Below are 72089 nucleotides of genomic sequence, written 5' to 3' on the forward strand. Positions count from 1 at the left end.
GCCATGTTGATCATTTTTCATAAACCTGTTAGCCATTTACCTGTCTTTTCCTTTTAGAAATGTCTACTGGACTCCTTTGACTAATTCTTTTTTAAATTAGGTCACTTGTTTCCTTGCTATTGAGTTGTTTGAGTTCTACATGTATTTTGGATATTAACTCTTTGTCAGATGTATGATTTTCAAACATTTTCTCCCTAACTCTGGGTTTTCTTCACACTATTGCTTAATTTTTGGTGCAGAAGCTTTTTAGTTTGAAGAAATCCTATTTGTTCTGTTTTATTTTTGTGGCCTATTCATTAAAGCTAATATATGATAAGTTTACATCTCACACCAGAATCAGCAAAGTTAATATATTTTTATTTAAGATCAAGAACAAAAAAAATGTATGTTTATGATCACAATTTTTTTTCTACATCATATTAGAAGTTCTAGCTGGAGAAGTTAGGCAAGAAAAGTAATTTTAAAAATACATTCAACTATCAAAGGGAGAAGTAAGATTTTATCTGTTTGCTAAGGACACAATATTATATATAGAAAAACCTAAATAATCCACCAAAAAAATCTGTAGAACTGATATGTGAATTTAGCAATTTGCGGAATATAAAATCAACATAAAATTACTATTGTTTCTATACACTGACAGCAAGAAATTTAGAATACAATTACCCAACAAGAAACTAAGAATACAATACTATTTTCAATAGCATCCGTAAATTAAATACTTTCAGGAACAAATTTAATCAAAGAGATATAAGATATGTACACTAAAAATGATAAACTATCAACCAAATTAATTGAATAAGGCATTTATAAATGAAAATACCTCCACTATATATCATTTGGAAGAATTAATATTATTCAAATGTCCATATTACCCAAAGAAATCTATAGATTTAATGTAACCACAAAAGACTATCAATTCTCAAAGCTATTAAGAACAAAAAGAAAACAAAAATAAAGCATGAAGCATCACACAACCTGATTTCAAAATAGCCAAAAAGCAGCCACAGTAATCAAAATAGAGAATAAAAAAGACAGTATAACAATAGATGCATATCAGTTGAAACAAGATAGATAATGCAGATGTAAGCGCATGTATTTATGTCCCATTGATTTTCAGTGAAGTTTCCAAAAATACCTTCTCTTGTACAGATGGTGTTGAGAAAATAGGATGACCGCATGCAGAAGAATAAAGTCATATCTTTATATCTCAGCATAAACAAAAATAATTTCAAAATAGGTAAGTATTTAGATTTGTGACCTGGAACTATAAAACTACTAGGAGAACACAGTGAAAATCACCACAAAATTGGTCTGAGTAATGATTTTTCTGATAAACATATTTCTTGCAACTTTGAAGACTATTTAGCTAGTATATTGTCAGGTGAGCTGCACAAAAATTATTGTTGATAGTTTTGGTAGTAAAAGGAAAGTTTCTTGTGTCCTGGAGACAAGACAAAAGTTTGAATTTTCGGGAGACATGGACACTTGTTTCTCTTTCTAGTTGTGTATCCTTGAGGTTAGATAAAAACTAAACCTATTTATATGTTTGCTTGTAAATATTTGGAAAATATTAACATTTTTGAGGTTTGTAAGAATTTTTTTTGTGCGTGTGTGTGTGTGTGTGTGTGTGTGAATGAAACTCAGAAAACATAAGTTCAAATTTAGAGTTGGTAAGAATTTATTTACTAATACATATAAATTGTCTCTCAAATGTACATGGAAAACAACAACTGTGGGTTGAGTAATAGTGCAGGGGCCTCAAAGAAAGAAGAAAGGAAAGAAAAATAATTGGGAAGTTGACAAATTCATATTTATTTCTCTGGAAGTACAAATAAAAAGAAGAATTGGATAGGGGAGCTTACAAAACTTTTAAAATTCAATGGTCATTGAGAAGTAGGGATGCTTTTTTATGATGGTCAAAACATTTGAATACATTAAAATGTGATAACAGAGTCTACATAACCTCTGTTGTTTTATAAGAGCAGAGGCTTTTAACCTATGGTCCTATATAATTGATTAAGATAAGTGCTAAAAATTATAATATTTTTATGCAAAGTGTACATTTTGTACTTGAGCGAAAGAAAGCCATTCTATTCATTTCCAGACTCAAAAGCAGTGTTTTCAGTTTTTATTGTACTTGTGCATTGAAGTGATATTTTTATTTATTTATTTAGTGAAAAAGAAATATTTTCCAGAAAACTTCCTATTTTATATGTAGAGAAATAGGATTTACACGTGAAACCTGATAAATTGTATTTTATTGTAGTGGCACAAAGTAAATACTCTTTTACAATTCATTTCCTATTTAATGATAGTGGAATTTTAAACTTTTATAGTCATTTGAATAACTTAGTACAAATTTTTTTTTATCTTTATTGCTGTTTCTGTCCATTAAGTAATTTCAGTCAATTTCTAATATTTTTCCTGTTACCTTCTTTACTCAGTGAAAGATAAATAGGTTCTGTTAAGAAAAAAATATTTGAGAGAGCAGAACAACAAATGCCTCAACCTTTTACTTGTTATATCCTAAAAGAAATAAAGTGTTTCTTTCAAGTTAAATAATTTGCAAAATGTTTAATAAATATGCTTTTTGACAATGAAGTTAAAAGAGTGCAGAAAAACTTTGAGGAAGTGTGAGTATAGATAGGAAGTTGGGGACCAGATAGAGTTTACAACTGTTAGACTTTATGGGACAAGAGGAAGGTTAGTTATGCACTTTCCTATGAAGAAGAGGACCTTGCAAGAACCAGCTAGCGTGAACCCCAAAAGAGGAAGGCACCTCCTCTCCTTCCTTTCTTTGATCTTCTTCTGTTGCAGAAAGAATACTGCACACTGGAGTAAATCTGGTGGAGCTAATGGAATTTATGTAATAGAATCTCAAAAAATAAGCCAAAGTCAAGGAAAATGATTTTAACAGTTGCACCCATTTATAATCCAAATATCATGGATTAATTAAAGCAGCAACAGACACCATTTCCTGTGGCACACAGGGTTAACAAGTAATCAAATTGTGTTTCTATTGCCTTCTCCCTTCCCTCTCCTGGTTCCATTATTACATTTATCTCTGTGTTCCTTTGTTTTTATCATGACTTCTGTTTAAACCCACCCTTAAATTTTCCTTAGAGTATTGCTTCTAGTTAAAAGACAAGTATTTACTTTTCTTCATTCAAAAATATTGCTTCTTTTAAAATATTTTTTCTTCTTCCTCATCTTCCTCTCATTATTTCTGCTCATCCTTCTCCTTCTTTTCCTAGTCCCCTCCTCCATGGCTGGCATGGGACCCAGGACCTAACATGTCCTACAAAAGAGCTTGCCTATTGAGTTATAACCCGAGCCTAGGAGCCTTTATTGCTGAACCAGAACCGGTTCAGATGGATTAACAGGCTCATTTTAGACGAACTGTCAACATTGTTGAGCCTTCATCAAGGTAATGATACTAAAAAGTAGCTGAATGACAGATGTATCTGAGAAACTTCACTGATCCAAGCATAGCAATTATGCTGCAAAACAAAAATCATAGTTTTATCTATGACAGAAAAATTAGGGCATATACCTTGGAGATTTATATACTTGTGACCTCCTAATAGACACCATTACTCGTATTTTGGGAGTTGTTTGTGTTTATTCTGTTAAGGTTCTATCTTAAGCTGTAGGAATACATTCCAGGAATTTTGATTGTTGATTATTTAAATGTATTTAAGCACCAAAAATATGAAGAACTCTAATGAAAGTATACATATCAATAACTTAAACACTAAAATTGACTAATGACTTGATGGCCTGATTTCTTCTCTTGATAAATTTTGTAGACAATGCTAACAAAAAAAATGACTTAATTTATAGCTATACCATGAATAAAATAAAAAATGTAACTATAAACTTGGGTGAAAGAAACTTAAATATTAAGATTCAAAAAAAGAAGTTGAGAGTTTGATACTCTGGGTCCCTAAGGTTATAAATCTAAAAATTGAAATCAACTGAAACAATCCATTAGAAATCAACTATCCACTAACCTACATTGTATTTTTTCAATCCAAGCCTAACATCAGATTTAAAATGGGCAATCTAAACTTCTTCTCAGTGGATAAGAATAAGCCCCGAAGAAGTACTTTTTAAATGTTGCATTTCTCCTCAAAAACTGGACTTCAAAGATATTCTGAATATACCATAAACTTTCAAACTTCAGTACCCTCAAAAGGCACACAGGGCTCCCTTTGGTATCAATCAGAATTTTATGTGCATATGCTAAGGGCAAAGGATAACCATTTATATGATTGACAATGTTTGATGACTAAAAATTTGTCCAAAATTTCACTGTGACTTTATACTCTGCAAGGACATTGAGTCTCAATGACTGACTGGCTATCTTCATATGGTAACAATACTAGTTTATTTTCAAATTTAAAAATTTAAAAGAAAAATGTTATTTGATATTTGAAAGATATAGCTAAAATTAAAGCTTCATAAATATTGAACAGATATAAATATTGAAGAGATATGAAGTTTGTCTTAACTGAGATCCCTTTTATATCAAAATTGGCTTATAAATGCCATAAATCTATATGCACTAAAAGCAAACATTGTCAATGAACAATATGAAGTTGCAACTTAGTAAATGAAAACTTTTCTTTCGTTAAAATTACAATCTTAAACAGAATGTTTATTTATTTACCATGATGTATTTAAAACTAATATGTTAAGCCCTATTAGCTGATTATAACTGGGATTAAACTTCAGATATTTTCAGTGTCAGCTCCCTGTGTTGTAAGGTTTATGCTTATTTATTAGAAATGACAAGTTTTCCAGGTTGAGTTATTTTTTCCTGGAAGAGACTTATTTTGTCCCCTTCTATTCCCTGAATCATTGTGAATGCCTTTTCTGCTTTAAGGATGAATCATAAAGGTAATTGTATTGCAGGTATCTTTTCAGTTTACCCTCTTTGACAATGTGGTAAATGACTTCCTGTAGTGAGGACCACCTATTCCATACACTGTAGGCCACTTAGTGAAATCCCTGGACTCTACCTCCTTGCTGCTAGTGGAGATCCCACTGAAGTTTAAACACTGAAACTTTCTCTGGAAACAGAAGTTCATTTGCAACATTTTATTCATTTGTCCATCTCAGTAGATGAACATCTATTTTTTATTAATTATTCTTTTTTGGCTTTACAGTGCTGGGAATCGAAGCCTGGGCCATGTACATACCAGGCAAGGGCCCTAACACTGAGTTGCAACCAGAGCCCAAAAGAATTTTTAACATTAAAGAATCTGTTAAAATGAACTTGAGGCTGAGAAGGGCACATCCTTGCATTGCTATGAGCTGACTACGTAATAAGGATAACAGGTGAGAACAAGCTTAAACCAAACAATAAGGAAACACATAAAGAATAAAGTATGTTGTACAATAAAGAGAATCTGAAGGCTAAAATTGTGGGGAAAAGTTGGGTAAAATGAAATAAAAGTCTACCAAATCTAAACATTAACTACCTCACCATTTTGACCCTTTTATACTCAGGGCTATAATTTCTTATTACCTAATGTATGTATCTAATACATGTATGTATCTAATACATATATAAGTATACATATTAAAATCAGCAAAGATAAATGTGTATGGGACAAAGTCCAGGAGAAACAAGGGAAGTTTCCGATTGTGCTTTCCTAGTGGAGTCTTAAGAAATATCACCTTATTCTGCCAGCAGTGGTAAGAGCCAGCCTGTAAAAAGATTTACCAACCAGGAAAATTCCCTGGACACTGGGTGTCCAGCATTTTTATTAGGGGTTGGCCATGTAGACCAACAGCATTCTTGTGGGTAACATTGATTCCTCAGTCTTCTGCTTCCCATACTTCTCTCTCTGCATTAAGATAGACCTTCCAGTTTTTCTTCAGGTCAGTTATTACTGTGTGGACAAAGGTCTCCACCATTAACCACAGTGCAACCATATATGATCCAGCCTAGGCCCGGATCCCAGGAAAACAAAGACATTTTTTAGGCAATGATATGCTAAGGTCTTAGAGATTATCTCCTAGAAGTTGTCAAGGAGCAAAGATTTCTTAGGATATGTAGAGGTTGGACAGCCCAGGTGTGTGGAATGATAAATTTCCTCATTGCATTGAATAAGCCAGTGATGCACAATCATAGGAATGTGAAAATGTTCTTTGCCTTCAAAATTGTTTCTTCTTCAGTTTCATATATATATATATATATATATATATATATATATATATATATATATATATATATATATATATATATATTACTAGGAATGTTATTAATGTTGTATATATTCACCCATATATGTAATATGAGTTAGAAAAGAAAGTGTCCTATATGGTACTGAAAGAGAAATGGAGTGCTCATACATTGTTCTTATGTACTAATTTCAGTGCTAAGGGTTTTACACAGTTTAGTAATCTATTGCTGATTTCAGGAATTTGCAGTGATGTAATAGAATTGACTGCTACCTGCATGCAAAGGCTAATTGTTATATTTGAGACATCATGTTGATAGCTTGATATTGTTCATGGGTGGTGATATGTATACTAAAATTGGTAGAATGTTCAAATCATCATTCTTTCACCCCCCAAAGCCACTAATTAAATATTTTAACCCACACATCGATATAAGTAATTATATCCCAACAAGTTGCACAGCCAAGATACAGTGTTTAAAAAGATTTATTCTGACCCATGTAACTAAATTTCTTTCAAAAATATGTGCTTTAAATGTTCCAGTTCCTAGCCAGAACTCAAAGGAGAATCACCAATTACTGTGTTCCTCTTTTGTCCACTGACAATAGCCTCTACCTCCTGGTCAGTACTTTTGCCTTTTACTTTATGACATTTGGCTCTATTTTAGAAATTATATATGTTTCATATTTTTCAACAAGTCCTTTCATCATTTTTCATTTTCTTCTCAATTTGTCCATAGTGTGTTTAGGTACCAACCCCGAATTCCTTCCACCAAAGTATCTGCAAAACCATTTCCCATTCATGGGAGCCCTTATGTGCTGTTATATGGGATACACAAAGTTTCTTTTTTTTTTTTTCATTGCCCAAGTGAAGGACAGTATTTTAATTGTACATTTTGAATGGTCACTTTTTATCTATCAGTTTTAAATTCAGAGTCATATGAATCACATTAAAGTCAACTGCGATAATTTTACATTTTCTTCTGTAAGATGATGCATGGTAAAGTTATAAGCAATGAAGTACAGTTGGATCTTGGACTCTTCTAATATTATTTTATTCAAGTATAGAGCAAAGTAAATATTGCTAAGTCAAATTACTCTCATGCAGATCAATGTGAAAAAATTCTAGTATTTTAAGTCAAGATCATTTGTCATTCTTTGACTATTTTCCACCCAAGCATAAATATCACCTTTTTGTATTTAAAACAATATTAAATATATGATGTCTATTTCCTGGGAAGGTTCTCACATAACATATAAAAATTTTATACAATTTAAAGAACTGCTGGGATATTTACCTCGGATAACAATCTTGTGCCATGGTTAAAATCTATTCTGTCAGCAGTGCTCAGATTAAGTTAGTGTAAAATAGTATGTTCATTTCCATTGCATTTCTGTTCTCATCAGTTCATCACTGGTATTTATTTACTTTAATACTATGATACATCAAGTTGTTCCATGGATGTCAAATCTGTTGCTTTTAATTTCTGCTTCATTTCTAATAATTTTTCTCCACAATACCATGTGTTTATCATTTATCATATGGTTGGTATATTATTTTCATTAAACTGAAAAAAATGCAGTCATTTATTTGTTCCTTCACTCTTTATCATCTCCATGCATATAAACATTTCTATAAACATAATAGATACATACTAGTGTTAGTGTTATTTTTGGTGTATCATTTTTACTTAAATGTGATCTCTAAAATACACAAAATTGTATGCAAATATTTTAATATAATTACACAAACGTATAGGTGTATATCCTCTAAATATGCAATACTGTGTGTACATATTTTAATATATAAATATATAATTACATAAGTATGTTGGTATATGCCATCATATTCAAATTGAAATATATTTCTATATATAATGGTTCATAGTTTACTTTAATACTATGATACATCAAGTTGTTTCCTGAATGTCAAATCTGTTGCTTTTAGCTGCTGCTTCATTTCTCATAATTTTTCTCCATGATACCTTACTCTTAGTTAGTGATGGCTGCTCAAATTTCTTCTAAATGCTAATATCAAAAACTATGATACCATGAGCATTTTAGTTCATATTCATTTATGGACTTACACAGAAATTCCCCAATATTATAAAACTAGAAGTGACATAGATGAGTCAATTTTATGTTTCTATATTCAGTCTGACAAATATTGAATCGTTCTTCAGTGTGGCTCTGCAGAATGACTATAGAAGCACTGCCTGAGCATTCTGATTTCTCCAAATTTCCACCAGGATATGACTGTATTAAAATACTATAGTTTACAATCTAGTACACATATAAAATGGTATCTCATTTTTTTTTTTAGCTACAATTTTTCTATTACCAGTGATTTCTGTACAATCACGACAATGCTAGTTCTTTGGGCTTCCCTTATGTAACAGGCAGAATAAATCTCCTTCCTCCCAAAATGTGACTATGTCCTAATCTTTGGAGTCTGTGACTGATACCTTACCTTGTTAAAGGGGTTTTGCAGACATGATTAAGTTCAGGATCTTGAGAGGGAAGATTGCCCTGGATTATCTGTTGGGCCCAATGTGATCACAAAGCATTATAAGAAGGAGGCAGGAGAAAAACAAGCAGAAATAACAGTTGCAATGACAGAAGTAAAAGATCAGAATGACATGAAAAAGAACCACCAGGTGTCATCTAACAGTTCAAAAAAGTGTTGAAACAGATTTTCCCATCAGAGTCTCTGGATAGAAGTAGTTCTGCAAATGTCATGACTTTAGCCTAGTAAGACTACTTCTAAATTTCCAAACTTCAAAACTTTAAGATAATACATTTCTATTGTTTTAAATTACTGAGTTTTTATCATTTTTCACAGCAGAAACAGAACAAATAAAATTTACTTTTAAATTCTCTTTAAATGGTTACAAAATGTATATTTTATTTTCTGTTTCATTTTTGTAAGTTAAGTAAGTTTCCTTATATCCCAAGATCACCCATTTATAAATTCTAAATATAGAATTTTTTTTCTTTTCTACCATTTGCTGTCAAAAACTTTTATTCATAGCATTCTTCATTGATCAGCACCTTTGATATAAACATTGTTTTTGCTCTGTGGCTTATATTTTAAACATGTTTTTTTGAAAAGTTATTTTTATTATTTCACAGGGATTCTCCATTCTCCTCTGCTGAATATGTTCTAACTTTGACATTTCAGTGGGTAACCATACAGAGACCATATTTATTTTTGATGTTACATGGGATACCTTTTGTATTTTCTCTCCTGAATTGGGTCCCAACATAATTTTGAAAACAACCTAACCCATCCACAGTTGTTAGTGATATCATCTTTATGCACTGCTAAATTTCAAATATACACATGGGGATACCTTTACTTAAACTATCGATAAATGTTCTGTTTGCACACCTTAATAAAACTATTTCACTGTTTTTGAAAAGATACTGTACTATAATTATTTAATCTTAGCATCATAAAATTAATGCTTTCTCTAAAGAATCAAACTAAGATTGATTAATTAAAAAAATCAATATCAAATAATTAAGTATTTTTTAAATATTAAATAACAAATTATTTCATAAGGAATACATTCTTTACCTATTCTGAAACTACCAAATAAATCTAATACTAAAAAGAACAAAATCTATGCAGATTATTTGATTTTCAGTAAACATGAGCTAGAGCTTTGTGTCTAGAAAGAGTAGTGAATCACCTACAATAATCCAGGGATAAAACAATTGAAAAGGTACCTGGGCAGGTGCCTGTGTTCATGAATATGTAAAAATGCATGCTTAAGCATTTAGGCATTTGCTTACAATTTCTGTTAGCTGAAAATATTCTTATTTTTCTATTTCTTTAAAATAAAAGAGCATTCAAATATCACATAATGATGATTATATCACTTGAGGAATTATAGTAGCTCAAAGTAGGAACATTGTACAATTTAAATCTCATTTTACATGGTTGAAGTTGCTAAATATATCAAAAACAATAATTGAATTTCAAGATTAGAGTTAGCTTTTGTATTTTCCAAGTAACACTGAATTGACACTGAATTTCACATACTTGTTATCGTAAAGTTCAGATGCTCATTAGGTCAGACCACAAGCAAGCAAGGAAGTGAGAAAGCAAGAAAAAAAGAGAAGAAAGGAATAAAGACAAAAAGACAGAAAAAATATTTCAGTCATATCACACAAAAATTTGCTATTTAAATAGGCGTTATATATTTTATTATTATTATTCAAATTATTTGTAGAAAATAACAAAATAAATGTTTTTTAATGTATTAATTCATAGTTATATCCATCTGTATATATTTATTCTTTTGTTTCTTTGAATAGTCTCATCATCTGAATCTAATTCCCTGTGTTTTTATCATTTATATCCCTTCCAAATATTATACATTATAGTTTGTTATCTATTCTCCCTAATTCAGTCTTGCATTTTTCTTTCTCTAAGTCCTCTTAGAATCTCCTTCACCAATTTATAAAACACAAACTCAACAATATTGTCTTTGATAAAACACACACCTGATAATGTCTGCAAGGAATGTCTAATCTCTATTTTCAGAATCTGTAAATTCTCTGCATGTCCTTATCTTCATCTGTCATTTCACTTTATTTCATACACTCACCTTTCTGTGTCTCTGATACTTGCTCTTCTGTGGTTTCTGGAACGAGGTGTTTATCCAATGTTTGATCACCCCAGTCTACACATGGGAAAAGCTCCTCATTTAGAGGTTATCCAGTGTGTCTCATGTGTTCCCGCAGCCATTCCATTCTGAGGTGCCAGAGAGCTTGTGAGAAGGAAGGAGGACAAATCATGGCTTCAGGTGTGACACTCACAACAGCATGAGCCATGTGGAAGCTTTTGACATAGACTGGTCACCATGGTGGACTCCCAGAGGAAAATACAGAGATTAAAAAAAAAATGTATGCAGTACTAGTGGTGAACTCCCAAATGGCGATAATGACAATAATTACAACATATTTTTGATATGAGAATTAAATAAGTTGTTATGATTAAGGTATGATAATAGATATAATAAGATAATATGTAAAATAGGCAGCTTTATTGTTAATTCTATCAGTATTATTATTTAATTTACCACTAACTGAGGGCTTGTTACTTTTTAATTCACAATTCACTTTGTATTCTGAATATTAAAAAAAATGGTTATTTAAAAGTTGGAAATATTTTTTACAAATTGGTATTTATCACTGATGTAAATTGTTACAAGCTATATTTTACATTATGACAAAACTGTAAAATCATTTCTGATTATACTTTTTAAAATCTGTACTAATTTTTCCCCTTGGCCACATTTTAAAAATATTTTTCTAATTTTCTTGTTTTTAATTGCCTTATCTCAATTTATTTTTATGATAACTAATTTTGCTTTATTTTTTCATCTGTAAATCTAATTTTAGCAATAGCCATTCTTGAATATATCTTTATCAATTTAATGAATATGACATCATCCTTTAGCGAATTGCCATTAGCATACATTTGTTTTTGAAATATCGATTTAAATCCATTGATTTTTAAAAATCTTTCTTGAGTCAATCCAACTTGAAAATATTTTTACTTTCTCCTAAGAGTTGCCATGTTAGCTCATTTTTAAATGTATTTTTAAAAATATTTCTTTAGTTGTAGATAAACACAATGCCTTTATTTTATTTATTTATTTTGATGTGGTGCTGAGGATCGAACCCAGTGTCTCACACACACGTGTGCTCTTCCACTGAACCACAATCCCAGCCCCTTAAATGTATTTTTAAATATTTAATATATTTAAAGATTTATTTCTGGATACCTGATATTTCACAATTACTGATCATTCCTTTTAAACATAGCATAACTTCAATTTATTTCAGTGATAAAATATGACAGAATATTCTGATATTCTCTGTAAGCAGATCACTTAAACTTTGGTCCCAAGTAGTGCCTATCTAACTGGAATGCATTTGTTTCTGTAGTGTTCATAGCTTATGCTGAGTGTCCTGGTTTCAGGGACAAGTGGGAGTCTGAATCATAAAACTTTGAGACTCTTAACTATGGTCTGAATACTGAGCTAAATACCTTTATTCTTGCAGTTAAAGAAATAAGAACCTCAATACCTTTATTCTTGCAGTTAAAGGAATAAGATCCACTTACAGGATTAACTTGCCTTTGCTGTTGTTGGGATATGTGTGTGTATGTGTGTGCCTGTGTGTGTATGTGTGTGCCTGTGTGTGTGTGTATGTGTGTGTGTATGCTCGCGCAGCGCGCGCATATGCTTGTTTTTACTTTTAAAGTGTTAATTAAAATGTCAACTTCTAATTGATTGAATTACCTAGCTGCATTTAATGTCTTTCCTTCTTCATGTTAGATTGATTCCCTCTGTGAGAAATACTTTTCTCAAATGTAAAATTCCACTTCTAAGTTTGCCTCAACATTCCTCTTATTGTATTCTGGAGAAGGAACAGATCCTATAGTTGAGAACAGTGTGGGATAAAAGTCAGAGGGAGGTTGGAGCAGGAAAGGAGGAGAGTGGAGAGTAAGCCTCTCTATGGTTTTCATCACTTTCCCCACAATTTCCAAGCTGAGCTGAGTTTCTTTCTTTTTTCTTTTCTTTTTTTTTTCAATGACAGTATCCTTTATAAGGATTGTTTGGAGGGTTAAAGCATAGATGATGCAAATAAGGACTGGAATGTAGCCAGCATTTGGTAAATGGTAGCTGTTATTATATCAGTGCATTGGCCAAAAAGCTGCACATCATCCCTAGTACAGCTAATATTTTTGAACCATTGAAGAGGTACCCAGGATTTGTGCATTTATTTTCATTGCCCTACTTAGTTCTCCTGTGAACTATAAAATCTGTTAATTTTTTATTATATGTTCTAAAGTAGTAGAAAGGCACAACGTTAATTTACACAGTTGTACGCTCTTAATTAGAACAAGGATGGCAACAATTTTAGCACAGCACTCGTCTGAACGGCATATAGGGTTTACACTGCTATTGTGACTGCAGAGGAGTGTTTCAAAGCTGCCTCCCAATCCGTGGCATAATAACCATCAGAGGAATTTTAAGCAAAACCAACTTCAGATTCCTATGCCCACACCCCCGCCCCACTTTCTGATTCAGAGGGTTTGAAACAGGGCCTATAAATCTCTACTTCTCACAAGTTCCCTGAGTGATCTACATGTACACCCAGGCCCTGAGCTACCAATGCAGAGCAAAGTCATGTCCTGATTGGATCTACATGGCTAAGAACAGTCAAACAACAAAGGTAAAGCACACAAATGCTTTTGAGGCCCTGAAATTACAGATTTAGAGAGGCGTGCGGTCAAAAGTTTCTCCAGTGTAGTCATGGCCTGAGAATACCATGAGCTTTTCTCAGGTCAGGTCAGGGATGGCCTTGTTGTCCAGAAGTTCCATCTTCTATTCACTTGGTATAGCCACATTCACCACAGACACCGAGTGTCCACTGTCCCAAGACTCTAGTGAGGAGCCTAAGAATTTCTAACCATTCACCTGGGTGAGATTCTTACCTACCACATGACAAAACTCCAGGCCTAAATACTGAGTGGTCAAATTTTAATTCCCCAACCTGGCTTCTACTTCTCACTTAACTTGTAAATGTAAAAAATTGCTCAACTTATCAGCTCCTTTAGAGGACAGCAAGTTGAAATATTTGCACCGTCCAGCTTTTTCCAGCTCTGCAGACTTCAGCATGAAATCTCAGTCAACACAAACAAATCCCTCCATCCCAGCTTCGTTTCTGGTGGTATTCAGGCAAAAGATTCCAACATCGTGACTTTGTAAGACACCTTAGTCTTCCAATTTTTCAAAGTCCACCACTTCTTGATTCATATTTTTTAATGTCTTTTTCATTTATTAATTAGAATCCTTCTGAAAACAGACACTTCCTGTCAACTCTGATTGCCCAGAGACAGAGTTCTTACAGGAAAGGCATTAAATGTTTGATTCATTCCCTTGATTTTCCTGTTTTCAAAATTCTTTTTTTAAATTTATATATGACAGAAGAATGATTACAATTCTTATTATATAGAGAGAGCACAATTTTTCATACCTCTGGTTGTATACATAGTGTATTCACACCGATTCATGTCTTCAACTTTGGATAATAATGATCATCACATTCCACCATCATTAATAACACCATGCTGCTTTCCTTCCCCTCCAACCCCTCTGCCTTACCTAGAATTCCTCTATTCCTCCCATGCTCCCTCTCCCTATCCCACTATGAATCAGCCTTCTTATATCAAAGAAAACATTTGGCATTTTGTTTCTTGGGATTGGCTAACTTCACTTAGCATTGTCTTCTCTAACTTCATCCATTTACCTGAAAATGCCATGATTTTATTCTATTTTATTTCTGAGTAAAATTCCATTGTGTATATATGTCACATTATTTTAATTCTTTCATCCACTGAAGGGCATCAAGTTTGGTCCCACAGTTTAGCTATTGTGAATTGTGCTGCTATAAACATTGATGTGGCTGTGTATCTGTAGTATGCTGTTTTTAAGTCCTTTGGGTATAGGCTTAGGAGTGGGATAGCTGGGTCAAATGGTGGTTCCATTCCCAATTTTCCAAGAAATCTCCATACTACTTTCCACATTGGCTGCACCAATTTGCAGTCCCACCAACAGCATATGCATGTAACTTTTATAAGCTCTCTTCTCGAAGGTGAGCTTCCTCAGGCCAGAGTGACCCTGGAAAACAGGTTCTGTTCCAGGATGTCTTTTAAGAGCACTCTGCTGGTTTCCCTGCTGGCACCCAGAATAAAGACGAATTTATTCTGCATCTTGAAGTCTTCCTGAAGCTTCTGCAGCACCTCATCTCGGGCCTTGCTGGGGCCAGCCCCCTGCTCAATGGCCTTATGCTATGCCAGGAGCAAGACACCATCAGTGCAGCACTGTAGAAGCAGGCACCACTGCCAGCCCTGGAAATCCAGAGGTCCCAGTCTACACCTACCTGGTATTTAAGTCTAATTAATTATGGTGGACACTATCCACCTTTGGCAGTTAGTTATACTGGAGAGAAGGTGGTAGTTGTAGCAATGCGTCTTATCAGGCTCTTATTTTTAGAGCTTAGTAAAACTAGGACAAACTAAGTACAGAGAAGATATGATTCAGCCAAGGGACACTTAGATGGTTTCTTTTGTTCTGTTTTCTCCAATCTAAAGACTTTTAAAATTCTGGCTTAATTTCAGAGTTTATTCTTCTACAGGGAACTGTTTTGATAAGATTCAGTGGTACTAAAGTCTGAATATTTCTTGAGAGGAAATCATGTCCAAATTGATCTTGTTTTTCAATGGGCCTCTTTCAAATTCAATATGAAAGCAAAACAATGCTATCTCCTTTAGGGAAACAGAATGGCCAAAATTGATAACATATTCTTTAAAAAAGAGAAGGAAAAGCTATATTTTCTATAACCATTCAAAGTTTAATTCTTTCAAGTCTTAGTCAATAAGCTCCAATCAATCCATTAAATAAAACTATTAACCTTTTAAATAATTAATTCAACTATTAACCTTTGGAATAATTAATTTTATTGGTTAACATGCGTATCTATGCCATACCATATAGAGTTAGATACTGTAAAAATTTATATGAACTATTAGATATTGTAAAATATCTGTGTAGAGGAAAAATAAAAGGATAAGTATAGTGTCTCTGTCATGGTTCAAGGAGAAATTTCTGAGAACTGAACTAAGGCAACTGTGGGAACCAAGTAAGCAGTCTCTGTAAGGATCATGTCTTCTGTCAGGTTGATTCTAAAGCTTCAATACTACAAGACAAGTGTTAGGATAAAAAAAATAGGATATGGATAGTAAGAGGAAGCAGAAGCTGGAACCCACAGTGAGAGGTTTCAGATCTTGTGAATTCTCTTTGCTTCTGACCTGAATGTGGTAGGGACCCAGAAGAAGCCATGGACCTTTATTATCTAGCGCTTGCTCTTGCTCACTCTTTCTCTCTCTCTCTCTCTCTCTCTCTCTCTCTCACACACACACACACACACATACACAGGGGCACACACCAGGGTTTGAAGAAGTCTAAGAAGGATCCAGTAAAGACTCAAATTAGTGTTAAACTGTAAAAATGAGTGGTCTCCTCATTTTAGCATTTTAGCATTTCCTTGCCAAGTAAATTGAATAGCAAAGAAACAAATGTCTCATTAGAAAAAAAATTACATAAACATGTTAGCATAACATAATAATGATAGAGTTGATTTTTCTCTCTCATTGTCCTCCCACTTCCTGTTTAATTAATATCTCATGTATTTTATTTTTAAAACAATATTTTGTGACTTCTACTGATCTGCACATCAGTGTAATGAATCAGTGTTGTAACCCTTGTGGCACTTATGTTTAGAGTTCAGTTTTTCATCATTTATTAAATGCAAAAGCAGGCATAAAAGCAGAGATTGGAAAAGCTGTTTTTTCCTTAGGGATTGGTTTTCACATTCATTGTTTACTTTTTAGTTCAATGGACTATTTTACTTTTTAATGGTTCAATTCATTGTTGCTTCAAAAGAAGCAATCTATAAAAGCAGTGAAAATGCTTTGTTATTTTCCCCATCAACAATTGGTTCAAAAGGCTAAGGTTTAGTTTCTATTATGTGTGCTATGATTTGTCTTTTATACTTCTTGGTTTCATAAACTACTGGCATTAAAATCAATTTTGTAAGATTATTTTAAAATACTTGCTTAGATGAATATATTCAGCAGAAATGATCAAAGCTGGAAAAGTGTATTATGAATCAAAGGCCAAAGGGAGCATTTCTGCAATTGGATAGCTATCTAATTTTTTTCAAACAGCTATAAAGATAGTATATACAGAATGTGAAGGAAAAAGAGTGCTATACTGGCAGTGATAGGAATCATTTCATGAAATTAAAAAAAAAAAAGGTGCATTTCCAACTTCTATGGAAGTGATATAGGAAAGGCTCCTTGTTTCATTTGCATATAAGGATATTAAACACAGTAATATTTTTTCTATACTGTGAAATCTAAGTTCATCATCACAATAAAATGAACAAATTATTAGTATCATCATCATTTTTGAGTTAAAGAAAATACACATACACTTTAGGCTCCTCATAATTGAATTTAACCATCAAATTTAAAAGTCTGCATTCTTTTCTATACTGCAGATATTGTAAATCTCAAAGAATTGTAAAGGTAAATGGGCATAATATTTTAAGATATTGACATGGAGTCACTTTTTAAAGTGGTATCAACAATAGTGCCGAAACATATTTATTTAGATTTATATTTTACTAAGGGCTTGAAAGATCTTGAAACTGAAAACTGTACAATATTGCTAATAAAATTTTGAGTGACCTAATGAATGGTGGGATAAACTATGTTCATAGATCAGAAAACTTATTATTACTTATTACTAAAATGGCTGTCTCTAAAAAAGCAAGAGTAGATTGTAGGTCTAAAGCAATGTCAATAAAAATTGCACCATTTGAATATAAAATGACAAGCTACCTAGAGCAATTTTAAAGTAAAGAAAAATATTTTAAATTTTAAACTATAACTGTGGTTTCAGTAATCAAGGCATGATGAATATGTAGAAAACAATAAATGATTCAAAGATAAAGTCACATATAATGGTCAATTGATTTTCAACCAAAGTATCAACTCAAAGATAAAAGAAAACCTTTCTAAATAATGTTTGAACAGCTCAGTATCCATGTAGGATATATCCATGTGAGATATAAAAGACATTGACCTTCATTTCACATCATAATCAATATTAACACAAAATGTAACATAATCCTCATAGAATAGCCAAAATGGTAAAACCTCCAGATAAAAATTTAATAGAAATGCAAGCTACCTAATGGAAGATATATTTTCAGCACATATAATTGAGAAAAGACTTATAGACAAAATATATAAGGGCCTTAAACATCTCAACTGTAGGATGGAAATAACTGAATAAAATGGGCAATTACCACCAAAGGCATTACATAAAATGAATGTATTGCAAACCATGAAGCACACAAAAAGCTGGCCAGCAAAAATCAAAATAAGGAACATGCAAATTAAAACTAAAATGAGATTATCCTGGGTAACTTCTAGCATGATCAAATATTTGGTGAGGACTTGGATTAAATGTAATGCTTATATGTCACCAGAGATGCAAAATTGTATAACCACCTTGTTAAATGTCTTGATATTTTTATAAATAAGTTAAATATATTTCTACTTTATGCTTTGGCCATTCCACTCCTAGATACTCATCTAGAGTAAATAAAACAGGTCTACACAAAGATGTTTACAAGAGTATATGCAGCCCCAAAATTCAAGATTGTCAATAACTGGAAAATTTTTAAATGTCTGTTAATGAATAAATGGTTGAATATAACGTATTATGTCCTTCAATAGATTCCAGCAAATAATTCCCAGCAAATAAAACAATACATGTTACATGGGAAGTGTTTGATAAATTTCAGCATCATACTGAATTAAAGAAGCCAAAAAAAGTAATGCATTTAAAAGTTAACTAATTTATAATGATAAGAAGCCGGTCATCCATTGTCATGGTCTAAGGTAGAGGGAGGGTTGTTGTAATAAAGCTATGAGGAAATATTGGAGGGAGGGTATTAGAAATGTAAGGGATTTGCAACAGAATAATGGCTGCAGAGGACTATAAATTTATCAATGTCTATTAAGTTGCACAGTTTAAATAAAGATTTTTGTACACAAATTAATCTTCAATAAAATTTTGATGAGGAATAGTAAACAATAGTATTATTAAAATTATTCTCAGTATAGCAAGTAAGCTAAAATTAACTAGTGATGGGAGATCTGGTAAATTTTTACCATCCTGGCATTATTTTTATTAGTTTTACATGACTCATCAATATATTTGATTGATACACTATGTGGCCCGTAGTATAGCACTTAATGAGAACCAGCCAAATAGCAAGTTTTACTTAAATTCCAAAGGTTGTTGAAATTCTGAAATCATAGCAAGTATGATCATACTTTGTTGCTTTTTACACATCATTACAGAATAAAAGAAATTGACTATATTATGAAAAATGCCCCTGGGGAATTCGCTCAAAGGATCAACAGTGTACTCTTAAATGGGAATTGAATCTATTTAAATTGTTTCTCAGTGTTCAAATGGTCTCAGAAGTTTTCTGAGGAAAACCACTGAAGACTTTTATATGGACATTGGTGTCATTGTTATTATTAAAGCAGAATGAGGGTGATGATTCCTATTATTTACTACTCTATTTAGTGAACATGTTATATAAAAATTAAGCTTTTTTGTTTTCTTTTATATTTTTGCAGTCTGTTCTGTTCAAGATTTAATATGTGGCTTTCCATAAATTAGTTGTCATGGTTGTAAAACCAAAACAAACAAACAAAAGATATGTTTCCTAATCCTAAAATGTTACTATGAAATTTTTAAATGCTCAGAATTTTTAAAAGTTAATATTTCTAAAACTCTTGACAATATAAGCTCTGCCAAATGACATTAATAAGCAGAAAAAATAATAAATGAGTCTGCTGGATTCTGAAGGAAAGTAGCTACAAGTAGCTGAGCTGGATTGAAGGCCATAGGAATTAAGAGATACCAGGTTGGTGGAAGTCATCTGCCAAGAAAAGCAAGAGGCAGAGAGCAGAGCCTGGCTGAATGAGGGCTCATGTGGGATATAGTCAGTAAGGCTAAAGGGCCAAGACTTCCTAAGTCCTAAGCCATTGTATGCCCTGGATGCTAGATGTGGAGTTACAGGACATATTAGCCCAACTGGATTTCAGTCTTGCTTTGCTTCAACCACTTCTCTCTATGCCCTATTCCTTCCTTTTAGAATGGGAATGTTCTCTCTGTGCCACTGAATATCACAAGCATGTAGCTTGCTTTTTATTTTTACAGGGATTCATTGCTGAGAGTTTGCATCCTGTCTCTGAGGGGACATCATATGTGTACTTTTGAGCGATGATGAAACTGGTAAGATTGCAGGGACTCTTGGAGACTGACTGAGCTCATTTTGCATTGTAAGATGGCCACAAGATTTCAGTGCCAAGGGTGTAATGTTATGTTTGGATCTAGGAATGTCACCTCAAAAGCTCAAGTGTTAGGAAATGTGGTACTTTTCAGAGGTGAAAAGGTTGAATTATGAGAGCTCCACGTGGATTAAACCATTTGTCGAATTAATAATTTGAATGGAGTACTGGTGATCACTGAGGGAAGGTGTGGCATGGCTGGAGAAAGTATGTCATTGGGGTATTGACTGAGACTGTACCTGTCTCCCCATACACACATCCCTTCTTCCCTTTTTTCTCTCTCTTTCTTTCTCTGCTACTGAGATGCTTTTCTCTACAATGTTCTCACAGTTGGATATCATACATTGCCTCAAGTTCAAAATAAATATGTTCCCTTTAAGTTGTTCTTGTAAGGTATTTCAGTAATAGCAACAAAAAGCTGACAAACACAATAAAATTTAGTGAGTATGATTGTAATGACTTTTGTAACAATTTCTGAGATTTATAAAATATTGCTCTTTAATTTTTTTTTTCATCCTTATTCAAAGCAAGAATTGTTCATAGCACCTATTTGTGCTGTTTCCAAATGATAGATCAGTTTTTTTCCATCGTTTTACAGTTTTCACAGGATCTTGGGAAACGTGAATCTTGAAGAAATAATTCATTTATTGTAATGACTAAGATGATTACATTGATTTATAATAATGAGTTAGACTTGGGTACTCAGGTTTTTATCATTAATAAAGGAATTATTGAACTTAACATGTAATATTTAGACAGAATTCCAAGGCAGGTTTTGGATATCTGAACAGGAATACTTCATCCTATTCCATACAAGTTACTTCAATGTTAACAATGATATTTTACACACTTTGATCCTTAACAATACTTTTATTGCAGGTGTAGTCATTGAAATTTATTTGCACCCATCATTGAATATTTCCACAGGAGGCTGCCATTAATCTTCAAACTGGAGAGTTGATTTGATAAATTCAAATTTAGATTCCCAGTCATTTGACTTAACACATAGAAAGTATGTCACATACATTTAAATGAATATTTAGCAACCAAGGGCAGTATGAAATTTAAAAAAACAGCACTAATTTTATTCACTTAAAAGGAAAATTACACTTGCTTGGTTGATACAACTCTGGTGTCTTTTTTCCAGTGAATTTTTTGGGTGCTATAAAATATGAACATGATACAAATTAAAATTAACAAAGTGGTGAGGATATGACACAAATGCCATATTATGTAAGATTTAGTTTTATGCCTAAAGTACACAAAAAGATCTATGTGCTCGACCCACAATATACTGATAGTAACAGCAACAGGAGGAATAACTCCTTTGAATTTCCAAAGGAATTCAAATTTAGATGAAAATCTTTATAGACACCCTAAGGTTAAATGACTTGAATGAAATTATCCAGGTAGTTAATTGAGTTAATAGGAAGACTAAGAGAAGAGATTACCTGTGGTTATTTTAACACAATGAGTTTTTAGTAAGATTGGAGGTGAATTTATGCTTGAGGGAGTCTTGAATCTAAAACATTTCATTACTTCATAATAAATCTTCAGTTCATGTTCAATTCCACCCATTATTAAGTTCTAGCAAGAAGCTATGTAAATGAAGACACTTTCTTAATTCATTAGTTTAAACTGAAACCTTACAGCATATTCTGATAATCCTTAACAAAGCTAACATGTGGCTTGATGCATTTTGTTTGTTTCTCTCTCTCTCTCTCTCTCTCTCTCTCTCTTTCTCTCTCTCTCTCTTTGAGAAAGGCTATTATCTTGATACATGTATAGTAGAAAATACACAAAATACAACCATAATAATATAATTTTTAATTTGTAGCATTCATTCTTAATTAGGCATGTATTATTTCCCAGTATGTAAAAATTGCTTCTTGGGAATAGTGAGAAATGTTTTACTTTTTTGGTGTAAAAATATTGAGTACATAAACAGATAGTAAAGTCTTCTGAAAGAAGTTATTAGAAAAACAGCTCAGAAAAATTTAGTATCAGAAAAGAGGAATTATTAAGATTCTTTAAAGATGATCTCAAATATCTCTTGTTTCAATACAGAAATAATCATCATCTTCTTCTCCTCCTCCTCCTCCTCCACTTGTATTGTCATTCTTCATTTAGGCTTCAGTTTTCCCTCTACTGAGGTCACTGGAAATCCTTATAGTCTTGTCAATAGTCTTTCCTTCCACTATAAATTCTTCAAAAGATTCATGTGCAGATCTTGCCCTTTGCTAGGGACACTATTCTGGTGCTATAAGCAAGTCATGACTCAGAAATTCAAATCATTGTCTCTCTTATCATCTTGGGAGCCTTTTGTTTGGCTTTATGTTCTATTTCTGCAAAAGTATGACATTTCAACTGGGAGAATAAACAAATAAAAATGTCTACTGTTGCCTCTTGGCACCAAGTGCCAGAAATTCTTAAAATGAGAAAATTGGAATGTTCCTGTTTCCGAAGAAAGACTGGGAAGAAAGAGATGCATCTAAGGATTCTGGGCTCTTCTCTGAAACAGAATGGATAAACACTCCAGGAAAACTGCATACACTTCATTAATCAAGGAAGAGTGGAAGAATCTACTTTCATCATTATCACCAATATGAACTCAATTCCTCAGTACAATTCAATAGATGAAGGAGATTGTTGTTTATTTTCTGCTGAAATATAACAACTCTCAGAGAGATCTTTACTAACTATAAGAATAGTGTGCAAAAAAATAAATTTTTACCTTGCTTTATTTTGTTTTTCAAAGTTATTACTCTATGATTTATGCATGTTCATTTATGGGCCATTATCCTTCCTATACTGGGTGATGAACTGAAGAAAATCATGACATTTTCAGATGTGTTCGTTTTACTATACTCAAGGCCTGTCACCAAGAAGGCGGCTATAATTATTTGTTGAATAAAACCAATGTTATATGAAAGACATCTTGTTCATTCAAAACAATTTTCTCAGAAAAGCTGAGATGATATTAAATTTTAAAAATTATTTTCTTAAAAAATTGCCAGGTATGGTGGTGCTAAGGAGGTAGAGGCAGGAGGATCACAAGTTCAAAACCAATCTCAGCAACTTAGTGAAGCCTTAGGCAACTCAGTGAGACCCTCTCTCTAAATAAAATACAAAATAGGGTTGGAGATGTGGCTCAGTTGGTAACCCTGAATTCAATCCCTTGTACCCCCCCAAAAAAAATAATGTGCTGATTTAACAGAGGATAATATATACCATGATCCTGTAATAATTAGTATTAATAAATGACACCTTGATATTACATCCCAATTCTACAAAAAAATTATCATTTATCATAGAGTAATAATGTAAATAAGTTCAGTTATTATTAAATACAATTAACTAAAGTTAAACATTTTTAAAAAACATAGTCTTTTGTCATGTATCCATTATCCATTCTCTGGCAATTTATAGCAACAAATATCCATATACTGGCATGAAACAACACAACACATAGAAATGCAGACATATTTAAATTTCAATATTTAAATTTTATTGTTGTGTTTAAAACTAAAATACAGAAAGATTCTGCTTAGAACAATTTTTTATGAGATGCAATACAGTTGCCTATCTCTTAGTTTTCTTGTCAGTAAAATGTGGATTTGAATTTATAATATTCAGTATGACGACTGCCACATTCAAGATGAGTTTTTGTTCTGCATTAGGTTTTCTTAATGGATTGGTATAAAAAACAAAAAGGAAGGAAAAGCTCAGATAATCAGTTGGAGGTTGTCAGGAAGTACATGTGTGAGTTCTGTTTCTTGTGACCTGAATCCTACAACCTGTTAAAAAAAGAGGCTTCTATTATGGTTTTCTCTGCAGTCCAGTAGCCCACTGGAATTTGCCTTATAGTCATTGCTGCCCCCATAACTCTCCCTAAACATATCCTAACAGGCCTGCTGAGTGCCTGAACAGTACCTTGAAGACTTACTATGCTCTTCTCAGAGAATAAGAATATTCATGTCAGAGATAATAAACATAGACATTTCCAATGGAAAAAATACAACTTGCAAAGAATGTAAAAAAAAATACAAAGCACATATCAAAAAACAAACTTAACCATGTACATTCTCACATATTTATTTCATAGAAATATCACTGTTACTACTCGTGTTAGCCTGCATTTTTGCTTATCTATATATGGAAATGTTTTCTCTTTACCTTATTAGACTCAACTACATACTTTGAATCTGATGAAATGGAAAAGAAATAATGTGTGGCACATTTATGCAAAAATATTTTATTAACACAAACTAATTTTTCATATCAATAGGCTTAAGTGTGACATTTCCACCCATGCATACGGCACACATTCATCATATTAAACCACACTTCTTCCACCCTAATCTTCCCCTGTAGTCCCTGGCACACTTCCCAATCTAGTAATCACTATTCTACTGTCAGATAGACTGATGTTTTCTATATTTAAGAGAAAACATGTGGTACTTGTTTATATCTGGCTTTTTGTGCTTAACATAGTGTGCTCTGGTTTCATTCATTTTGTCACAAATAACAAAACTTATTTCTTATTTTATTTTATTTTAATGTACCAGGTATTGATCCCAAAGACATTTAACCATTGAGCCACATCGCCAACTTTTTTAAAAAAATTTTGAGACAGTTTCACTAAGTTGCTTAGGCCCTCGCTAAATTGCTGAGGCTTGCTTTGAATTCTCAATCCTCCTGTCTTAGCCCCTTGAGTTACTGGGATTACAGGCATGCACTAGTGCCCTCAGCTCTACTTTATGAATGAATATTTTTAGAGTCACTGAATTTTCCCAATCCTTTTGTCTTCCTGCTGGCTACTTCTTTAGCTTGGATCCTGAATTAAAGACATTGAGCTCTGGGCTAGGGATGTGGCTCAAGCAGTATCACGCTCGTCTGGCATGTGCGGGCACTGGGTTCAATCCTCAGTATCACATAAAAATAAAATAAAGATGTTGTGTCCACCGAAAACTAAAATAAATAAATAAATATTTAAAAATTCTCTCTCTCTCTCTCTCTCTCTCTCTCTCTCTCTCTCTCTCTCTCTCTCTTAAAAAAAAAAAAGACATTGAGCCCTAAAGCCAAAACTGAATCATGATGCACGTGTTACTTCTTTTATGTAAACCCCAGAACTTTCAGAATTGTTTATTATTTCAGCAAACTTTGCCTATTCTGATCCATGAAATCGATGGTGGAATTAAAACTATGGTGGAAAGCAACAATTTTAAATGTTGTTGGCACATTTGAAGTGTAACATTTAATAATACCACTCTGAAAATAATGTTTACTAAATGACATAAATATGAAATTATTATTTATGTGTTTGAAAAACTCCTGAGAAAACAAAACAGAACTATACTTCTAAAGATATTCAGTATGTAGTACAAATTCTCAAAAATAAAATAATGGTTTCTAAAAAAATTGATATTCAATATTAAAATTGTGCTGTGAAGACAAACTTTCATCTGTTCTAATGGTATCACTTAACATCTCAATGTTCTTATGGGAAGTGTCTGCTGTTTAGTACTGGTATTTTGGAAGTCATTGCTGACCATCGATGACACCAGCAGCTACGATTTTTAGCCCTTGTTTGTCCTCAAACCAATTCCTGAAAACCATATTTAAGTATCTGGAACTCAACTGTTTACACAGCTCTTAAATCAATCTATCTTTTTTTCTTTCTTATATATTATATATCCTTATCTTAAAAATTATTACTAATTATTATCTAATAATTGTTTTAGTTTATTTTGTGGCTAAGAATAAATCAAACTGTTATGCCTGAACGTGTTTCTGTTCTCTGAAAATTTAAAGCATAATTGCTTTGAAGACCTTTACATGTACTGTTAAGTCTGGTTGTATTGTAACTCACAAGATTCTGTATACAGACTCCCCGTGAAGTGTTGTCCTCTCACAAATCCCTGTATTGGAGAAATGGTACTGATTCTTCTTGCCTGTTTTCTTCAATGAACTCATATTGAAAAGATATGATCTGCTTTAAGATCTTATGATCTTTCTTTCAATCTGATATTTCAAACTCAAAGGGAAATTATCTTGACTATTCATAGCTTCAGTTGTCTCACTTGTACCATAGTGAGAGAAATAATATTCCACATGAGGTTTCATTAAATTTTGTGGGATATAATCTACAGGATGTAATAAGAATACTTCTCAACATATAAGTTGCTTTTGACAAATGTTAGCGATTATTAAAAAGATGATGATTCATTGACATTATAGATCAACCATGAATATTGATATAAATTGTATTAGTTAAGAGTTTCCATTGGATATCAAACAAACCCCATTTGAAATGGAAGTCAAAAAATAAAGTATACAATTCAGGCTGTATTCTAGTCTATGATAATATTCATGAATGCTTTTGTTAGTTCACACACACATACAAAAAAAAACAAAAAACAAATAAAACATTCAGAATGGTATACCAAGAAGCACATCTACAACTAAACTCACTTAGGAATACTCATCTTCCATTTTGGAAATCCTTCCTTTGACAGATTAATGTAATAATAGTGTAAATACTATTCTCATGATTGAACAGTGGGTCAGACAAATAGAAAGGGGAACACTTTGTACACAGACAATATGCAACAAGTCCCTTGCTTCTGTAATTACTTGTAGATATTCAACCAATATGAAATTGGAGAATGTTGAAAACACACCTTAAGTATAATACACTTTAACTTTTGACCCAAGAGATTAAAAGTTGCAAGTTTATAAAACAGAAGTGGACATGTTATCACCTAAAGCAAAAATGACATTTCTTATTGTCATATTTTCTGAAAAAAAAATCTAAAGGAGCATTTTATACAGATAGTAATGTTAATTCTATCTTTATAAAAAATCATTATACTTTCTATGATCTCTCATAGAAACATGGTCTCACTGAGTAGCTTAGGACCTTGACTGCTTGCCTTAGAACTATGTGACATTTTTATTTCAAAATTAAGAAATAGGTCTTGCAATCATTATAAGTACAACCCCTGAATTCATTACAAATGTACACACTTCAACTTCAAGAGAAAATTGGCACTAGGAGTTGTAGGAAATAAAATATTTCTGAGCAATTAGGAACTAAATGAGTATGTAATTCTACTTTAGGAAAATATTGTTCATCCCTTTCTATTTTATATAGCATTTCAAACACTGTGATTAAAATACAAACAAAATCGTCTGAGAAAACATTTAGCTTGAACAACTGATAGCAAAGTATTATATCATTTTCATTATATATCGGAGTGTTTTCTTTAAGCAGCAACACCTGACAAATAGCCACTTTCGGTGAATTACAGTAATGACAGTTATTGTGCTTTGAGGATTTATACCAGGCGTGTGCCAAGTGCTTTGCATATAATATCACAACAAATTCTTGCAAGAATTTGAGGAGCAAGTACCACTATTATGTTCAATTTACCAATGTAAATTGAGAATTATAGAGATTAAACGTCTTGGCCAATGTACAAAAATAATTAAAAGAGACAGCTGGTTTCTGCAACTAGTTCAGAGCCTCTGCTATTATCCAGGAAGTCCTCCTGTCAGCTAGCTCTTAAATCTTGGACTCTTCTTTTTCCATCTGCTTTCCCACTTCCCCAGCTCAGACAAGCATCATGTCTTTTTTTTTTTTTTCAATTACTACAGTATCTTCTTATTGATTTGCTGTCTCCCAAACATAAATCTAATCAAGTTATTCACTACTCTAATGTTTAAAACATGTCCAAGCAAGATAATTGATTACCTGGCCACTTCTCCTTGCAGACTTAGTCCTCAAAACCCTCTTGTTTATAGGTGGGGCCCCAATTTTAATTTTATCCTTTCAGTTCACTGAAGATGCCAAGTCATCCCTTGGCAGGAGACCAATGCCTGTGATTTTCCCTGGACAATGCTATCTCTATCTTCATTTCTTAGCTCAAATATCACATCTTACTCAAAAATCGATTCTACCTGGAAAAGCCCTCTTATGTGCTTGCACTGTAACTGTATCCAGGTTCCAGAGTAAACCAACACACATATCAACAGAGGTAATTTGGACAATTCTGAGGAATTGCTGCTGATTGCCAGTGGCAATCATGTATTTCTCCATTGTCCCAGCTGCCTATTATCTTCTCTGATTTTAACTGTCCAAGAGCTAAATACTAACACTAGTTTCCCTGAAGTCATGGGCCTATATTTTGTAGGCCTGTCTTATAGTATTGTTTTATTTTATTTAATTAATTTATTTATTTGTGTGTGTGTGTGTGTGTGTGTATCCTTCTCTGATATAACTCAAATTCATAGTTATCTGTGATTTCAATTGGATATTCAACTTTAATATGTGTATATATGTACATTTAATACACACACACACATACATACATACATACATATGTATTTTTTTTAACAAAAAGTCTGAGTAGTTCATCATGGAAACTTCTCTGCTTCTATGATTAACCTTGTGATCTAATTTAACATTTTGACTCACTGCACTTGTTCATGGGGTTATACATACAAATAACAAAATTTAAAATAAATTTTCTGAAATTTTTAATGCACTATCTTCCCTGACTTAATTATTGCCTCTAGATGAGGCTCCACAGGTTTGGCCAATCTCAGGGAATGAGGAAGATAAGATGATAAGTGAGAAAGTTAGACTCCACATGGATATTGTCTGCTATTTTTTTTTTCTTGTACCAGGGAATTAACCCAGGGGTACTTAACCACTGAGCCACATCTCCAGCCTGTTTTTGTATTTTATTTAATGACATGGTCTCACTGAGTAGCTTAGGACCTTGCTCATTTGCTGAGGCTAGTTTTGAACTCATGATCCTCCTGCCTCAGACTCCCAAGTTACTGAGATTACAGGCATGAGTCACTGCACCTAGCTTGTGTGCTAATTTTTATCTGGTCTCTGATCATTGCCAATGGAAAGGTTGACATGACCACAATATGTCCTGAGCTAATGGCCTACAAATAAGTAATACCCATTTGAAAGTTTTTTCATTAAAATGGGTATCAGGAACATAGGTTAAATGCTTTGTTCCTTAATGTCAAAGACATTTAAACTCTTTGTAAAGAAAGGTAAGTCTTTTACATATATTTTTAAAATATATGTTTTGCAGAAAAATAATCTATGAAATTCATAAATGATCCAGCATAATTTCTTCATTTAGAATAAGAAAATTAGGAGTTATCATTTTTGTCCATGATTTTTGCACATCTCTTATAATGTTGAAATAATGTTATCCATCCTAAGCATCATATGTTATCATTATCTGTCAACAGAAGAGAATAATGTTGTATAAGTGGTTAGAAAGCAGTTATTAACTAGAAACTGGAAGCCTATTGTATTTTCTAAAGAAGTTAATCACAGTTTTAGTTATCAAATTAACCTACTAATATGTAATAAACAGCTATCCCACTTCTCCCTTTATACCCAAAGGACTTAAAATCAGCACACTACAGTGATGCAGCAACATCAATGTTCATAGCAGCTTAATTCACAGTATCTAATTTGGAATCAACTTAGATGCCTTTCAACAGAAAAATTGATAAAGAAAATGTGGTATATATACAAAATGGAATATTACTCATCCTTACAGAAAAAATGAAATAATGACATTTGCAGGTAAATGAATGGAGCTGGAGAATATTATGCTAACATTAATAATCCTATCCCAAAAAAGCAAAGCCAAATGTAATCTGAATCTCTGATACATGGATGCTAACACGCAAAGGGGTTGGGAAGGGCTAAGGAAAAAGAGATACTTTGGATTAGGTATAGGGGAGTGAAGGGAGGGGAGAGGTTAATAGGGGTAGGAAGGATAGTTGAATGAATTGGACTTTATAAACCTATGTACATATATGATTACATGACTGATGTGATTCTCCATCATGTATAACCAGAAGAATGAGAAGTTATACTCCATTTATGCACAGTGTTATTCTACTGTCATGTATAACTAATTAGAACAAATTTAAAAGATTTTTTTAATTGCAAAAAAAAATTAATCTGCAGCCAGATGTGTTATGTATGCCTGTAATCCAAATGGTTTAGGAGGTTGAGGCAGGAGGATCAAAGCTCAAAGCCATCTTCAGTAACTAGTGAAGCCCTAAGCAGCTTATTGAGCGAAGCCTATGTCTCAAAATAAAAATTAAAAAAGACTGGTGATGTGGCTAAGTGGGAAGCACAACAGGGTTCAATTGTTGGTACAAAAAAAAATTAATCTACTTGTTGGAGAATAAACACCTAAATGTATAATCAGATTTGTAAATTTGGGAACCATTTATTCCTAAATAAGCAAGTCATCTCTTAATAAATAAGCTCTCTTTCTGGGAAATAAATATTTAAAATAAGCAAAATATTAAAAATAAGCATTTGATCAAATTTTTACTAGACATGTTTCAAAATTTAACATTTGGTTCATTTTCATAACAGTGTAATAGTAGACAGAAAATAAATCAAATGGAAAATTTGTTTTGGCATAGCACAACATTTTGAAATGTGGGAAAAATGAAATATATTGAATAAAGTTAAAAATTAAATTCTGCTTATTGTACATATTTTTAAAAGATAAATCTTCTGTTAAAGTATTTCTTTTGAATTTTCCAGATTGTTATGAATTAAATATGTTAAGCACTGAAAACTTCTTATGAAACAAGAGAAATAGGTTATTCATTGGAGAACTATTAAACAATACTTCTTTACAAATACTTCTAAAACTTAAGTAGATAACTTAAAATACTCATTTTTTTTTACTAAACTATTACTTATTTTAAAATATTTTAATAAAATAGTGGATATGTTACTATTTTCAGAATCAAATCTCCAATATCAAATCTCACACATGCTTAGTTAAGACATACATTTTTCTGCAATTCCAGTTAATATTTATTTCAAGCTTTCATTCTGCCTGGGAAAAGGAAATGTAATCTGTAGCATCTTAGGTTAAACTCACCCAACTCTTCTGGTGGATTTTCCTTCTTCTTTTTCTAGGGTCGATTTTTAAATTGAAGAGTTTATTAAATCCTGTGTTATCATTGCAGATACACTATTGTCCCATCTGTTTCCCAGCAAATGTCATATCTCACATTTGGCATCTGATGTGAGAGTAACATTTTAAGTTGGTTCATGAACATGGGCCAAAACTAAGGTGAATGAAGCATTTAAAGTACAAAATTAGAGGAAATTCACCATGGGTTCATCTGAGTATTCTGTTCTGATGTAAATATATGCCTATGCCATATTAGGGTGAGGTTTGCAATCTTCAAAATTAGAAAAAATTAAAATCAGCATTTATTTATTATTTAAATTTTGATTTGTTATTATGACAACGGAATGCATTCTAATTCATATTACAGATATACAGCACAATTTTCCATAACCCTGGTTATACACAAAGTAGAGTCACATCTTTCATGTCTTCTTATATGTAATTAGGATAAAATCAGCATTTATTCTGTCACCTGCTCTGTCAATTTTTAGTTACTTCAATGGTAAAAGAAAGTTCTGTCATTTTTCTCTCCTTTCTTCCTTTAAGCTAAAATTTGGTAAAATCTCTCCCTCCCTCCCTCCCTCCTCCCCCCTCCTCTCTCTCTCTCTCTCACACACACACACACACACACACACACACACACACACATACACACACATACACACACACACACACACACCAATTTCTTCCCTTTTACATACTATCCTTGTGGTTTTAAGAACATCTGTAAGCTTGCCATGTATTAGGGGGAAAAAAAGCCAGAACATGAATTCTAGCCCCATAACAAAACTCACAAGAAAACTGTGTAAAATTTGTGATTTAATAAAATATTTAAGCTTTCAGGGAAAAAAAAGATGCACTGTATACAAAGAAAATAAGAGACGAATGGCATTAAGCAGCTGCTTTCCTCTCGTTAAAATAATAAGTCAAAAGGCAGGGAAGCAACATCTTCAACATACTAAAGACACTGCCATTCTACAATTCTGTACTAAGCAAAACTATTTTTCAAAAAATAAAGGTGAACGAAGACATTTTCATACAGTCAGAACTGGAAGAATTCACCATCATAAAACTTATACTACAAAACAATCTCAAGGGAAGTGGTTCAGGGAGAAGCAAAATGATACCAAATAGAAATCCAGATCAATGAAAAGGAATGATGAAAATCACGAAGTAAATATGAACTAAACAGCTTGTTTGGACTACCCGTAACCAGGGTCCAGCAGACCTAAATGAAAGAATCGTCATTTGGCACTAGGATTAACCACAATAGGCAGTAAGAGAAGGGGAGTTATGGCCAGGAACAAATAGGTTTGGACTTAGATGGTCCCCTTATGCTTCTTGTGTTTTCTTCTGTCTCTCATAATCCTGAGTGTGAGAAGATGAGCACAGTAAAGTTGGCTACGGCTCAAGATGTCTCTGGATTGAGGATATCGACCACACTACAAGTCCGCCACTATGACAAGCAGATATAGTTTGGGTAGGAAAATACTCAATTTGGGAGAGGTATAGAAGAACTTAGGCAGCCAGGACAAGATGGTGAGTGAGGAGGTTGGGAGCAGGGTCCAAACCAAGGGGCACAGAGAAGGTCTTTCAAAGAGGCCAACTTCCTGGTTAACAAGCACTTGTGGATGCAATCAGGGAAGCCAATCACACAGATACTTCTGTACTCATGTGCCTAAGCTAGGGATCCAATAGAAAAACTAAAATAGATGTGTGGACACAGAGGCAACCAATCAATAATAGTGAGAAGAGGTGAGGGGAGGAGATAAGAAAAGGAAGTAACTTCAAAGACCATAAGAACAGGCCCAAACTTCTCCACCAGATTCCCAGCTCTGGGATTCCTTCTCTTTGGGGAAGTCTGATTCTGTTGCTTGTGAACTAAATCTTCTGATTGCTTGCTACCTCTGTGTCCTGTTCTTCAATTCCTTGCTGAATGGAGACAATAAACCCATCACCCCTAGATGGTTAAAAATAGCATCCTTCAAGTCGTCTTCAATGATGGAAGGCTATAGTTTGTTCAAGTTATGTCCATCTGTCCATCTTCTAAGTTTTCTTACAGGAATCTCAGAAGTCAAGCTCATGTGGAAAAAAAAAAAAAACTTCATGTGTACAAATCATGGTCTGTGAAAGGAATGAATTTGCAGAGTACAGGTAGATTTTCACAGAGGAACATGTGTGGTGTGTAGTCAGACAAGTCTCCAGTTTTTACTAACTTCTAGGTATATTTTCAAACTGAGGCCACACTCCTCCCAGGAAGCCCCAGCCAATGTTAAAGATGGGTCTAGCCATCTCTTCCTGAGGTGAGACTCTGAACTGACCAGTAAATTTGATGGAAAGCTCAAAGGGTTTTGTTTTGTTTTGTTCCCAATGGATGCATATAAATCGCTTTACTCCAATTATTTGGGTCATCTCTTTATTTTTTTTTAACACTATGCATGAAGACATCTAACCAATTAAAAAACCGGGTCTTATAATTATGCTTTGTACATTATTAATATTAAACTCAAAATATTATCACAGTGGATGCAAATAGGCAAGTTAACAGTGATCACAAAAAAAAACTGAAGGGGTAATAATTGTATAGCAATTATCTGAAATTTTTCAAGTGGTTTCTACTGTGACTTTATTTTCCTTGGATTATGAATTTTCTATTCATAGGTATTTTTATAGGTACTTGCCTTATCCTCTCATTTTTTCTCTATCTTTCAGATTCTAATGATTTAAAACATGTTTGAAAAAAGACTTTCCATTAAATCCTAAATTCTGTTATGTAATAAGCCTATTTTTTTCCTAATTATTTTTTCCCATTTTAAGATTATTTACTAACTTATCTGTTTCCTAATATATAATATACTTATGTCTTAAATGTCAATAACTTTACAATTTAAACTTACTCCTTGAAAATGACTTATTACTTAGGACTTTTAGATTTTTGTTTGCTTTAAACCAAAACATCTCTGTTTTTGTAATGAAATATTAGGGTGAATATAAATAAATGAAATATGCAGCTGTTGAACAAATGTTTACCAATTTTCATAGTCAGGATTCTGAAGATTTCCACTCCCAAGTGATTTATCAACACAGTTCAAGGAACTTTGCAGAATAATCTATTAAAGTTATTATTTATTTTTTTATATATGTGTAATAAGAATTGTAATTAAAACAAAGTACATGTATAAAAACATGAATTGGCAGGAACATAATTTATATACAAATATATGAAAAATTTTGCTCTATATATGTAATAATATATTGTTATACATTCTGCTGTCGTGTATTAAAAAATAAAATCAATTAAATAAAAAAAAGAAAAGTTTCAATAAGGACCAAAAAAAAGTTATTAATTAGTGTCTCTTAAATTTGGAAGATTGTGTGAAATTATCCTTATGTATTCAATATCATTGTGCAAGTTTTAAAAAATAAATAACTTTTTCTTTGGTTAGAGCCAGGGAAATAGTTCAGAAGATGAAAGCAAAAGACACTGGGCAGGAATGAAGGGAAGGGAAATAGTTCAGAAGATGAAAGCAAAAGACACTGGGCAGGAATGAAGGGAAGACTGTTGTTACATGTGGCTCAGGAAGCTGAGGTTGACTGCTGGTCTACAGCTGCTAAGGAAACAAGGCTTCTGTCCAACAACCACCAGGAATTCATTTTGACCAACAACTGGAATGAGCTTCAAGACTGATTTTTCCCAGAGCCATAGATGAAGAGCCCAGCTAACTGATATCTTGATTTTGTCCCTGTAGAACCAAGAGCAGAGAAAGCAACTGAGTTAGCCTGGACATTGATAACAAATGGAATGTGATAATAAATCTATATTGTTTTAAGCCACCAAGTTAGTGATCAGTTTTTTACAGGAGGAATAAAAAACTTAAAAGCTGAGAATTTCTTTCTGTTTTATCATATATTATTGATTCACATATTTTATTAATCCTACTCATGAATACTAAACCTTCATAATAGAATATACAGATTCATGGTGAAATGTGCACTGGGTCTCAAGGGCATTTGGCATTTTTTCTCCTATTTTTGCAGTGACTACAGAGGTAATGGGGTAGAAACAATGGAATCAGACAGAATGTAACATGGAGGAATGCTATCATGTGAAACATACTATTAGTATTGAAGTACACCAGGAATAAGAAATAAAATTTGTGTGCTAAACCACTGCAATGTTTTCATTTGCATTGTTTGTGTAGAGTGGATATGGACAAAGTCATTTGAACCATATGGCCTGCAGTTGAAATTATTATAGCTTCAGAGAATATGGCAGATTCTATTCTAGTCCTGAAGTGCTCAGTGAATATATCCCATCATGTAAAGAACTTGCAAAGAAACTTGTGACTTGCATTAATTTTGACACCTTTTGGTTGGTGTGAGTAGACTTGAGAAGCTGACCAGAATCTGTTGTTATGGATCTTTTTGAAATTGGGTTGAATTATGAATATGGGTTTTTCCAGAACCCTATATTCTCATCAGGTATCAAATTAAGGATAATACTGCAGGTGTGATATATTTTCATCTTCCTTGTGTTTGTAATATACAACTTAAGAGTGAGTAATTACTGAAACTTCAGCAATGTTAACAATCATATGGTTGAAACACTTGTGAAAAATCATGGTTAAGAAGAGATCAAGGCTTGGAGGTAATGCTAAGCACTGGAATTTGCTAAAATCAGAAGGTTGGCCAGGCACAGTTGCACACCTATAATCCCAGGAGGATTACACCTGTAATCCTCAGGAGGTTGTGGCAGCAGGATAAGATTTCACAACAGGCTCAGCAGAAGTGAGGCACTAAGCAACTCAATGAGATCCTGTCTCTAAATAAAATACAAAAATGGTTTAGGGATGTGGTTCAGTGGTTAAGTGCCCCTGAGTTCAATCCCCATTACCCAACCCACAAAAAAATCAGAAGGTCTTTAGGGCCACTTTAAATCAGAGAATGGCATGGTGACAATGAATTATCAACAGTGATGAACATGAATGGGCCAAGACTGAAGAGAGAAACTGACCCATTGGGCAGCAGTGTTGGAGAGGAGGTGACAGATGTGAAAAATATTTAAGAAAGCAAATGTGGAAACTTGAAATGTTAGACATACGGTCTGGAGATTTTTCATAAATCAACAATTCACATTTTGGAGATTTAGTGGCTTGTGTAACTGTTATCTTAAATAGCAAGTGTTTAAGAGAATATTCCCTCCCTAGTGCATTTTTAAGATACACTTTAATCTGAGTGCTCTCAAAGGTGACTTCATGCTCACAATCTAAATTTTAGTGGAGATAAATGGAAGGTGCTATCTTGTATCCTTTTGTACAAGAGCTCACCTTGTTATTTTTTTTTATTTTTATTTTTTTTATTTTTACATCTTAAATGAACCAACAGCTTAATGTGCTATAAAGTCCCAGCATATGGAGAAAACATCACCAAGTCTGTAACTCAAACAGAGGTTATCCAGAGTTTTACCTATGACTAATTAAAAACATAATGCACTTTCATGTTCAAGTGAGAACAAGCCCAGAATAGTTGAGCATAGTAATGCAATTAATAATTTTGAAGATATTCAAACATATACATGCTGTATATAATTTCAAGTTAGTTAGGTTACATCATGGAGCATTTTCTTTGCTTTATGAAAGATCTATTTTAAGTCTTTGTCTGACAGGAGAAATAATTATGAAATATAGATCCTCAGCATATGTAAATCATGAATTAGGGAACAGAGCAAGCCCAGGTCTTGCATGAAGCAAAGCCTGGCCTGAGTCTTGTCTTATTCACTCTGTTTCTAGAATTCACATTAATTATTTGTCATCAGCTGCTACATTTCCCCCCACCTTCCACTCCCTGCCAATCCATTAACTCTGATTTTTTTTTTCCTTTTGATTCAGGATATTGAATCCAGTAGTGTTTAACCATTGAGGCACATCTCCAGCCCTTTTTATTTTTTATTTTGAGACAGGGTCTTACTAAGTTTCTTAGGGCCTCACTAAATTGCTGAGGCTCATCTTGAACTTGCAATCCTCCTGCCTCAGCCTCCCGAGCCACTAGGATTATAGGAGTGTACCACCATGCCTGGCTGAACACTGATTTTTAATGCTGCTTAGGTGTCTGTGACTTTCTTGAATTTTTAAAAAATTCTTACATTAGTTTAAGAAAATTCTTAACCTTTAAATCTACTTAACTATTACCATTCTATATATTTGTGTTTCTTCTGGTAATTCAGTTACTTAGATATTAGACTTCTTACACCATCCTTTAAAATGTCTTTATTCTTCACTAATACCCACTAATACCACAATAGGGTATTTGCACATTTTCTTCAATATGCCCCTACTCCACTTAGTTTTGCGTATCTTTTAATATTTTTAGTTGTAGAAGGACACAAGGACTTTATTTTGTTTATTTATTTATTTATTTTTATGTGGTGCTGAGGATAAAATGCAGTGCCTTGTACATAACCAGGCAAGCACTGTACCCCTGAGCCTCTCCACTAGTTTTTGTATAGGTGGCTCTGACTTAGTCATTCAGGAATCAGTTCAAATATGAGGGTCTTAGAAAAACATCTCCTTATAATCTGTGTGTGAACCGCTTACACAATGTTGCACTAACATTTTCTTAAATTTGCCTATCATTTATTTCTTTGCTTACTCTTCATCCCACATGAACTATATATATCCAAAGTAGGAATTTATTTTATTTATTATGACATCCACAACTAAAAATTCAAAGGTATACCCTTAACAAATATTATTTAACTTATGGAATAAAACAATGAGGTTATACAACTATGTCATAAGATTATTCTAGGATCACATAACATAATACTCATAAAGTACTAGTCTGAGTCTTGCATAAAGTATGTTTTCTTTCAGTTTAGAACATCACCTGTATATATCATTTATACAGAATCTGACAAAATACTTGTCAACAAATTTGATTTTCATGAACAAATTAATCTTCTAATTATAGTGTGCTCAATTATATTTAGAAATGACTATTATCAATGATTGAATTAAAATCTCATTTTCGTTTTACAAAACCATAACTGCTTTAAAAAGTTCTGTCTTTATAATAGTCTATGACCCTGTCAGTCAAGGGAATCTGTTTCCTCGCTTTACTTCTTTTCATATAAAAGCTGTGATATTCTTAAATATGATTTTATCATAGAGTTTCAAGTGTACACTTTGAGATTACAGCAATAAATTTTATAACATTAACATGACATCATAACTTAAGCCTGAATAAACAATGTTTATTCAGGGGAACTTGAATAAACTGCAGATTTTGTAAAGCAAGATTCAAGCTCTGTTAAGCCAACCCTGCTCCCCTCTCAGTGTCATCACACTGACATCCCTGAAGAGAGTGGGGAGGTAAAATAAAAGAAAGGTGCAAGGAGAGCACATGCTTATTATCTCTGTAAATTATTAACAGGTCCCAGTAGAAGCCATAAACTTATGCCACAGGGTGAGATCAATTGGTAATGAAGACTATTAGTTCAGAAGGCATTGGAAGCCTAGTTGTTGTTAATGATATATGAAACTAAAATTTGTACCCTGTGGTAATATTTGTAATTAATGTGGTATAGACCTTTTATTTCCATTTCCAGATATGTTATGTGTAGTCATCATATATTAACAATTATAATGATATTGCACGTTAGATCTGACAATTTTGCTATGCCTACCGATTGCTGTAATCACCACATACTTTGCGTACAAATCTACATGAGGAAATGACATTTTGAACATTTTCCACAATCATATGATTCCTTGAGTATCAGGGAAATGTACAGGGAAATGATTTATTCAACAAGATGGAAATAACTTCAAAATCACAAATTTATTTGTGTAATGGTTGTGCACACATTAAATAGAATTTAAGAAACAATGTTAATATATCAATTTAAAATTCAGGCCCTATTCATTGTGATCATTGGGTCACATAAGATATATGAGATATATTTTATGTATCTATGTGTGTCAGAGGAAAATGGCTGTAATCTGGAAAATCATACAAACAAGATCCTCAGGTTAAACTCACAGTAAAATAAGCTGAAGAAGTCATTGTTATCACTTCAATGGTCCATTTTGCAAAATAGGTTTCAGTGAGGATAAAATCAATGAAAACTTTTATTTAAATAACTTTTTCAATAAGCCTAATAAAAGTTTGCCATTGTACATCCAGGTAGAATTAAACTTCCAGAATAAGAACTATAAATTCACGTAATTGACTTTTGTGCTTCTATTATTTACCAGTTGTTAGAACAATATTTCCATTAGAACAATATGTCTCTCCCCTAAATTTTATGAGATGTCCTAAACCACAAATTGATACCCTCAATATTTTTCTAGCGCTGGATATGGTCAATGTTTACAATGATATTTTGTTTATTTTAGTTCCACTTTGAAGTAATGGAAAGGGTTCACCTCAAATCTTAATCAATCGACAAGAATAACAGTAAAGACGTTTCACATATCTTTATTTGCAAAGCATTTGAAATCTGTTATCCACAAAGTCAGACTTTTCAACTTCTGTAACACATCTCACATTCTTCCTGTCCTCAGGCCCCCCAAATGGGAAAGACTATTGTGCTCCAGTGAGGAGTGTTTTCTTTACTCTAAAATTATAGTCACTTCCTGTTCATATATCTTCCTCTGGGCATATTTCTTGGGGTATTATTGGACTGAGATGTCTTTTAACTTGGAAACTGAATTTACTTCTATTAAACAGCTATTTACTCTTACCCAAAATATTTCATTTATTCTAAGGTCCTAGTTTTTTCACTTTTTTTCCTGATACTTCTGTTGACTGTAGTTTTACTCCTGCACATGAATCAGGTGCTTATAAAACGTGCATCTTAAAAATAATATTTTTCTTTAGGTACTCAGAAACATAGCTTTTGCTGACTTGTTAAATATTCCAGTTGGCTACTTTTATTGGTGGTGTTTCCAGGTTTTATTCTAAAACACTTTCAGACCATTCAGTGAACATTTAAAGAAAAATTTTAAATGGTAAACATTTCTGTATGTTATATCAACTTTAATTGAACTGCTATTAGGAGAATTTAATGGTTCTTTAAATATATCCTTCTGATCTAAGTTGAAATGAGAGTACAATGTTTCCCTTCTGGTTTCTTATTTAATTGGCCATCTTTATGAAAATTGCATTATCTCATTTAAAGATCTTGAAGGTAACATCATCTCTCATTTTCTTTAGCAAATCTTGATATTAACATGAAATATGATATTAACATATCACACTTAAGAATTCCAATTCACATTTACATGATTTTGACATAATAATGTTATAGACACCTTCCTCAGAATTGCTGTAATGTTAATAATATAAGACCAGTAGACTCTTTAACATGACAAATTAATGGTATCTCCTCAAAGAGTCATTATCAATCACTGTTTTTGAAGTGAGTGAATGATTACCAATAATAACTTCACTTCTGCCTCATAGATTTCTCTTTAAATTAAGATATGGAAGCTAACCTCTTCGTTCACATGCTAGTTTCTCTCTGGGAAAAGGACTTTTCACTCATTTAACTTCTCTGAGTTCACACACCACCAACCACACTCTCATGATCTCTGCCAGATGACTCAGAAAATGTCACATAGTGACTTAACATACCTATCACATAAATTGTTAAGCATGCACTATAAACCAGAGAATGTTGTAGCAGAGCAATGTATATGAACTTTCCATGTATCATAATTTTCCACCTGACAATGGCTAAAACTGTAATCTCATATATTATGTGAAGTCTTCTTTTCACAGTTTTTTTTTTTCCAATAGAAATCTGAAATTTTCAATGTATGAGTAACTTATGTTAGGTAATATGGCTATGAAGCTTCAGAAAATCATGTAAATCCCTTTAAACAATATGATTTATTGCAATATTTCCCTTAAAATTATTTTTATCTAAGATAGTTCTCTTTTGTTAACAGTTATCCCAGTCCAGTGTGATATTTATACCTATATTTTATCATGATCTTTCCATATATGTGGTGGTAAGTTCCACTTAGTATGTTAGATTCTGGTTTGACTTATAACTGAATTTTAGACACCTAGTAAACTATGTAACATAGAAGTGGATGAATCATTTATTGGAAGGAAAATAGAAAGGGGAAGGATGCTAGGAAGGAATTAACGAAGAAACTGGAGGAGAAAAGGATATAAGGAGAAAGGAGAACAGAGGAAGAAAAGAGCCTTTTCAAGTTTGTTTTAAATTCAGGATCATGGAGATATGGAGGAACAGCAAAGTTCCTATTGGTCAAGTCTTGTTTAATTCCACATACATGCCTTATGTGATAATTTAATTGTCATATCCACACCTAATTCTAAAAGAGAATGGAAAGAAGTATAATCTAGCAGTCATATGACCAGCTATAACAATTTCTGCTGAAGAGAAGGAGTGTGAATTTTGGTAATAGCTTAGGGATCTTAACAATAAAGACTTTTCTAGGTTGCTTTTTTGCAATAAATCATGTAAAACCTATTTATCTGTATAGAAATCATCCGGTTTCCAATACTTTCATGTTTAGAAGCTAGTAAAATTAGCACCCCTAATTTGACTGTTTAGTGTATGAAATATGTTACATTTAACTGCATATGAAATGAACTTAGAGACATGACTAGTCATAACTTTACTTCATGTTCCTTCTCTTCCAGTTGCTCTGACTTGTCCATTCTATTATCCTTGTCACTCATCCAGTAGACAAACATGACCCCACCAGTAGCTTTTTGCTCTTCGTGTTCCTCTACCTGAGCTTATTTTCAGACATCATTAAGGTTCATGTCCTTGCTTTCAAATTTCTTTATTCAGAGGACATTTTCTCATTAAGGTAAACTCTGGCCACCTTTTCTTTAAAATTCCCAAGTCACCACAATTCCTAGATTTTTCTCTAATTATATTTTATTGCTGATTTTGACATTAAAGTGCTATTTGCTTTACCATGTTTTTCCAGTTCTGTTTGTCACCTATTCCACTGAAATTCCTCAAGTGAAGGCAAAGATGTTATTCTCCCTTGTGTAATGTTTTATCGCCTATATTGGCACATAGTACACATTTAATAACTATGTGCTGAGAAGATAATTGCTTGCTATCCGCATAATGTCATCAGTATGGAAATTAATCTGTGTCAGGAAAGAATATGAATATTTTCACACTTCTTGCATAGTCACCAATTTCTAGGCAAAAAGTACCAGCAACCCCCAACCTGTCTTAGAAAAATGAGGAAGTGGAAGCAAGTCTCTGAAATTATAGGTAAATACCAAGGGGAGATTTTAAATCAATTATCCCTACAAGTGATCATTTACATAACAAAAGGCAAATAAATCCCTGACCCATTCATTTATATTCCAGAGAGCTGAAAACTTAAGAACTTTTCCCTTCACTTCCTCAAGAGAATTTTTTTAACAATACTAAGTTTTCCCTTTCTCTGTCTAGATGAAAGGAGAAGAAGAAATATATACAAACTGTTCTATGTCCTGTGAAAGTTTTGAGATTCATACATTTGGAATGCCTCTCTTAAACCACATATATATGCTGTATGTACAAGATAATTTGGTCTTCACCATGTTGTCCAAGGTAGAACAGTTTTATGTGCAACCTGTGTTAACATATTCTGTAAGTGTAGGGCATGCTGGTGCACATCTGTATTCCCAGCAATGAGGGAGGCTGAGGCAAGAGGATCACAAGTTGAAAGCAATCTCAGCAACTTAGCAAGACCCTGTCTCAAAATAAAAAATAAATAAATAAACTAAAAGGGCTGGGGAGGTGCCTAAGTGTCCCATGGGTTCCTAGTACTACAAGGAAAAACATACACACACATACACACACACACACACACACATGAAAGATATTCTATAAGTAACTATTTTGTATGTCTCTGATCCATAAAGCACTTTTTCACAGTTACACTACAATAAATGAATATAAACATAAAATGCCAGCCTGTAATCCTTGTGACTCAGGAGGCTGAGGTAGAAGGATCATGAGTTCAAGGTCAGCTTCTGCAACTTACAGAGGCCCTAAACAATTTAGGGAGACCCTTTATCAAAATAAAAGGGTGGGGGTTGGGGATGTGGCTCAGTGTTTAAATATATATATATATATATAAATTTAGAAGAAGAAGTGAAATACCATCACCTATCATAAACATAATTGGCTGGAGAAGAAAGATGGAGGCAGGAGTTTGATAATCCAGTTATTATTAGCAGCAAACAGATTGAGCCAACTATTTAGAAAATCATTCTCTCCTCAGTTTCCCTTTAAGGAGGAATTGGGAGGATGCTTACTAGCTGAAATATAGTTGACCCAAGCATCCTGATTGTGGCTTGCAGTTCTCTCTCTTTCCTTCTCAAGGAAAGGAAATGCCATTTGATTCCTGAGGCTAGTTGCCTGTCTTGAACATAAAGCCCATTGTGTCTCCACCACTGGTTCAGAGATACTTTCTTAATATTCCTCTGATTCCTTTATATTTGTCCACCAAGGACTCAGCTGCTTTAAAGTTAAATAGAGCCAAGGTCTCACTAGACTCCAAGTTCTCACCCACTCCATTAGATCTCACTCAACAACTTCAAGGAAATAAGGATTTGAATTGTTATCACTCTATTGGGCACAGGAACTCAAATGCCAATTCTCTTTGGACACTGGGTACAGAGGTGACAAAGGTGCTAACAGTGTAGTATGGAACATGTTATCCTGTGGAGGGGTAGAGTAAATAATCAATAGGGACCTGGTTGATTCATTTTTATGAGGGATGAGGACCGTGGGGCAAGGCAGAGAGGGAGACAACCATGGAGAGATGGTGTGCATGTGAGACAGCACACACACTTGACACTGGCTGTTTACGTGAGCTTTTGTCCAGCTCTCACCTACCCATTTCAGTTTCACCTTCACATTATCAATTATCTAGCCAGAAGGTATGTCAGGATGGCCAGGCAGCTATGACTTCATCCCTGAAAGGATAACATAAGCTTGAGCTTTGACCAAACCCTGTAGTGAAGAAACACCACACAAGCAAACACTTTGTGGTACTGTTTCACTGGTTCCACCTTTGAAGGCATGTTAGAGACAAGGCACTATGTTCTTTGCTTATTATTTCTTACCTCATGAGATCCAGAGGAGATAGTTCCAATATTTCAAGGGGGGAAAGTTGCAGTTACAGAGTGAAATAAACCCCTCTAGCATTTATGAGCAGCAGGTGAGTTTGGAGTTAATACAGTATTCTAATCTCTGAATTCTAGCTGTCAAGGCAAATTGTTATCTTTGTGTCCCCCAAACAAAAACAAAAAAAAAAAAAAAAAAGGGAGGAAGCATATATCCCCTTGTGAAGTTTTCAACTTGCTTTTTCATAAATTGCTAGATATGCTCACCCAAAAAATCAGATATTGGCTTGACAGTGAACTCCTATTAGGAGATGTAATGATTCCTCAGCCTGAGATGCCCATTTTTGATTCTATAACTCAGGTGAAAGAATCTTAGAAAATACTTCATCAATAAGTGATTAGTCATGATTTTAGGTTACATTGTGACAGCTAAATAAAAAAAAAATTTTCATCAGAATAATGGTAAATACCCTGAAAATTGTCATTTCTGGATCCTACTTTTTGACACCTCTTTTAATATGACTTTTCACATAGCTGTCATAAATAAGCATCATAAATATATTTTAAATAATCAAAGTAAGACCATGCTGTGACTTTTGAGTGCATTTATAATAAAATCCACATTCCTTACTCTGGCCTCCATTTCTGACATCATCCCCTTCTCTTCTCTTCCTAGGTCATTAGTCCCCATAGACAGTAGGTTTTCATTGGTGAGAGTTGTTTTGTTTTACATTCCTGGTCTATCATTATATAAAAATTATTCCCAACTTTTTTAATCCTTTAAAAACATAGACTAGCCTACATGTGTAGAGTAGTTGCTATACTACTAATTTTATTTTGTATCTGATTATATTTATAATTAATATGTTCTAGCTTATTCAACTTCTCATTTGACTATTGTCTTTTTTCCACTACAATATGAAATCCATAAGAGCAGCAATATTTTTTGTTATGGATATTATTGCAACTTCAATGTTGAAAAAGCACATAGAGTAAAGTTATGCTCTCAACATCTTAAATAAATGAGCAGTTTTAGTGGATGATTGAGATTTAATACACTGTAATCTGCTGCATTATAGCTATTTCAAATATTAGATTAACATAAACCCTATTATTTGAAGGAATTTTTTTGGTTATAGCCTTCTATAGTGGGCAGGGCAAAGATCCAGGGATAAAAATCAACATAAAATCCTTTATATAAATTATTTTCAGAAAACAATAAAAATCTTCATTTCTCTATTATAATAATATGTGTGCTCCAATTCCCATGCTGATGTAATGAGAAATTCAACCTCATTCATGATTGCTTAATCCTTTGTTGGAAGTAGGAATTTAAGAGTTATCTTGCCATGGGAAGGAAGGATTTCTTAATCATTTGTGCATGGTGATCAGCTTTATTGGCCTTTCTTTTTCTGTTGTATAACAGTTTAGTCTATTTAAAAGGATGCTGAAATCTTTGGGGAATTTAAGTGTTGCATTTTACATGAGTCCTCTTTATTGAGTTTGAATTCAAAGACATATTCCAAAACCTCAGAACCTCAGATTACATTAGTGAGATGAAATCTTCCCAGTTCATTAGACTTTGGTGGTTTCTCAGTGCTGCAACTCAAAAGCCATTTATATAACCCTTAAGTAGATCTTACAGTACACAAACAAGAATATTTAGCCATTTCTTGGGGATGAAAAAAAGGAATATAGTCTTATTATGGATCTCTTCTCTAGCAGCAACAAACAAATATCAATGTCATCCAATTACTTTGATAAGATTACATATAAAATCACAATGGAAAGAAGCACCTCAAGTTCAATTTAAGAAACTTCCTGTGTTTTATTGCATGAATGTTTAGAGTTGAAATAATAAGGTTCTAAAAGCTTTAAACAAATCAGTAGATCAATCCATTTCATGGATTGATAATTTGAATAGAAAAATTGTATGGTAACTTTAGAGGCAGGTGAGGCATAACTGGGAAAAGTAGCTCAGTGGAGATTTGCCTATGGGGTTTCTATTTTCCAGGCACCTCACTTTCTGTCTGTGTTTTCTAGCTGCCATGAGGTGAACATCCTTCAAACCCCACTATCTTTCTACCATGTTTTGCTTCATCCTGGGCCCAAAAGAGATGGAGTCAATTATCCATGGATGGACTGAATCTCTGAAACTGTTATCCAAAACAAACTGCTTCACCTCTAAGTTGTTCTTGTCAGGTATTTTGGTTTCAATAATAAAATGCTGACTAACACAGATTATTAAAGCATGTTAACATTTACAGTACTTTCCATTGATATTAAGTATTCTCACTTCTAGTCTCTGATTATCAATTTAATATCCTAGACCATTTGTGGATGTAGATTTTTCCACAATTCCTTTATTACTCTGTTAGACTTAAAGCGGTTACTAGTATCAAGTGTTAAACAAGTGTGATATATCTAATATAAATACTAAGAAATTAGAAAAAAATATTGAGTTGAAATTTATAACTCATTTTTCAATTATCCAGATTTGCTTTTAGGATATGCAAAAAAATCTGGAAATCATTTTGAACAGTAAAGATTACATAATCTTTTTCAAAAGTATGGAGTGCATCTACACACTGAAATAAGAGAAAAATAGCCTTTTATAAAACAAAAAATTACTAAAGTGTTATAATAACAATATTGCATTTAAAGTAACCATAATTTTCTTGCTTGTGTATAAGGATTTACTATATGGACTATAGATGAGGTTGTATTTACACTATAGGAAAATACACAAATTGTTTATTAAACAATTTGAAGTAAAAATAATAACTCCACATTCATATAAGAAACATGTACATCAGTATCAACTGTCCTGTATATCTAGTACAGCCACATCTTGCTCATATGTTAGATTTTCTTGAGCAGTTCTGTATTTTAAAATGGTCAAATATATCAAGAAGTTTTCCACCAGGTATTTGCTCTTGTGTCTTAAAACTTTTTGCTTGTTTGTTTTGCAGAGGAATAGAAATTATATTTACACTTGTATAGTGATTTTGTATCCAGCAATATTAATGTATTTCCCTTTAATATTTAATCTGAAAACCTTCAAAATTTTTCTTTGTATGACCATAACATTCAAAAATTGCACCTATATTCTAATAAATAAATATCTACATTCACAAATATATAAATAGCCTTATAACACAAAGGAAAAAATGGACATTGTTGTTATTTCAATACAATTATAGTTTAGAGAAAAATAAATGATTTCACTAATTACCTTCTTTTGTAAAAAAAAAAAAAAATCATACTTTTACTCCAGAATCAATTGTATTTTCTCTGCTATATATATCCTTTAAAATGACTTTTAATGATGTTGAATTTGCATGTTAGGTAAGATTTCTGGTGACATGGAACAAATTTTTGAAATATATTTTTAAACGTGTCTTCTCTTGTCTCAGATGTAGTAACTCAAAATACAGTTCTTGTGAAACTCAATCCTGACACCATTTGCAGTAAAAACACACCTAGCTCAGCAATGCTTTCCAAAGTTCAGTCATAGCTGCCCCCTAGAAAATCTGTTGCCTTTGCTGGCATGCCTGTTAGAAGATTCAATTTGCTTGGTTACAGTTATTGCTCTTATAACTGACTTATTTGTCCAAGACTCATGTGGGGTCAATTAACTCTTCAAACATCCCTTGGAGACATTGGAGCACTTCAGCTAAAGGATAACCATGAAAGGGTGGTGATATGTATCCAGAAATACAAATTCCAGTGTTTCCAAGTAACTCCCAACAGGGGCTTCATTTTGCTAAAACAGGAATATTTTTTTAGAAATATGGGCTAAAAAACAAGACAATTTAAAAATGGTGATTGACTATATGCATGAAATATGATTACAATGAGTTTTTAGAGAGAGAGGAGACTAAAAAGGACCCTCTAAAACCACATTTTAGAAAGTTAAACCATCTCAGTGTAAAAACAAAACTTGCAAGTAAAGTCCATTTTGTCATCTACATTTGGAAATACAGATAAGGTCAGATGTATTCATGTATTGATTGTCTAATGTTGCTTTACAGAACAAGGGTACATTGAAATAATGGGCACACAGTGTAGAAAATGAGTTTTCCCCTGAGCATCATAAATTGAATCCTAACTCCCCATATGATGGTGTTTAGACATAAGGCCAATAAGCAGTAATGATGACTAAGCAAAATTAGGAGTGGGTCTTGAATCTATAGGATCAATGTCCTTAAAAGGCACTAGTGAGATCACTGTCTCAGACATTTGATGACACAATGAGAAGACAGCCTTCTACAATCCAGGAAGAGAGCCCTACAGGCACTCAACCTCAAAATAAACTTGTATAAAACTTGTGTATGCAAAGTAAAATTGTATGTTGTTTAATCCTCCCAATCCATGTTGTTTTTTTTTTTTTTTTCTTTTTGAATGGTGGCATAAGAAGGCTAATGCAGGCTTTAAATCTTAAAAAGCTATTTGGTCTTTTACAGAAGAAAGTTGACTAACTTGTTTGCCAAAGTAGCCTCCCTGGATCTATGAATATGACATTGGAATAGAAAAGGTCCCCAGAATTTGCTTGTAATTGCAGAGACTTGGCACAATGAGAGAGGTAATGTTGAGTATGTTTAGCATGCAATGGAGGCACATGGCTGAAGGGTGAGAACTAATCAATATGTGACTGTACACATTACTGAGGGCAGCAAATTAATATCTTATTTCTTCAATAATATTTATAGCTTGCTTTATAAATACAGTTGAAACATGCTGGCTTTGGTACATTAAGAAGACAATTGAGGGGCCTGGGGATATAGCTCAGTTGGTAGAGTGTTTGCCTCACATGTACAAGGCCCTGGGTTCAATCCCAGCACCACACACATACACACACACACAAAAAAAAAAAAAAAAAAAAAAAAAAATGAGGAGTTCATTTTCAGTTTTAGATGATTCTATCTGCTAAATGGAGAATGCTTTGAGATGTTAGGTAGGAATACATATACTTACATAATTCTTTAGGTGACTCAGAATTTGCAGCAGAGAAAATTACACTTCAGAACGAAGATGGGGATCCAGTCCAAATCTAAACCTAGAGGTTTTGTGAGTCAAAAGAAGTTCCCAACATCCCTGCCAAACAGCTGCTAAACAGGTCTTCTGAAGCAGGGAATCCAAGTTTGAATCCTTTTGCCACAAGGGCCAACAGAGAGTTCTACCTAATATACTCTTCCCTGTGTTTTGAGACAAATCTAAGGAGAAAGATATGATGTCTAAAAAGCTAATGTAAGCCAGGTGCTGTGGTGACTGCCTCTAATCCCAGTGGCTCAGGAGGCTGACTGAGGCAGGAGGACAGTCAGTTAAAAGTCAGCCTCAGCAAAAGTGAGGCACTATGCAACTCAGTAAGACCCTGTCTCTAAATATAAAATACAAAGTATGGTTCAGTGGTCGAGTGCCCCTGAGTTTAATACCCCCCCCCCACAAAAAAAAAGTTAATGTAAGAATATTATCTAGAATTTGGTATATGAAATTGCCAAAATGAACTAAATATCACAATATTCTCCACTTGTCAGAAAAATTGTCAATGATGGTTGACATCATTAAATTCATGTTAAGTATACAATGCATGAATATTTTCAATTATTCACATAAGAGTCATTTTTGTATCTTTGACTTTTTTTCCTACTGTGACTCTTTATAGCACCTCCCCTTTTACATTAAAAGAATTTTGTCATTTTTAAAGAAAATCTGCATGAAAAATGTGAAGTCTCACACTCAGCATGGTATCACACCACAGTTACTTAACACATTGTAATTAGAGACTTTTAAACAGAGCTACGACACAGTGCACCCTCTAATTAACTTTTAAAAAGAAAATGGAGAATTTTCTAACATTCTGTTGAGACAGAGGGATTTATATCACAAAGACAACATAGAATGCGGCCCTTGAGCAAAGTATTGCAATATATAATGATTCTTATTTTAAATTTAGCTAATTTTACTGCCTACTGGAAAGTCTTTCATTGTCTGGCTATGTACTTCCTCTACCTCATAGAAACCTGTGCTTTAGGCCTCATTCTCTCCTCTCCAACCACGTTAGCTTCTTGTAGCTTACTTAACACATTTTGCCAGCATTGGAGCTTTTGCCCTATTACAACTTTAGTGAGCAACTTTTACTACACCTTGTCCCCGAGGACAGGCAGGGAGACACACCCCGGCATACCCATGGAACAAAAACCAGCCACCACACTTTCATCAGTTCCCAACTCCGTCTTCCTTGTGGTAGGCAATTACCCTGGACAGGAGACCAAGTCAAGCCCTCAAAAACCTTTCTTCATAGACTGAGCATATTAGATATGTTCCTGATATTTCATGAGCTTTTAATGAGCATTTCATTGAATGAATAATTATTGAAATTTTCACCTAACTAATTGACATTTTGAATACTATAAGCAGAAACACTAAATGTCTTAATCAGAGTAGTTCATCCAGTGAGTTTTAATTTATATCATTACAAAAGTAAATACTTTATTGTTTAATTTTCAGACAATGACAAAGAACTGGGATTGCATAAAGCTAAAACTGCAAAGAATCTGGCAGTGTTATTATAGTATTTAACAAAGGATCATTAATTATGTACTCTTTGTTCAATAGAGTTTTTGAATCCTTCATTCCTTCATTTAAAATATTAATTATATCCTTAATCTGCATCCTGCAAACTCTTTCTTGGGCACTGTTGACACCATGATAGGTAAGAGTAAGAAAGCTCAATGGTGATCCAGATATAAAGCACACGTAGAAAGCATTTTTATTTCAGTTCAACAATGATAATTTGTTACCTGAAAAGAAAACATTACATGGAATACTTTATCTTGTTTATATGTCATAATCTTCCTAGAGAATACACAGTAGAATTATTCACCTCTGTGGAAATAATTGTTGATAATACAGCACCATCTGTAAAAAAGAGCATGGATTAACATGAACTCTGTTTCTAGGTGCATGTAACCTAGGACAAGAAATTATAAGTATATGTAAATAAAAATGTAGACATATATACTTATATGTACACATTCATATATGTGTACAGAATTATACAGAAAAGCTGATAACTAGTGAAGACATCAAAAATATCTTAACTCTAAAAGGAAGGGTTATACAGCTAAATGTAGAAATTCTGATAGTCTATTAATGAAAATATTTTATTGAAAATAAGGGAAATAATTTACAAAAAAAGTTATGTTTTTATCTCTAAAATTTTTGGAAGGGATTTTCTCATAAGCAATTTCTATATTAATCATTCAGCAGAGCACCTACATTAGATTATATTGAATTTTCATTCTCTAACCAAGAGTTTGAATGTATTTGTTTTATAAATAATTTTAAAAATTTCCAAGTTTCATAAGTAATTAAAATTACAAGTCACTTTTCAATCTTGAATACATACTTATTAGGATCAATGCACGTCACGGTTTTATTTTGCTAATTGAACAGATCTAGGATATGGTTTGTCATATATTAAATATGTATAAGAAAACTCAGAATTCTGGCATTTCACTCTCAGCACAGATGAGTTTTCAGAGGCAAACACTGCCTTGAAGGAATCCTGCATTTTGTGAGATAACTAACCATAGTAATTTGTCAGAAACAAATCTATTTCTTTGTCCATTTCTGTACCCTGTGTAAGATCCTTTGCACTCTGAAGGCTTGATAGCATTTTAAAATACCAACCTTAACAAATGTAGTTAGCTAAGCATATTTACCCTGTTCAGAAAATGAAACTATTAGTTGAAAGACTTTCCACTGAAGTCTACAAGGCATTTTAACTTTGTTGATAATACAAAGGAGTACAGAGTACAACACAAGTACATGCTTCCCTGACCTCAAACTTGAATGAAAAATCTTCAAATTGACTGAGTATTGAAACAATGTCTTCTAAATCCACATTCTCTTCCCAATCTTAAATGAGCAGTATTTTTGAGAATGAGGTGGTAATTCTGAAAAGAGAGAGAGAGAGAGAGAGAGAGAGAGAGAGAGAGAGAGAACCATAACAGAAGCCCTGAGACGCATAATGAGGGAGTTTTTTCTTTCAATTTAAACTTGCTTGTCTTTAAAAAAAATAAAAATCGTGGTTGATTTTATTCTAATTTATATACATAACAAGTGTATAATCATTGTGAATATTATAGATAACATAAGAAAAATGTGTTATTCAACCTTGAGTTTGTATGATGGCAAGTGACTCTATATTTTGTTCATCTATTTTTTTGTTTGTTTGTTTGTTTTTTAAGTGTACCAGTAATGAGTATGGGCAAAACATGTCCTATTTTGGTTTAAACACACAAAGGTGACATGAAACTCCCCTGAGTTCATTTTCTCCTATGGTGGGAAACAGAAAAATTGAGAGTGTGACAGGGTTTTAAATTGAGAAATGCTGTTGAATAGCTGAGACAACATAGATGAGAATCTGGTTATTTGTCAGATGGAGCAAATATCCTACTGAGAAAGTAGAGGAAAGGGTGAGAGCAAGAACTGGTGAAGCCGTGCACAATGCTGCTGACTCCTCCATGAGGAAAAGACTCTCAGAACCCAGGGACCAGCAGGGACCTAAGGAAGCGATGTTAGTCCAGGCAACTTACAATGAACTCTACCCCATGTGAATCTGCTAGAAGAAAACTGAACAAAACCGTGGGAGTTTTGCATGGGTTTAAATGAATTAAAATCAGAAATTGAAAGGGGTCAGACACAAACATCTCCAGGCAAATTCTGTCCCTGGAGATGATTCATATATAGAAGGACCAGGCTGGAGAATATGAAAGAGTCATCTACTCTCAATTCACAGAGGACAGACACCTTGACTTTCAGCTCTTTCCTCATGGTGGAATCCAGAGTGTTGTAATTCAGGGGCTCTGGAGAGGGAAGAGATGAGGAAGAATGACCTTCACTTCTTCTATGAGAGATGGAGCCTGTCCTGCTGCGGAGCCCATGATGGAGAGGTAGGCTGGGAATAAGTGTGACTTTTTGACTAGAATTCAAATTCTGAAGAGTGATAGCATTTTGGTCCCTAAACTTGGCATCTTTACAGTATAGAGCAACTTTGAGATTATGTTTTAACAGAGGGATCAGAAAACTGTTGTGCCTTCTGAAGTTTTCATTTCCCCCACATACTTACACTCAGGTATTAGAAGCCATATTTACACTTACATACTAGAAGTCAACAATGTTCCTGAATAAAATATGGTCTTAAACGATGATCTAAACATTTATTTTGTACTTTATTAACTAATTTTTTAAACTTCTCTAATGACAATACAAAGAAAAAGTAATTTTCTTTCAAAAATGAAAGATAATTTCATTTTTTGTGATATTCTTCTATAACATATATGCAATATCTGTGACAATTTGGCAATACAGGTTTTATTTATTTGATTATTATTATTATTTAATAAAAGAATTTTTGTAGTACTTGGGATTGAACCTAGGGACCATCTGATGCTGAGTTATAGTCTCAGTTTATTTTTTAATTTTTATTTTGACACTAAGTTGCCTAGGATCTCCTTGAACTCACAATACTCTTGCCTTAGCCTCCAACATTACTGGGATTACAAGCATGTAATTTGGGTGATTTTGAGCAATACCAATTCAGTAGTAATTCCTAGTGTTGGGGTGGATAGGGATTCTTTTTTACAGAAGAATTGGATTTACTAAAGTCAAATGCATAGGGGCTACTGACCTGAAAACACATTAAAGCCATAGATTTTGTTAGTAAAAATTCAAATTCTAAATATGAAGGTAACAATCTTATTTTATCTTCTAAGTTCAGGGTGGACTTTATGGAGTTCAATTTTTCACGGAGTGTGAATCTTTATATTCATGAATCGTAAAGGGTTACCACACCAGCTTCTTACCTGGGCCTTGTCTCTCTTATGCTGGTCTTATGTTAAAACTAAACTGGAAAAGTTCTTCAACAGGATTCCCTTTGTAGTCTATGCCTACCAACATTTATTTTGTTCTCTTTCTATTGTCTCCTGGGCTTTCCTTGATTTTATTTCAAATTTAAAAAAAAAAAAAAATGTTTGTTTCATTTTGCCCTGTCTATTTAATGCACATAAGAAAATTTTGTTGTTTTACATTATGTAAAGATCAAAAAAATTAAATGCAAAATTTATTAATAAAGATTTCTTTTTTTCTGTATTCTAATCTATGTGTTCCATTATGTAGTCATAAGGTTGAAGATATATGATTACTATCCATCAAAATTGTTTCTCCAATTAAAATAATTTTAAACCATATTTTTTTCTTGAGATATTTTAAAGTAGTACATTTTAATAAAAAGTTAGATCACACTGTAATAATGTATACAGGAATATACAGTGTTAATTGATTGCTAAAACATTAATAGAAAATGACAAAACATGGCAATATTTTTAATGAATTTGAAGATAAAAATCTGAATTTGACTTGATGTTTAGATTTTATTATAGACTTAATTTTAGATTTTATTATAAAATATATCAATCCTTAAGCCAACAAATGCATATTTTTTTAAAAAAATATCTGTAGGTTGACTCATTATCATTCAGAATTTATTTTATGTACAATTTTTAATTAGTTTGCATTGATAATAGGAATTACTTTATTTCCTCAGTTTCAAATATTATATCATAAATTCTTTTCATTTATGTAATGATCTGTAATTTGTAGCAACTCTCCTTTTTATTTTTAATTAAATCTTCATCATTTCAAAGGGAAGAGAAACAATCTTTATTCTAATTTTTAAAAGAGCAAACAGACTCAGAAATTATGTATCTTACATGATATGATTAGAAAGCAGAGTCATTCAGATTTAATCAGGATCTTTTCATCTTGCCCAGTACTCATGAGTGCCAATTCTAATTTTTAGAATAACTTTAGAGTACTTAAGAGTCTATATTTAGCATACTGTACTTTTATTTATTTATTTATTTTCTTTTTGGTATTATTTATTTCTGTCAAACAGCCGGTTAGAGGGCTGCCTGAAGTAATAGTTTTTCCTTTATCTTTAACAATGCAGACTTATTTACAGAACTGTCGAATGTGAATATGTCCTGATAAGGGACATTTCATCAACACAATAACAGTCTCTATTTCACTGTGCTTTGCTTGTGAAGGTTTAAGCAGCACTCTATCTTTTTTACAGACAATTGATTCTTATAAAAGTAAGTTATTTGCAACATAAATGAAATAGAAGGTTATTTGATATTTATTTATTTTTTTCTCTTTAACTGTGTCTGATGTTTCAGTAAAATGTAAAAGTCTCTGGGCAATTTGGACTTAGTCATCTTGATCTGAAGCATTGGTTTTTATTTCAATGTAGAAATTGTGTGCACCTGCTCCCACAGTACTGAATCCAGGTAGTTCCAGAGCAGATTTACTTTCAGGAAAGTTGCAAAGAATATGTATCCTAATTTGTAAGCTACCTGAACAAATGAGTTCCTTAGCCACACATAAATAGTCACTCTATATCACTATTCAACTGTTGTTTAAAGGAGTCTTGCAAAAACATTTATGTTTGGGACAAACAACTCCATGAAGAAAACTTAGTTACAAGTGACACAGCAGATGCACAAATGCAAACAAGTCAATCAAATAAAGGCTGCTCTAGCAGCATTAATGTAACCTGAGAACTTGAAAGCTCTTAGTGTTGGTGGTGCTACAGATTCAGCAAATCAGAACCTTCATTTCAACCTATATACCTTAAAGTTGATAGTATTGCTATAGAATTTGCCGGGGGCGGGGGGGCATGGGCTTCATGATTAGTAAATTGTTTTCAATCATATATATTTACATTGGGTAGGGTTTGGGAGATTGGAGTCCTATTCTTTAGGAAATATTTGGATGTCTATTAGTTCTACCCACTAGGAAATCATAACCTCTTAGCTGCTCCTCTTCATGATACTCTTAATGAACACTCTAATGGCAGATTTTAGCCACATTTCCCCTCTTGAGTTTTGTTTTCCTCTATTGAAAACTAATTAGCTATGAACACATTTCAGAATTAAGATAGTCAGAAATTGTTTACGTAAGGATAATAATCAGGTATATCTTATATCAGTTGTGTACAGTGAAGTACTTGCTCTTTACAAGAAGATGGTTTTCTTGAAAATGAGTGGCATTAGTGTAAAAGATGTATGACATTGATGTGCTCCAGACTGTAAATTGGGCACTAACATGTCACAAGCTTTGGTAGAAAGTTTCTCTTTTTAAGTGTTGAGCCATATGTCTGTGCACCAGGACAGTCTAGAGTAAAGTCTAGAGTAAAGTTTCACAGGGTGCTGCTGTTAAACCATAAATTCTGATTCAGAAGATCTGGGGAAAGTCCTGGGATTCCTAAGTGACACTGGTGCTTCTCTTCTGCAGACAACACATCCAATACAAGGTCTTAGTAATTATTTAAGCAAAAGACTAAAAGAAAAGATGTTTCTCAGTCTTTTTTACTTAAGGCTTGTTATTTCCTATGATCACTCTCCTCTTGCCCTGCCTCCAAGACAGTATTCTGTCTACTTCCCTCTCCACCTAATCACCTCATGATATTTGATATCAAGACTAATAATGTCAAACTGAAGGTAAATTCTTCATATTTATTTTTCAACAACTACATCATGCTTTCTATTCTTCAATTTTTTTTTCCAAAGATGTCTTTGTAAAAGTAATTTATTTACTGTGCAATGTAGGATTTGATAACTTTTTATTATTTAAAGTGTTTTTTTTTTTCTTATGATAAATTTGACATACTGATGACAGCTTCCTTCCCAAAACTCTTTGGCCTCCTACACTCAACTATCTTCATGTTCTTTTCACTTATTGATAATTACTTTGTAATTTTCACTGGGATCCAATTAATGCCATCTCTCACTTCAAAATGATATTAATTTATTTGGATTTAGCTGTAATCTACATATCGATAATTTCCAAATATCAGCCAGAAAATATCAAAGCTGGAGCTTCTTGCCTTTCTCATTATTTATTTTATCTAATTCATGAAACTCATAATCGACTTACCCATGTTCTAGCTATCACTCAAGGTTAATCATTTTACATTGTTGACATGTAGGATACATATAATTCAAAGTATGATTTGTAAACTCTTAAAAAGCAATTCTGTATATTTCCTAACTACTTCAGAAATTACTTCCTTAATGTAGTAAGCAAAAATATTTATAATTTGGAACATTCCCATTGAGATCTTTTGCTCCTGATTCATTATGTTTTTTTTTTTTTTTTTTTTTTTTTTTTAATTTTCACATCTAACCTAGGCATTTGATGCCTTAAGAAAACTGAGCATTCTCTTTCTTTTTCCATCTGAGGTATCACTTATAATGTTATAATTTGAAGTTTCATTTTTGTTTTATTTCTTAAATCATAGTCATATTCATGATTTACCTTCAGTTTCAGAAATAATATTATTTTCATAAAAATTCATTTAACAATTTTATTGGCTCAATTACAATTTATATATACTTTATTAGGGAAAAAATAAAATTTCTGAAATGACTTTTTGAATGGAGAAATAATAAAGATAATTTTCAGCTGAAATAATCTTCTATTATTTTCATATGGCAATTCAATCTAGTACTTGTGTTTATTTTTATTTCTGTTTAAGAATTATAATTTAATAGCTAACATTATCTGTTCAGATATGTTTGAAAATTCATATTTATGGGTATAAGATCATAACCCCTATCAGTGGAGGTTGCTAGTGACAGAAACCAAACTCAAACTACACTACAAATCAACAAACCCAACAAGGAGTTGATTGAATGTTAGATAAAGCAGCTCAAGGAGTTCCCATATCTATCATCAGTTCAAAGGAATAAGTATCAAGTTGTCCCCTCATATCAACACGCACTCCCTCTCTTTCCCTACCCTGCCTCTCTCTACTTCCACATCCACATGTTCCTCCCAATTTTTATTTTGTTATCAAAATTTCTCTGCCATGAAAACATTTTAGATGACTCCTCCATGATCTCTCCCTCCTAGCATTCAGTCCTTTGTGTAATTTCCTTTCTTTCATGGGACTGGTCAGTGACTTGAGTTTAGCTAATAGAATAAGACAAAAATGATAGAAGATAAATATGACATGTGCAATATTACATTACCTAAGATTGCAATGCTCATTGTAGGAAGAAACTTTTCCTCATAGGCCTGTGAGGCAAATAGTTATTTTGAAAGTACTCAAGAGACCAAAAAAAAAAAAAAAAAAAAAAAAAAAAGAGTAAGCTCTGGAAACTAAGCCTTCTAGAAATAACAATCTTAATCTTAAAACTAAGAAAATTAATTCTTTCTCCCCACAACCATAATGAATTCAATTATATCAACATAAAATAGACATGATATATTTAATCTTCTTTAGTCAAATTTCCAAGTTAGAATCCAGATCTAATGGGCTTGTTGATTTTATTTTTGACAAAGATCCTGACAAAGATTTTGACAAAGTTCTGAACTGTTCACCCTCAATTTGTAGAATAAATGTGTTTTAAGCGTGTAGCAATATTGTTAGGTAGCAATAGAATGCTTATACATCTTCCTTCTAAAGTATTTTTTACTTTGAGTAGAGAAAACTCTACAATGGCTACCTAAATAGCTCCAATCATAATTTATAGGACTCTGTATATATGAGCCCATGATTTTAGTGTTACATTGACAAAGGGATTTGTAGTTGCAATTACAACTAAGATAGTTAACTATGGTTAACAAATTCTCAATAGGGAAATTAACTAAATAGGCTCTCTCAAAACCCAGAATTGCTAGTTTATTTTCTCTGTTTGTTTAAAAGAGAGGAAGTGAAAGCCATTTCAAGCATGTAAGTTTGAGGTCATGGTGCTGATGTGATGATGAAGGGATCACAAATCAAGAAAAGCAGGTCACCATTGGAAAATGATACTGGCTTCCCTCTGACAGCCAAGAAGAAAATGGGGCATTCAGCCATGACACTGCTACAAGGAACTTAATCCTCCCAAGTACCTGACTGAATAGTTATGTAAATAATAAACTTTAATTTACAATGGATGACATAACTTATCTAAGAGTGCTTGGCCACTATACAAGAAAATGCAACATACCAGAAAACACAGGATCAGTAAAAGAGCTGAGTCTCTGGATATATTTGGAAAAAAAATATCTCATGGCATTTGTTTATGGACTGGATATGCTCTCATATTAAATCTTATTTAAAGTGAAACTGCAGAAAATATGACCTGTGGAAGACAAGATGACCTGCAAATAACAATCTGAGTAATACCACCAGATATGGTATTTAAGAAGCCCAAGTGAGAAATCTGAAATGGATGGTAAAAAAGGAAATTGATAAATATCATACAATGCTAAGAATTATAGAAATTTTTAATAATTTCTGATTTATATGTTTTTGTATATCAGATTTATGAATTAATAATATAAAGTAACTTTAATAGGGAATCAGTTACATAATATTTTAAAAACATAACAATTTATGTGAATTCTGATTAAAACTAAATCAGGATGTGCATTTCTTAGTTAATATTAAATAAGGATATCTGAGCAGTAGCAGATCCTGAAACCTATGAAAATTTCATAGTGTCTAATTTATGACTTTGAAAAATCTGTAAGAAATATAAATTTATGTAAAAATACATGTAATTAATTTTGGTAACAGGTGAATCTTAATAGTTTATAAAGTGTTGCCTATCTTTATTTAGTAAATATAAAACTTCAATTAGGGATTGGTGAGTTAAAATTCTCTTTACATCCTCTGAAATCTATTCGTGGTCAGCAATGATAGTCCAGTCAAGCTTCAACAGATCTTAATACTGAGACTCTACAAAGCAAGTCACATTCCTGTGGCACAGAATACTGGACTGAACGCAAAATGGAAGTCAGGAAGCACAGTAGAGGAGTGAACTTTCTAAAAAGCAAGAGCTTAGATTTTTCATTAAAGTTCATCAGTGTTGAGAATCATTTTACTCACAACAATTACTTCTTTACAAACCATGAATTAAGGCATTTACCTAAATATGACCCTATTTGCAAAATACAAATCAATTATGCTTTTGTCATTTTATTTCAAGAAGTATAGAAATTTAAGAGCATTACCATTGTTCCAAATAGGCATATCTGTGTGCTTTGTTTAGAAATAAAAATTTATTGGCAATTTTCTAAGATTGTGCTTACATAAAACAATATTCATAGAGCAGATATAATTCAAATGTATACTTATCCCTTGGAAAATTATTTTATGGCCAAGAAAAATATTGAATAGAATCAATGTCTTATGGTTTATGAACCAGCAAAATGTAGTGATTTAAGCACATAATTCTAGGAACTAAATCTACTAAGTTGTAAGGATTCTTCAGTTGGTCAGTCGCCCTAATGTTTATGGTCTATTAATTTAGTCAGAGCCTACTAAAATTATTTCACCATCAAAAATGTAAGAAAGGCAAGACAACTTATAAATTTATCTTTACATTCTCATAAAATCATAAAGAACAATATTTTAAAAGCTTTATAAAAACATTAAAAGAAAATTTGATATTAAATAGACTTATAAAAAAAGAAAAATTTGGATTTTTTTACCTACTGAAACAATTGCTATATTCATAATATTTTAGAAGTTCACTTTAGATTTTGAAGATTTCTATTAAATTAAAATACTAATATTCATAACTCAAGCTGTATTATTTTATTTGAAAATAATTTTTTATTCTGAAAGTAACAGAAACAGTTATGATTATATTCATACATACATGCATTATTTTTTAAAACTTTTACTTCCAATCTTTGACTTTTATATCAAAGTCTCAAATGCTAATATGATGTACAACATATATAAGATACTCTTAAATGTATTTTTGTGACATTTGACCAATTAATTTCCAGATTTCCACAAAGTGAAACCAGATGAATAGTTGTTGGAAAGTGTTTGGGGTTTTGCATATTAGTCCCCCAAGAATTTGACCCAAGAACAAATCCTTGTCCTTGGTTTACCTCTTCATATCATTTCAAGAGATACAGTTTGTTTCTGCCTGTTATATATACATCTTACTATGGCTAGTTCTAATAAATATAATACATCAGAAGAGGGATTTTTGAGGTCAGACCTTTGAGGGTGTAGTAAGCTTCACTTTGTGGAATCCAGTTGCTATGCTGTCAAAATCATGGATAACAACATGTAGAAACCACCAGGGAAAAATGTCAACACTTAATCATAAATGTAGTTCCAAATATATGACCTAAATAAAATTACTTCACATATCTGCTCATCAGTCTAGCCACTATAAGACATTGTTTAGTCAGCTTTTTAGCCGCTGTGACTAAAAGACTGACCAGTACAATTTTAGTAGAGGGAAAATTTATTTCAGAGCTTATGGTTTCAGAGGTCTCTGCCCACAGGGAGCTGACTCCATTCCTTGGGGTCAAGGTGAAGCTGAACAGCATGTTGGAAGAGTTGAGGCAGAGGGAAGTGGCTCACATGATGATCAGGAAGCACAGAGAGGCTCCACTCACCAGATACAAAATACATACTCCAAAACACACCCCCAATGATCCATCTCCTCCAGCCACTCCCTGCCTGCCTTCAGTTTTCCACTCAGTTAACCCCTTTCAGGGAATTAATTCACTATTGGATTAAGGCTCTCATAACAGGATCATCCCTCCTCTAAACCTTCTTGCATTGACTCACACGTGAGCTTTTGGGGAACACCTCACATATTAAACACATGAGAAGGGAAGTCATCTTGAAGGCTGTCTCAACAGATTCATGTATACAAAAACTTAGCTGTCAGCCTGGACTCAAGAATTTTAAGGTCCAGTACAATTATGGTTGTTCTAAGCTACTGAATTCTGGAGCAGTTTATTCTTAGAAACATTGATAACAAATAAGAGTGAAGCATCAATATTTTCAGCCATATCCACAGATTGATATTTTATGTTCTACCTGTTTATATTCTAAAAATGATTCAATTAAAACTTCAGAAAACATAGACTGAAATCAGTTTGGAGAAAGAGGGGCATTGATTAGCTTGCCAACACTGATACTAAAACATGCATTGGAATCCAGTAAGACAGCTGAGGAGAGATTTTGAATAACTTTTATTAATCCTTTCTCATTGACTGTCTGAAAGTGACAAAAGTCTTTATAGATTTTTTTATGCGTATCTGGAAGGTGTAGAACACTGACCACAAGTAGTTGAATAGATAATTATGATATATAAAGTTATTTTTTATTAAATTTTGTCTCCACAGAAAATAGAAACATTTTTTTTAAACTCATGAGGCTGTGTGTGTGTGTGAATTATGAGGCATTCACTTATGACTATGGAGGCTGGATAGGCAACTCCAACATCTCAGTTTACACTCTATAGTCTACAACAAGAGAGATAGTTGAAAGGTCTGAGAATAGAAGAAATGATGATACAGATTCCAGTGTGAGTCTAAAGGTCAGGAACACAAGAGAACAGAAGGTTAATGTATCATATCAAGCAGTGGGGCACAGGAAGAACAGATACATCCTTCTTCTACCTTTTGGTTCTCCTCAAGTCTTCAGTAGATGGGAGGACATGCACACACATATGCTTTATTCAGTCTATTGATCAAAATGTTTACTTCTTCACAGATGTCTTTTTGAAACACCTTCATAGATACACTTGGAAATAATTTTAGTAAGGTATGTGGGCTTCCATCATCCATGAATTTATCAGTATGTTTAATAGCTTCAATTTTCTTCAATTTATTTACTTATTTATTTATTTACAATTATGTTCATTCTTCCTGAGTAATAGCTAATAATTTTTAGAACTGTCAAGGTAGTTTAGGGACTGTGATGACTTATTTTTCATATCAACCTGACACTAAGCCCACATACCTTACTAAAATTATTTCCAAGTGTATCTATGAAGGTGTTTCAAAAAGACGTCTGTGAAGAAGTGAGCATTTTGATCTAATGTTTGATCAAATAAATGACAAAGTTCCATTTTGGAATATAAGTCAAAACACTAATGATGTGAGGGGTTGGAAAAAGTACAAAACCAAAATACCCAAGGAAGTGACATAAGTGTCAGCAAAGAAAAAAATATTCCTAAATACCTGTTTTATTTAAGAAGTTTGTTAAATTTAATCTCAATTTTTAAACTTTAATAAATTTTTAAGATAAAAATTTATTTTCAGTTTAAAATATAAGAATTTTATCCCAAACCTTTAGAGTTATAACTAAAACAAATAAAAATCAATCAAAATGAAAGTTAAGATTAAAAAAAGAAAAAATAATAACTAATGGATGAATTTGATAAAAGTTACAATGTATCACTGTTTACAATCCATGTAAACTTAATAAATGTATCCATTTTAGCTAAAATGCAATGTTAGACTTTTTAAAAATTAACCAAATTTTGTTTTCTTTAAATATTTTTTTTAGAAACTGGTCGTTACTATGCATTATTATGTAAGATGACAATATCATATTAGTTCAATATTTCCTTTCTGTTAATAGAAAATCCCATACGAATTTTAAATTCATGTTTTTTTATTATTTTGAACACTTGGAGAACAACAAAGACCCTACATACTAAAATTCTAGAGGAGAGATTCTTTCTTAATGAACACATGATTCTTAACTACCCTCCCACCTGCACATACTCCTGAAGGATTTTAGTGAATCATGGGCATGACCTGGAGATTAGGAGCTTCCTAAACAAGGTAAAATTGTGGGGAAACAGTAACCAGCAGATATTTTATCTTCTACAAGTCTCATAGAGCACCAACTAAAGGCTGTTTTGCCAGGGGATGTGAGTGCAGTTATAAGGCAGCATAGGAGAAGTTGCAGACTCAAAAGGTTTGGGTGAAAACTCCCTGAGATTCTTCATTTCCTCAGCATTTTACTTCAGGTCAGAGTAGCAAACATGGGTTTGACACTATCTAGTGATCTGTTATCAACTGAACTGCTACTATAAGGCAAGAACTGGGAGAGAGGGCCTAATTTTCAGTTGTTCTTTTATTTATCTGTTCATTAAACAAACCTTAAGATATTAAGCAGATGAAATGTAAGAAGTGATACAATGATATTCATAAATGTGACTATAAATGTAATCTGTGAAATCAATATAAGTCCCCTTTTAACTTGTTGGATAACCCTTTGTGCACTGAAAGCAAAGTTGGACATTGTAAATTATAATATTTAAATAGTCATACAACAGTATTATTGGAACATGTGATTTTTATGATCCTTTTCATGTCTGTGATATATAAGCAGAAAAAAGTATTTATGTCTCATTTCATGTTTAGCTTCATCTGAAATCTCACACTTTCACATTTGTCAGGTTTTCACTTATATTTCCCTTTAAACTATTTCTATAATTATTATCAAGAGTTATCATATGTGCTCTGTAAGCATTTTAGTAAATGATGGAGTCATACTGACATAAAATAAGCTTTACAAAAACTAAGAACAACAATAAAAGGTACCTGAATGAAAAAATACAGGAACAAAGTCAATTTTCTAAATTGCATTTTCTTCTGATCCTATGATTACAGAAAGATAGATAAATCTTCAGAGACACTTTCTGGCTTTTATTCTTTTTACACTTTAATTACCAGTTTATTCCTTGCCCTTAGGGTCACTTTGCTGGACATTCTGTGTCTTACCCAGATCAAGGCTAAATAAATCAGCTTTCATTATTTCAAGTCACTAAGGACTTCCCATTAGTTTCTGACTTAAGGTCTGAGAAATAGAAGGTCACAGCTGTCAAAAAGAAGAACACTGGGCCAACATCCATCAATCTCAATAAGATATCCAGCTCTTCCAAGTTTAGGTTATTTCTTTGTCAAACTTGAGGACCTTCTATAACTTAAGAACTCTACTTATTAGTAGTATAAATAATAAGAAAATAAAATAATACACTACCTAACAGTCTACATCTATTTTATTGAAATCCACTATTTTTGTGCAAATTATTTTGTATATAATTAGAGTTATACTTTTTAAAGGCACAACTGAAAATAGACCTTGTTACTTTTTATTACTCCAACATAATTTCCCAAGACCATTATTTAAAAAGTATTGAAGAAAACTTTCATACAATTTAAAGTAATTTCCAAGTAGGTATGTGATAGTTCTGTCAAACATGAGATAACTTTTGATTACTCTAACCTATTGCAAAAAATATGTATGTATATCTTTTTTTTCCATATTTAGGACTAATTAATTTTCTCTAGAATATACCAGTATTCTAGAGGCAACAATATCTTCATGAAAAGAATATTCATTTATTTCATAACTATTCTCTCGAGTGTCTAAGTATTATGATCAGTACATAAATATATTACTTCCTAACTCAGAAATTGAGCAAAATCCTCATTATTATCAGGAGACTAAGAAGGTTTTACATTAAATAGAATGTATGATCATCAGAGAGCTCTGTTCAAAATAACAGTATTGTAACAGTGGTTCACTTTATGCATGCAAGTTTTAATTGGTAATCTACAAATATACAAATTGTTGCTTAAATACTATTATAGCAGTACTTTTGTCTTTAACTTCCAAAACAAAAAGAAATAAATAAACTGCATCCTCTTTCCTGGTAACTACTGAAATTTTAAAAAAATTGATTTGATTTAACTCCTTATTTTTCATAAAGGTATTTTTGAAATTACAGAGTTCCAATTCATGAACAATGGTTTTCAATTTCTGCTCTCCTTCTAAATTTCCACAGTATTTTAAAACATTTTTTATAAGAATCTTTCACATCTTTGGTGAAATTTATCTCCAGGTTTTTAAATAGCTACTGTAAATGGGATCAATTTTCTTATCTCAATTTCAGATGACTTACTGTTGGCATATATCAATGCCACTCATTTTTGTGTTCTAAAATTTATGACCAGCAACTACACCGAATTATTCATTTATTAGTTATAAAAGTATTTCGGTAGAGACTTCAAGTTTTTTTTTACATATAAGGTCATGTAATAATCAAAAAATGCCAGTTTGACTTTCGGTTCTTATTTTTCAATTTATGCGTCGTTTTCTTTCTTTTCTTTTTCTTTTTTCTTTTTCTTTTTTTGTTTTTGTTTTTGCCTGAATGCTCTGGCAAAGACTTCTAGCACTGTGTTGAATGAAAAATGGTGAAGAGTAGGCATCCTTGTCTTTTTCCAGAATTTAAGAGAAAGCTGTCAAATTTGCTCCACTTAGTGTACTAGCTGTTGGCTTGCTCTAAATGGCCTTCCCTAGTTTGAGGGATGTTCCTTCTATTCCTCGTTCGTCCAGCATTTTTATAATGAAGGGAATCTTGAAATTTAACAAATGCCTTTTCTGCAGGTGTTGAGATGGGCATATGATTTTTGTACTTCAGTTGATGAAGTATATCACATTTGCTTTTTGCATATATGCAACAGTCCTTATATCCCTAGTATGATACAAGTTGATTGTAGTGAATAATCTTCTGATTGACTTTCTATTCATTTTCCTATAATTTTGTTTAGAATTTTGTATTCATGTCCACCAATGATATTAACACGTAGTTTTCTTTTGTTGTTGTTATGTATCTATATGGATAACATGGCCCTAATAGAATTTATTTGGAGGAATTCTTTGTCTTTTATTTTTTATAATAAATTGAAAAGAATTTTTTTTTTCATCTTCAAGTTTTTCTTTAAGTGTTTGGTAGAGCTCAGTAGTAAAGCCATCTGTACCTTTGCTTAATTCTGCAAAATATTCACAAATTTTTACCAATTATCTATTTGGAATTAAAAAAAAATATTTTAAACAAATTTTTGATAAGGCTCTTTGTTGTGTGTTTTATAGTCACAAAAAAAGTTTTGTAAGATTTTTTTAAAATTAGAAATGCTAAGTTTTATGGAGTCTGTTGATTTCCACTGGGATCTGTAAATTGTTGATATCTTTCTCTTAGTAGAGATCAATACAGAGATATTTGTCTCTATCTTGCCCCACAGAATATTTTTTTTAAGAAAACCCTGAGTGACCTTGGTTATTTCTTTGACTAGTTAATTTTTATTACTTCTTTGTGTTTGCAAACAATACAGAGACAAGTGTCTTAAGTCAGTCTGCACTCCCATTTTCTATTATTTGAAAGAAAGAAGCATAGATATTGCCACTGTTTTCAGCAGATGGGACTCCTCCAGGTTTTCTGAGGGTAGCTGCTGCAAGGGTCTTCTTGGCCATCCTCAGTACTGCCTCTTGAGGTTTTCCTGTATTGAGCTCCTCCTTATCTCATGTTGTAGCTTGAAACTAAAAAGTATCTTGTGGACAATGGATTTCACATTTTTGTTTTTTATGTCTCTTTATTTTTTAATGGACATTTTTGAATATCACATTTTTGTTCTTTATGTCTTTATTGTTTAATGGAGATTTTTGAAAATGGAAGGCAGAAATGTTCATTATATTCCATTCTTAAGCCCAGAAGTTTTTTTTAATATGCTTTAAGAAATACTATATCAATCATTTAAATTTTTTATTTTTACCCAATGTGTTATTTCCTTTCTCTTAACTGTAATTTCTCCTGTGGAAATGGCAATTTTGTTTCAATTCTAACCTACCAACATGTAAAAGCTTTGAAGCTGGCTTTTGTTAACATGGCTGGGTGAAAAAGACTAATTATCTCTTGTTTTCCTATTACAATCCTATAGTCTTTGCTTGTCCTTATATGAAAAAGAAAATGCATTATTTGTTCTTGTATGAAGAGCCAAATGTACTCATTGACACTGCTAGGAACAGCAGAATAGTTTTATGTAATTTAAATGTGATAAGTAACATTTTGTAATACTTTTAATAAAGTACCACTATAATTGTGTTAATAAACATAGATAACAAGGTAATATTTATTCATTTAAATCTAAATTTAAAATGTGTTCTTCTAGTATTTTAATGAAATTGCTATAATCTTTTGTGTTGAATCAAAGTAATGTAAAAGTTTAAAGTCTATGTGTATTAATTATAGTTTAAAGTTAAAATTTACTATTCTGTGAAGTCCTTTGCTATGAATTATTTCAGATAGAATGAGCATGAAAATAATGGTATTGAAATCAGATCCATAATCATTCTTTTCTAGTTTTTTTTTTACTAAATTGTTAGTGCGGTATATTTCCATAGACTAGAGAGTTGTAAGGGCATAGGAGAAAATAAGTATTTTTGCATAAATTTTATGACAGTAAATTGTTCTCTTTTTATTATTAGTTGTTATCATCCATTTCTTACTGTGTCACAGTTATAAATTACATTTTATCTTAGATATATATACATAGGATTAACAGTATAAATTGAATTATTAACTGCCTAGAGTTTCAGGTATATACTGGGGGTATTGGAACATGTACCCCACAGATAAAGTGGAACTACTGTACAATTACTGGGATTATAGGCCTGAACACGTAAGATTCCCTTTTTTCTCAGTTATTATCAATACAATGTAAGTGTAAGTAAGCATCTGAGAAGAAGGCATAGTTCTATCATCTAAAGGTAGTTTAATAGAGAGATGCAGACATTTTTTGACCAAAAATCTTCATTGTCTTCTAATCATTTCAAGATAGTTAATATCAGTCATTTAAAAAATATTGACTTAGGCCTGGGAATGTGGCTCAGTGGTTAAGTGTCCCCAGGTTCAATCCTTGGTACCAAAAAAAAAAAAAAAAAAGACCTAAAAAGTCCTCAAAATTTTTATATCAGTTTCTGTTCAAGTGAACAAAATTTTTGCCGCAGTCTGGCTGGGCACAAAATAATCAAGCCACCACACAGCCTTGTAGATTCAAATAGCAATTCTTTATTCCCGAACTCTCACTGACACTCTACACACACTTCCCGGAAACACACTGCCTCCACTCGGCTCCGGGCACCAATTCTCTCAGAACCCCATGAGAACTCAATGGGAACTCCAAAGGAGTGGGTGCCTGAGGCAGCAGGATACGCCCTAATCCCAGCAGGACTTGCCCTAATCCTAGAGCCGCCCTATTCCCAGCAGGATCCACCCTAAACTCAGAGCCACCCTAATCCCAGAGCAGGGTCACCTTTCAACCCAAAATGCCATGTCATTCCTACTTGGCTATGGCTCTCAGCATCTCCCCCCTTCTGTTTAATTAAACAGCAAGCAATATGGCTTAGGCACTGTGCCTGTTAGCTTGTCCAGTACAACATATGGTCCTTACCCGTCATCGGATGAGCTGACCTCTAGGCGTCAGCCTCCTGTCTTAGGTTGGTACCACTGCAATTGGATCATACCCATCACTGACTACTGGTCCAGCATACAGCCATACTTGTGGATAGGCCTATGCACCAGTGGGGGGGTGAGGTTCTTTGCCTCACCTCTGTTGGCCCCCAAATTTGGCCTTGGTGCCAGTGGGGGGGGTGAGTTTCTTTGCCTCACCTCTGTTGGCCCCCAAATTTTAGACCATCACTAGCAGAAGGGAGGAGGATACAGAAATGCCACAACACCAAGTCAATTGATGGCTCCTTTGGAAAAATTGTACCACCGGTGACACCATCAGCAAAGATAGTCCAGCATTACCACAATTCCCTGCACCAACAGATAGCTCACAATGTATACAAGTGATACATAGTTCAGGCAAGTTCTGCAAGCACTTTAAAGTGGAGGAATGTATCAATATGTCCATTTCCTCCCAAAGTATATCAACTCCTTGACTGAGCAATACTTGTTGAGTTATTATTCATTGATGCATCAGTTTATACAGTTTACTGTGATAGCTATCATAGAAGCTGTGGTTGGTTTTATCTTTGTCTTCACCGGCACTGGGATGAAGATAGGAATTCTGGCAATTATGCTAAAAAGAAATTATGTAACATTCCAACGGGTACTAAGAAAACAATTTTCTGAACAATTTACATTATCCTGAACAGAATTATTAAATATAATGAAAAGGAAAGGTGAAAGTAAACAAACAGATCTGTTAACCTCCTTATTTGTACACATATTAAAAGAATCCTCAACAGCTTTTACGCAATTTAAATTAAACCATTAAAACCACGTGAATAAAATAAATTCAGATCCATTTGTTCATGAGCGCTCCTCATATATGGACATACGCACACACAGACATACAACACAAAACACAAGTGTGCACACAAATGTATAACACATAAGACAATAGTAAAGGCCTTGTAGCTTTACACAGGTGAAATCTCCATTGCAATGTTTAAAAACTCCACAGTCAAAAAATAAAACTGATCAGAAAAACATTAACCTAGGTTTGTATGAGCTCAAAAAATAAAATAGAACTTTATGATATGGAAAAATGCAATAATAAAATAGATATTGAAAAAAACATCCTGGTTAATCACTGTCGCAGATGTAAGAATAGCCAAGCTGGAGCTCTGGATATCAGCTGCTATGGATTTGAGTCAAATCATCTTCTTTTTGGTCTGTAGAAATTGCTTTGGTTAGTCTCTCTGGAATCCAAATTGGCTGCTGTTCTCCCTGTGAAAACACACAAACAGAATCCTGACTCCAGACAATCACTGGGTCAGGACCTTTCCATTGTCCTGTTAGAATATGTTTCCAAAGTATCTTAGGCTTATTTACATTTTTTGGTTACATATGCCTTTCTGCAGCACTAAGCCCTAATGAATCCAAATTTAAAAAGTTTAGAGTAAAAAGGGTTATTTTAAGTTTATCTTTGGGGGATATATACCCCTTTCTAATTCCCTCTTTTTGCTTTAATAAGTACATTTTAATAGTTTGATGAGGTTTTTTTTTTTTTTTTTTTTTTTTTTTTTTTTTTTTTTTTAACTATGTTTTGTCCCTGTGGATTGTATGGGATTTTTGTTAAGTAAAACATTAACTGATTTTTCTTCAGGGATGATGTTCCAAAATATCCTATATGCATCCTTTGGAAATTTAAAGATCCTTTTAAATTTAAGTCTTCCAAAAGCATTTTGTCTTAATTCTTAGAATTCCTTTACTCCTTTTAATTTTTTGATGTGGTTTTATACCAATTTCCTTCTAGTTTAATGTTTTCTAAATTGGCTCTTGTCTATAAATTTTAACACCCTCATCCGAGACTTCTAATTTTTGCACCACCAGAAATTAAAGTTGATGGGCTTTTTGAAAAAAAATTACTAATAATCTCCTTTTTTATCTATTTTATCCAATATTTGACATTAAACTTCTCTCTTCTACCTTTTCTATCTTGAATGTCTGTATCTAATAGTTGTCTTAGCTGTTTGCATTTTTTTTTATCTGAAATACCTTTATTTGACATTTTTAACCATTTTTTATTTTGTTTCTATCTTCTAGTTTTCTTCTAAGGTTTGTACATTCACCCTTAGTTGCTTTTTTTCCTCCTAGTTTTTGTTTGTTTGTTTGTTTCCTATTTGGGGGTTTAAAATTCTTGTCTTCCTACATCTTTTCTATCTTCCTACATCTTCTGTATCTTTTTTTTTTTTACCTTTCTGTACTTCTGTCTTTAAAGTTTTCCACTTCATATTTTTAATCTTCTTTATCCAAATATCTTTTATCCTATTATCTTCCCATTTTCATGGTTTTTTTTTAAAATTAACTAGGCTTCGAATGATGCAATCTTTCCTCCTCCATGAAGGCATCTTAACCACCTTTAATTTAACCTTTTAAAGCCTTTTGTAATTTACTTAGACGTTTTACAACTTTTTACTTTACCACACAAAGATTATCTCATCTAGAAACATTTCTTTTTTCTTCAACCTTCCATATTAAAATATATTTCCACATCTTGAATCTTTTTATATCTCTTTTTTAGCCGTTAACCCTTTTTAAAAATTTACATTCTGAAACAACCCTTATAAAATTTCTGAAT

At 32.8% G+C, this 72089-nt stretch overlaps 1 pseudogene; it reads right to left on the reverse strand.

The window, feature by feature from the left end:
• Positions 1 to 13526: 13526 nt before the first annotated feature.
• On the reverse strand, positions 13527 to 41936 carry LOC143407759 (protein HTATIP2 pseudogene; annotated as a pseudogene).
• Between the last annotated feature and the right edge of the window lie 30153 nt (positions 41937 to 72089).

Source organism: Callospermophilus lateralis, chromosome 10, assembly GCF_048772815.1.
Source record: "Callospermophilus lateralis isolate mCalLat2 chromosome 10, mCalLat2.hap1, whole genome shotgun sequence".
Classification (NCBI taxonomy): domain Eukaryota; kingdom Metazoa; phylum Chordata; class Mammalia; order Rodentia; family Sciuridae; genus Callospermophilus; species Callospermophilus lateralis.